Source organism: Molothrus aeneus, chromosome 1 (genome assembly GCF_037042795.1).
Source record: "Molothrus aeneus isolate 106 chromosome 1, BPBGC_Maene_1.0, whole genome shotgun sequence".
NCBI classification, from domain to species: domain Eukaryota; kingdom Metazoa; phylum Chordata; class Aves; order Passeriformes; family Icteridae; genus Molothrus; species Molothrus aeneus.
In genome coordinates, this window is record NC_089646.1 from 60,724,853 (window position 1) to 60,796,941 (window position 72,089).

The 72,089-nt window shown below is 39.2% G+C and overlaps 1 long non-coding RNA gene across 1 annotated transcript; it reads left to right on the plus strand.

Moving 5' to 3' along the window:
• The first annotated feature begins 15,359 nt into the window (after positions 1 to 15,359).
• Positions 15,360 to 30,665, plus strand: LOC136561597 (uncharacterized). The gene is made up of 3 exons (XR_010784370.1): positions 15,360 to 16,274; positions 29,146 to 29,249; positions 30,206 to 30,665. It is a non-coding gene; the product is annotated as an uncharacterized lncRNA (long non-coding RNA).
• The last annotated feature ends 41,424 nt before the right edge of the window (positions 30,666 to 72,089 follow it).

Below are 72,089 nucleotides of genomic sequence, written 5' to 3' on the forward strand. Positions count from 1 at the left end.
TTTTCCCTTATTCATTAATTAAATACTTGCTGCCATCAACTTTTCATCACCGGGTTTCTTAATTTCCTAGTATTTGCTCAGATAAGTCAGTTTGTGCTCTGTTCTGTTGTGTGAAGTATCTTCAAATTATTGTAAAGCCTTTCCTATGTCTGCATTTTTTTCTGCTTTCTCAGAAAAGAGAAATTCTGTTTATAGGCTGAGTTCTTAGAAGTTGCCAACACTCAATCTGACTTGAGTTTTCAGTATTTTGATTCTTAATAAAGTCAAGCCTATGCTAAATGTCTAGCTAACTTGTCCAGTGATGCATTATGGTTTCCATCTTATAATGCAATCCAGAAGCCTTTAATCTATTTAGCTATTTGTACTGATAGCCAGAAAAAAGATATCCCTGGTTTGCCTTTTTCTCAATTTTTGCCTCCCTACATGGTCTCGTCATTCTCACTGAATTGCAGTGCTGAGACTCTGAGTGCTTTTGATCCTACTATTTTGTGCTTGGGTGAAGCTATTTATGTGTAATATAGAAGTATCTATTATGTAGAAGTGGAGAAACAAATCTCGGACTTCTGGTAAACAACACATTTGTTATATAAATGAAGTGATTTAGAGGCTGTCTCCCAGGACATCTAGGGAAGGTTTTTTTCTCTAGATCTGTATCACATGTGTCCAAATCATGCCTGATGCTTCTGCCCATGTAGGGTGGGGGAGCCTCACTGGCACAGAGTGACACAAGTCTTTGGCAGGTGGGTCTGACAAGGTTTCTTGGCTTCCTTGGTATTTGCTGCCCTGTCCAAATCAGGATGGTGGCAAGGTAGCCCAGCTCAGGGTGAGCTCTTTGAGACTGTAACCACCTCTTCGCAGGGAGACCATGAGAAGTTTTTTCTTGCCATGAGCTTCTGACCCCTTCAGTATCACAGTGTTTCCTACTCTAAAATGAAAGACTTGTTTGAGTTTTCTTTTTCTTCCCATCATCAACCAAAAAAAAAGAAATAATCCCAACAAGGTAAAAGAGTGTTAGATAATATCCTCCTCTAATGGAGTAAACTTAGTAAATAGTTTAGGTGACATAGTATTTTATTTCATTTCTACATCCAGCATCATACTGTTAATCATTTAACCGATGGACAAAAAATTTAATCAATTTTCCATAATGTTCTGTCTTTTATAAGTGTAGGGTTTTAAATGGGGATAAGTTCTCTTGCTGCAGACATTTTTCTCTGTGATTTTCTTCTTTCTTCATTTTCTGGATGTTTAAGATAAAATATTTGGCTGGCATAAAAGTGGGATAATTATGTTAATGTTAGCAGTGAAAAATCAGTTTTTAAACAGCTTTGGAATACCTAGTGAGTTTGATTGCAGGGAAGTTGGTGATGTTATTGGCTAAAACCTGGAAACTTCAAGTGCCTTACCTTTGGCCAACACATCTAGTGCTAGCCTGAAATTCCTGAGTACCTGATAGGACATAAGAAACTGAATCCACTACAGTCCCTTTTCAACAGCACTGTACTCCAAGTGTTGGAATAAATTTGAAGATTTATCTAAAAGGCATTAGTATTCTGCATGATATTAGCTAGTTAGTGTTGTTATCAAATCCTTCTGCATCTTTTGTTTGTTCTTTTGGCATTGCATTCTGTACAGAAGCTCTTTTAACTTCTCCCAACTCAAAATGTTCTGTGAAGGGCAAAACCTCTCATATCCTGGGCTCAACACTCCCCTCAGCAATTATTCACTGAGTAACTCTTGTGATGGGGCTCAGGGTTAAAAAAGCACTTAAACATTATTCATATGCTTGACTGCTTTCCAAAACAAAAGCGCTCATCATGAGCATCTGAGCTGAGAAGATAATCTTTGGTTTGCTGTCAGCTGTCAGCGCTCCATCAGCGCCCCGGCTGTGAGGGGTGGTAGCTGGATGCATGGGGTATGTGCTGCTGGCTGGGGAAGGTGCAGCCTGGCAGCTGCCTCTTTTCACTCCCCAAGCTCACAAATATTCGCTGGTGTTAACTTGAATGATGGCAGACATGGCAGACGTGGCAGAGAGCTTGGCCTCCTGCTTGCTGCTGGGAATTCATCAAGGCAAATCTGAGCTCAGTGGTGACTGATTTGCCCAACTGATCCTGCTGAGTTGGAGGGGAGAGACAGGAGTGTTATCTCCATGCTGACAACATTGAAGCAAGGACCAAGTGTGTATAACTGGTTATTGGATTCATATGGGTGCTGAACACAGTGCTTGACAAGATTAAAGTGCTCTGTTCCTGGAAGGCAGCTGCTCTTAGTGCAGATGTCAGAATCAGCCAATTTAACCTTTTCTTAGGGAGTAAGACCTGCAAATGTGGACAAGTCAAATAGGAATGCACTTCACAGGTGATTACATATTTGTCATTGGTATTTGTGAATCATTGGTCTTTGTAGCTTCCTGAAATGATAGAAGACTGCTGGAGGCACTCTATCATTGCCAGCTATTTTTAAGAATTCTACTGTAGACATACATATATTCAAATTCAATGTTCATATTATCTTCATCTGATGCTGTTACTTTTTCCCCTCCTCTTTCCTTTTATTTTCTTCTCTAGGAAGCAGTATGAAGTTCCCAGAAAAGTAGAATGAGATCTGGGATAGGGCAAATCAAATTCAGTCTTTTAATCAGTGGACATCAGTCACTTCTATATAATGTCCTCTCTTTTTAAAACTAAGATTATTAAGTGCTAAAGTTTTGTAGACTCTTCTAACTTTACTTGGTGCATACTCTTTCTAGACTGAAAATAAATAACAGACAAAGAACACAGTCTTCATGCACATGATTGACCTCTGTCTGGTGTTAATTAAAACTGGTGACTGAGCTATTGAAATACTATAGCTTTTGGAATTCACATTAATCTGTTTACACTAATAACTTTGAATTCTATACTCATAAGAGGGCAGAAACAATTAAACCTCTGCATAAATAGTAACAATTTCTATGTGAGCACATATACAAATTGTACAATAGAAGTTGTGTTAATTCTGTGTGCTTTAAAAAAAATATTAACCTTAGAAACTTTGTACAGTAGAATGGGTAAGTTGTGACTGAATGCATTTCTATCTTTATTGTGGCATCCACAGATACCTATTCCTCATAATAATAGCATTTCTTGCACAATATTCCTGATATATATTCTAAAGTACTGGAGGAAAAATGACTGATTGTTAACCATGTCAACACTAAGTCATTACTAAAAAAAAAAAAAAAAGAAAGGAGAGGGAGAAAAAACATCCCAAATGTCTGGTTAAAGGTAGATGGAAACACGATCTGCTTTCAGAATAGAAATTAGAGAGCCAATAACATTTCCAAATGAAATTATGTTCCTTGTTCTGATATATTGCACTCAACTTGACTCACAAAGGAATTTGAAGAAAATCTTCTGCCTGGCAAACATTTGCAAGATGGCTGGGGAGGCATGGTAGAAAATGGTGGCTGCTGTTGCTTTTTTGACAGGAGAAGCTTAATATTAACCAAAATCCATGGCAGCTCTGGGCCAGGAACGGCTTAGTGGCAGTACATAGTTTGCTGAAGGTCTCTTTGTTCCTGACATGTACTGCACATGCTGAAAAAATAGTCAGAATTCAATTTCAAGGGAGCCTTTAGCTCTGACTTCTCTGTTCTTTTATTTGTCTTTTTCCCTACTAAAAGCACAGAGAAGGAGAGGTGGCAAGAAGGCTGCAGGCATTCAGGGAGAAGCTCCTTTGGCTCACCCTCCCATAGAGGACATTGGTGTTTAGAAGTATTGCAGTCTGTGACTTTCATTGAGGGCTTTGTCCTTGAGCAATCCAAATGCAGCTTTCTGTTGTTTGAAGTAGTACAGAAAACTGTTCAAAGTACACTTTTATACCCAAAAAATGTTTTTCTACCAGGGCATATAGTCTTTAATTGGGTGTCTGTTTGTAAGTGACATAAGGCATTTGTTTGTACTGGAGGCATCCAGAACATGATTTTTTTTTTAAGCATCTACTCCTGTAACAGTAATTCCCCTGTGTGCTGTATAACTTTTGTTTAGGAGATGGAAAGAATGTAAAGCTACCATGGCAGAGAAACCCAGCCTTTCCTTTGTTCATAAAGAATGTGCTTGTTCTTCAGGTGTTGCTGCTTGGGATGGATCTGCATGTTTGTGGCTGCCTACCCCATCTTTGTCCCAAAAAGTTGCTTCCCTTGTATTGTGAGGGTGGAACTAAAGTTTAATCACTTTTGTTTCTCAGATTTTGAAAACTATGTGTTATTGCTCTGGGGACTGAGCTTCTCCAGAGACCAAGCCTGAAAAAAACAGCAACTTGAATTGCTGCATAAATCAGAGAGAACTAGTTTTGTTCTCATGCCTCAGTGTACTTCTTGGTGACCTTTTTTTTTTTTTTTTTTTTTGGTAATCTCACTTCTTCTCATATTTTACTTCTTGTATTCTGCAATTCTCTGTTATGTTCTTTTTTGTGGCCTCATGCCTTTCTTACTCGGACCATTTATCTTACCCTTCAATATTAGAAAGAGGCTGCATATTGTTTGGGTATATTTGAGCATATATTAAATGACAGATGTCTGCAGAGACAGACTCTGTCATATGGGAGGACTTACCAGAGCATCACACTTGCCCCCCAGCTTTTCTTGCTCACCCCTGTCTTCCCTTTCAGTGTCACTGCTACTGCTGGTGATACTTGTCCACACATTTGTGATTAACTAAAACCTTTCATTTTACTTTAAGGCTTTGCCACAAGCCACTTCCATTATAACAGTGTAAAGTTTCTTTAATCTGGCATATTCTTTAAGCACACCATGTGTGCTGATGGAGCTAGTGGAATAACTCAGGCTTCATTCTCTTTATTGTACCAAATATGATATGCTTGTTTGACTTGCCTTGTCATGCTCAGGTCTAATTGGATGCCACTTTAGAGTCCTCCTCCAGCTTCAGTACAGGCACTGTGGCTTCTGTTACTCAAATTCCAGTTGTGTGGTCATGTGTTAAAGTTGGAGTTTCATAGTCATCCACCTGCCGGGTCTGCCATGATGGGGGCTTCTCCTGAGCCTGCTCATCCCTTTTCCTCACTCCCTTTTGCACTTGTGAGATAGGCTTCTAAGCTATATAACATTTTGTGTCTGTTTTGCTCTTATCTGCTTTGTGTCTCCTCCAAAATGATTAGTTTTCTCATAGTGTGCAGTACTCCTCAAATTCCTGTAATTCTGCTGCATAGTTTTTTACCTCTTGCCTGACTTGAAAAGCTATTAAGATAAACAAGACAGAGCAAGCTTTATGCCCCAGCTACTATCAGAAATTAATTATCTTGTTTTGTTTTTCTTCCTGCTTAAGGACACAGCACTGCTCTCAATCTGTTTCTGTTGTCCTGCATGCTTTCAGAGACCTTCGACTCTCATGAAGCATTTTACTGCTCAATTACTCTAATCAAGCTGTTTCCCTGGCTATGCCTAGACTCTGCAGCAGGAATATGCCTCAGAGTCTGCCTCTCATAGTCTAGTGGCATGGCATGCTTGGCCTGGAACATGAGCTTTTCCCAGGTTTGAAAATAAGGGAGTGGGGGGAGGAAGATATCACCCCCTCCTGAAGGCGAGGGTTACTGAGGTTGTTGTTAATAGATCCCTTGAGGGGCAGAATAGAATGAAATAACACTGAATTACCAGTGTTTGTGTGTGTGTATATATATATAGGTATAAATATATAGGAAAGAAAGAGAAAGGAAGGAAAAGAGTAGCTAGCAGAGAGGAAAGACACCACCACCTCCTGTTGGATTAAGTGATAAGCCAATGGGTCATTTTTAAGTCTGTTGGTCCAACCGATGGTTGCACTCTTTCTCTGTCTTGGGTGAGGGAGGCCCATGAAACACAGAAATCAATAGGTTAATACAGGTTCAGGTTCAGGTGGGAATGCCCAGGTGCCTCCCCTGGGAGGGGTGTGTGTGTTTAACACTCTTGCAGCACTGTGGCTCATGCACAGTCCTCTGGCAGAAGGCCCCAGTAGTAAGTCTGGGTGCACTTTGGAGCTTTTTGATGGTTTATGACATCATCAGTTGTCTATCTATGTCTAGGATGTGCAATTTACCCTCATCCTTCCTGCAGCAGCCCTTGTGCTCCCTGGATCCTAATTTGACTTACTGAAAGGGCAGGAAAAATACCTCTTTTTCCTCTTCCTCACAGCTCAGTTGTAATTAAACCAATTGCTTAGTGGGAAGAGAGAGGATGATGAATAATGCCCTATCACCATATCTTGCATCCTCTGCAGAGAGTTTCATTTCCAAAGAAGCGAAGAAGAGTGAGAAAGCATATGCACATAATGGCATACAAATTTTTTTTTAGGTTATGAGACCAGTTTTCCAGGAGTTATGGTATTTAAAGTATTTCAGCCTAAATTTCAAAATTTTTCTCACTTGTGTGTTTGCAGTGATAAAGTTCTGTGGTCATGTACGTTATATTCTGAGGCCTGCTGTCTCATTCAGTGCATAGAGCAGGCTGGGTGAAAGAGAACCATGGTCCTGCTGAACTACTCTTCCTACTGTAGCAGCTGTATCCTGACAGGAAAGCTGTCACTTAAAACACACCCTGTCCCTCCCAAATCTGAGTTTGTTTGTACCTGAGTTTGCTGGAAATTGGGCTAACCTTTATCACATTGTTTACCAACTAGAAGTGGCTAATGGCCTGTTTATACTGGATGCTCATTGTGTTATTTTATATCTTTCATGGAAAAAAGAGAGCTGCTGCTTAAATGTAACAATTAATTTTCTTCCAGTAGATCACAAACAGCTCTTTTGGGGAAATCTCAACTCTAAGCCAAGAAGAAATGCTGGGTATGTTTTTGCAGACTAAAGGTAGATTCAGGGCAGTGTGTGAACAGAAAATATTACCAATTCTCTTTACTTGCATATAATTTGCTACTGTATAATTGTGTTAATAAATAAATAATGTGTTAGAAATTATCAAAAGCAAACTTGACATTTGAATGATAAAGGCCTTTTACAGATGTTTTGTATTTCCTATTTTCCATAAGATCATTTTTATATGAAAGTGAAATTCTTGAATAAGGTTCATTCAGTGTCTCTGCTTTTTCTAGTTCTTATGCAGTTTTCCAAAAGGAATGAACACGTTTGATGTTGTGGTGTATTGGGCTTGATTCTTCTGCTATTCTCTTCTTATTTTCATGGTTTACCTTTTAGGTGTCTGCCTTCAGGAATCATGGCACAATGCCATATGTCTGTTTTGGTCCCTTTCCCACTGCTCTTGTGGACCCTTTTGCTGGCAGTGACAGAATCAGCCAGAGAGATTACTTCACATCTGCCCTGAAGGCCTGGTCATTTCCATTTTCTGTGAATGCTTCCTGCATGGGAGCTGCTCCAAGCCATGTGTTACATTGAAGCTTAGAGTGACTTTACCAGAGCACACCTTTAAAATTTAGGTATAAAAGTTGCCTGAATTGAGAAGACAGGTAAGAGACAAGTTCTCTCTCTCTCTTCCTAACTCTCTGACTTGCTGCTGTTATTCTTCACTCCCCACCAGACAAGTTCTGGTCCTGGTCTTCCTATATCCAAAGCAACAGGAGGAGGAACAGGTCAGGCCTTGATCTCCCATGATCTCCCATGATCACATCTTTGCTTTTCTGTCCCCAGCCTCCCAGCAAAATGCTGTTGCTGTGCCTGGATCAGCAGCAATGCCACAATCTGATGTTTTAGTTTGAGTCAGGGATGCTGTGTAGAAGATTGTCAGTGGCTGCTTCCAAACCATGGGGGACCACTGGGGGTTTATTACTTCCTTTTGCTAAGCAGAAGCTCCTGGTGCCAGAGACTCCATCGTTTTCCCACTGGCCTCCTGCAATGCATCCATGGATGTTGCATACTACTATTGGAATTGGGCAGCAGGTGCTGAATTAAATGATTCATCTGCCAAGAAGAAAAAAAATGTTAGGGTTTTTTTTTTCTTTTCCCTATTGCTTTGTGTTTGGTGAGGAGAGAAGATGCAGCAGGTGCTAAAACCACTGCTACTGCCTTGGGGGCTCTTGTCCTGCTTCTGTTTCTGCCTCTCTGCTGTCATCTTGTTCCTGCTGCTTATACAGCAGGGCCTTGTGCTTTGCTAGGAAACAGTCTAACACATATTTGGGGGTGGAGAGCTGACAGTATTTTGGAGCTGACTAAAAGGCAAGAAGGGTAGTAGCCTTCTCTTGTTTCTGTTCTTTTTTGGGTTTTTTAGGTTATTTTGAATTTCTTTTCCCCCATATGTTTCCTCTTTTTGCTTTTGTTGTCACTAGACTGTCTCACACAGGCCCTAGCCAAATTCATGTTCTCTTAAGATTTTTCCATCCAGACAGTGTAATGCAACCGAGAAAGGATTCTTTATAATATATTCTGCTTTCCCTCTGAATTAATATCTAAATGCTAATATCAATTCTGATGTTAGATTAAAAAATTAAATTCTCTGTTTTTCACTTCCTCTTCAATGCATGCTTCTGCCATGTTCCCCAATATTCCAAATGCTGTTTCTCTTTTCCTTTTTCCTCTCTGATTAAGCTAATGGTTAAATTTCTGAATTCCTTCCTATCCAAGCATCTCCACTCAGGTAAGAAGACTTTTTTTAAGAACAGCTGTCCAATTATTTTGGCTGGTGATAGTTATAATTATATTCTGTGGTCACCGTGACAAGCAAGTGTAATTAGGTTTCCAATTTCAAGGTAGAAGTTCATCACCACAGAAATGAGGGAAGACTTCCTATGTGTAGGATGCTAGGACATTGATTAGAGTAGTATTTTATTAAATATTTGAATGTGGCAAATTCTGTCCTGTTGTTATAGCTGGTGCACACATTTATGTTACGTTCTCAGATGCGATAAAGTTTGTGGTGGCATAGTCTCCAGCACCATTCTGGAACCCTTTTAATTGCTACCAATCATTTTGGATTGGGATTTTAGGCTTTGCATTAATTGATGTCTTTCTAACATCATCTTTCACAGGAATTTATCTCTGATTAGTATCCCATAGAGAAGAAACAAACTATATGTGCGGGTCTGGAGCAGAGAGATGGAAAATGACAGGAACTTACATATCCTTTGTACTGTACAAGCACAACTTTTCCCTTGTGCAAGACAGTCTGGACTTGACACAACACTGTAGGCCTCAAAAGTATAATGTGGAATTAAATCAAACCTTCAAATAATTCAATAGTTCTGGGATTGTTCTAGATTTGCATATCAAAAATCATGTGATAATCACATGAAGGATTCAGGTTTTGGAGTCTAAGGACAGCACTCAAAAGCACTTGGTCAAGTTCTTTTTAAAATTAAAATTAAAATGTAATAGCTTTGTAAGAACACTATTTTTTTTCACTGTCTCTATTCTAAGCATACCATTGAACAACACAGCCTTTGCTTTTTTTCCACTTATTTGAGACTACAATATCCTTTGAAAGATCAGGAGAACTTTTCTAGTCTTCATCCAATGAAAAGACAGAGGAAATATTTCTGAGCCCTCCAGCTTAAATGCAAAGCAGTCTGAAAAGGGGTAATACATACAGAATATTTCATTTATTTTAGATTTGTTCTTGTTTTAGTGATAGAAGTTTTTCAACTTAGGAAAGTGTAAAATTAGCCCTGAGAAAAATACGACCTCTGTTGCTCTGGTGGGATGAAATTTCATGGTTTTTTTTGGCATTGGTTTTACCAAGGTAATTGTTCTCTGTGTAGCTGTGTGATGGTAAAATGAGGAACCTGAAGCCCTGCCTCCAGAGCTGCTCCAGGCTGGTGAGTCTGGGGATTTCCTCCTGTTGCAGTGATATTGTTTCTTATCTATTCCTGGTATAATTCTTCAGAGCTTTAGTGTGCCAATGGTAGTGAAATTAATGGCTAATGACAAATTGTATGCCTGAAGGATTTGTAAAGCCCTAGAGCATGATTAGACAGATTGTTAATTTTAAGAATACAAAGTGATCTCTTGATATAAACCTACCTTCTACTGAGAGGATCAGTGAAGGTAAAATACCTTTTGGCTTAATTGTAACCAGTTATACCCAGAGGAAATTAAAAAAGAAAAAAAAAAGAAAAAAAGAAAAGTCATTATGAGAGTCCCTATGGATCTATGCCTGAGTACTGGGGTCTGCTTCAGCATTGCTCTGTGCTTTCTGAACATCATAGATGCCAAGATGTGGGGACAACGGCAAGAACTGCTCCTCCTTTCCCTTGCTCCAAGGTACCTTTACCAGCTTTGCTTTAGTGGATTGCAGGGAGCAAGTGACCTGTGAATGAAAGTAGGTTATGTGGTTAGCAAGGATTCAGGGAAGGAGGTCCTAAGTTTGGCTTAGCAGGTCTGCTCTTCAGCCATGTGCACTCTTCAGCCATGTGCACATTTCCCTTTATGCACTTACCTAGTTGTCCTGGTTTAGGGCAAATCTGGGAGAAAACCTCCAAAGGGGGCCCCTCCAGAAAGCAAAGCCACACCTTCCCTCCCTTCAACCAGTTCGGGAAGGATTCCTTGGAAGAACCTGTTTATTTAACGGGCAAAGCACCCCCCAGCACACAAAATGAACAATACCAGATGACACCACTCTTTCACCGCTCTGAAAAAGATGACAAATTCAGAAAGTCTCTCCTGGGAGTGGTCGCTCTGTTATCAGTCCCTCCAGTGCTGGGGTAGCTGCTACAGGCCACAAGGTGCAAACTCTCGGTGTTTCCCAGGTCCCAGTCCAGAGCAGGCTCGAGTGGTTCCAAAAAAGGGAAAGGAGAAACAGTCCAGGGAAAAATTCGGACTGCTTAGCTAAACTAACTAATGAGCAGGAGCAAAAGCAAGAGCAAAGCAGGAGCAAAGCAGAAGCAAGAGCAAAGTGAAAAGCAAAGCAAAAAGCAAAAGCAGCACCATGTACTGCCCTGTCTCTGTGTCCTGCCAGCCGTGGGGGAGTGGCTGATAGCAAAACCCAAACAAAACTTTCACTCTTCAGAGCCAGTCTTGAAGGCACAGAACATAATGTCCAGCATAAACAGAACAATGACTGGGGATACAAGCATCATAACGCCACCCTAGGACACTAGTGGATAAAGGGAAATGTTGATTCCCATCTTCCCTCCTGATGCTTGCAATTGTGCAAGTTCTGTGGTGCTGCTCGTGGCTGGAGACCATGGGCACTGGATGTGGGAAGGTCACCTTGAGGGAACTCCTCCTTCATGCAGAGAGAGCAGAGAGCAAAACAGAGTTACAAACAGCCACAAAGAAATCACTTCATTAGAAAGGGACACTTTGATACGAGAGTTTTCAGTGGTCTGCCATTGAAAAACCTTCCAACAGTACTGAGCTCATCTACACGTGCAGAGGATGGCATTTATCCTCAAGGGTCAGAAGTTTTCATAAAACCTAAAAAGTATGTGGGCCATATCAGTTCAAGGAATGGGGATCTATGACAAGTTCTCAGAAAAAATGTCTTTTGTTGTAGGCTTAATATTTTTAAACAGTTTCTGGGAAGACTTTTTTATTTTAGATTTTTGTTGAGAGTGGAAAGACAAAGGTCTTTTAGGCTACTCAGCTGCAGACCTGTGACTAGGAGATATCAGAAAAAGCTGATTCATTCAAACATGGTGGTGATGTAGGATGAATAAAAAAGAGAATCATCCTACTGCAGGAAAATTTGTTTGGTTTTGTGGTAAATATTCAGTATTTTCTCCTGATTAAATATTTTATTCCTCCTGATGTCATTTTATGTAAAAGAATAAGCTGGAGTTAGCCCTATGTTAAATAAACTAAGCTACAGAGTCAAAGAGAAACAAATCAAATATAAAAGATATAACATTACTTTAGCCACCTCTCAGTAGAGGTAAGCTTATTATCAAGGAATAAAACTCCTTGAGAAGTCACTTTTGATTGATTAAGACACTTGCAATTTAATGTGCTACTGTAGCAGAATTTAAGAGCACAATAGATTGTGAGGAACAGATTGTTGTTCAGTTTGTTGGCAGTTCTGAAAAAGAGAAAAAAACATTCCAGAAATGAACATTTCAAGTGCATTGCAATTTGTTTCAGGTCCATCACCACTTCTTTTGATCTGACATGAAGTTTTTGATTCTGATTTTTCTCTTGAGTACTTCTAAAAACAAAAAGTGAGATGCCTGATGTGAAGAACTTTATTTTTTGACTGCTTTTCTTTTTTTATAGGGATGATTGAACAGAATACCTGAAATGTTTAGTTTTTTCTATTCAAGTGTATAAATGTATTCTCTGTTCATTTGCTTCTGTGAAGGAAAAAGGTGAAGTCCAAGTGAACGTGATATAGTGGTGCTTCATAGCAAGTGTTCATGGAGGATTAATTTATTCTGTGATGACTGTGTAAAAAAAAAAAAGACAATAAACAAGAAAAAAAAGTATTCTTAGGGGTTTTTTTGACCTGTATGAGGGCTGTTAAACAATGCCATGTTAGGATATATTGAAAGGATCAAAGTGAGAAAGATAGAAAAAGATGACTACTGAAAGAACTCAAGGGTTTTAACAATGCCAGAGGGAAATCCTCTCACTAGGACGGTGGTTGTCACTGTCATATTTTCTAAAAAATCTCTTTGCCCAGGAATTTTCTCCTGGGAAACTGAGAAGCCTCAGAGAAAAAGGAAAATAATATAATCTCATTTGCTTCTCCTGTGTTTTGCTGCTTTAGAATGTGTTTGGAGATTGTTTATCCAACAGGTGGTTGTTTCATTGGTTTCATGTGAATTGTTTTGACCTAATGACCAACTACAGTCAAGCTGTGTCAGGAGTCTGGAAGGAATCACATGTTTTCATTATTTTTCTAGCCTTCTGTAAGTATCCTTTCTGTATTCTTCAGTATAGTTTAGCATGGTATTCTTTAACATAATATAGTATCATAAAATAATAAATTAGCCTTCTAAGAACATAGAGTCAGATTCCTTCATTCCTTCCTTCCTCTGGGAACCCTGCAAATACAAGACAGTGGTCACTAGTGTTAGGTTTGCAGGCCAGTGTTTGGCAGCCAGGGAATTTGGGGTTTGCTCCTGAAATAATTTGGTACAGCAGTCTTTTACCGGTGAATGGAACAACAACGGTCATATTTGTGTAATGTAACAATTCAGCTTATTTATACTGCTTTGGTTTTAGTTCTGCTTAAAAAAACCTCAAACAAACCATTAATTTTCTTGGCTTACACTCCTTTATTTATGGATGTCCTGATTCTCAGTTAGACTGCCCAGGTTAACCGTTCCTGAGCTGTGAGTGCCATGGATGTACCTGTAGCAAATGCACTTCAGAGCTAGAAGGGGGCACAAAATAATGTCAGTAACACTCACCAAAGTATCCATAAACTATTGGAAAAAGATTTCCTATAGTTTGTAAGACACAAAATGCATTCCTACATGGGTTGTGAGAAGGACATGTTGATAACCTCTTTGTGTGATTTGCCTATTTTGCTCATGCCTGTAGCACTTGTATCTTATTAAGAGATGGTGAGTCATCCCATTCCACATGGCCATTAATTACATCTTCAGAGCGCTGTGCTCTGTTACAAGAGCCATCTTAAATATGAACAGCTGTATGACTTTCACAGACCCTACCTTAGAAGCAAAAATAGTCAGGTTAGCATAAGTTATGTAAAAAGAAAAAAAAAAAGATGTGGAATATGGTGGAAGTTTGGTAAGTCTAAGTGGTTTTAATTTCACTTGACGCATCCATTTGGATAAAATGAAGTCTCAGCTGTAGCTTTGACTATATCTCTTCACATTGCTCTGGAAGACAGAGGAGGAGAAGAAAGTAATCTCCCAGAATGTCTGCTCAATAAAGAAAAGGAGGAGGAATTGGTGGGTTTGTAATTGTCCTGTCCCTAAAGGGTGCTCGTATTGCACAAGTAAGCCAGCATGTGCACATTTATACATATTCACACACAGTCACACTTGGTACATATATTTTAAAATGTACTTCAATTTAATTAAAAAATAAACCATTTTTACAGCATAATTTCAAACAGGTGAATTATACTTCCCTGTGTTCAGAGTGTCAAGTAGAAAATCATGGAAGTCTTCTGATACGTCAATGTTACCAGTAGTACAGAATTTCTTCAAAGGATTTGTGATTTCAGATGCTGGGGTTGGGAACAGGGGGAACTTTTACTGGGATTCTACTGGGACAATCTTGTGCAACACTTGTGCAACACTCTTAGAAAAGGAGGAAAAAAGGATCATCCCACTGTGTTTCCTTCACTATCCTTTCTTTAAATGTACCTGCAGGTAGTTAATCATTGATATGTATTGTTTTAAAACAATATGTAATACATGTACTGAAAGTTATTTTTTCTTAACTATATTCTGTGACATTTAATTTAGAAACAATTTCAGTATAATTATTACAGATGTTTAAAGTATATCCCATGCAAAATTGAGAACAGATACAAGAAAATGAAGTTAAGTGCTGCTATTGCATTTTCCATTTGGTTGAAACTTAGCTGTGTGCATTACTCCCATGGGAGCACAGTAAATGGAGTGAAATTTCCATTTCATTTGTTATGAAAGACAGTCAGTTCCTCAGATACTTCTCATCTACAATGTCTTTTGTTTCACCAGTTGGAGCTACTTCATTTCTAGAAATAGTGTATTACTTTCGTACTGTGCAATGCAAAAATCATACTTGAGGTCAAACACACCACTGCTGAAGTGATGTTTCTCTTAAAATCCATTGTCATAATGAATCCTCCTTCTCCCACAGTCTTTTAAACAAAAGCTCTAAAGCAATTGTGCCCTGAAAGTTGAGGAATTTCCCTACCTGGCTTTTGCCATGACAGCCTCAATTCCAAAGACAATTCTGTATTAGCAGCATGAGCATTTGTCCTTTTTGGTCAGATTTTAAGGTTAAATTGTGAAGTTAAATAAGAATGTTGTAGCATTGGGAAGAAATGCTGTCAGTTACAGAATTTATTACCTTTATTCCTCTAAGTGGTACATAGCCTCTATAAAATGGATTCACACTCCAGCTACCTTTGTGTGCTCTAATAGCTCAGATGAAGAGGCATTGTATAGATGCTGTACCATTGCAGGAACAAAGCACTTTCCAGAGACAATATTATTCTGTACTAACGGAAAAGTTCTCAAAATTCAATGGGAAACCTTTCTGAAAGGTTATTTTGTAACCACTCTTTTGACTGAGCAGAGGATTTTATCTCTTCCATGGGAGGGTTCCAAAGATTTTTTTAAAAGGAATGAATTCTGCATAAAATTCTTAACCCTTGGTTAATGCTTTTATCCCAGTGGAACTTCATTGTCTTCAGTGGAGTTATTTGTATTTATGTTTTGATAGGGATAACACCCTGAGAAATCTTTCATTTCTGTGCAAGGTGATTAGTTACCTCTTTGTTAAACCTGCAGGGCTTTTCCATAAGGTGTGGATAAAAGGAGAAGGAGAGGACATTAGTAACTCTCTTTCACACTTGCACTATTAAGATATGATGCTCTCAAGAATATAAAATATAAACACGTTCTGCATGTCTTCTCTGCCTCAGGAAAGAGTAACTTCCTCTGCCTGGCTGACTGTGACCTGTCAGGTACCTGCCTGGGTCAACAATAACATGTAAGGACTGATGGACCTGAATAGATAGACAGACAGACTGCCATGATGGCATTTTAACTGCCTTGAAATATAGATATTTTATTTCCATTTTGTGTAGAGAGTGTCTGGATGCAAAATGAAAATAATTTGGCTGATACCTCTTTGGTGTTCTGGCATGTCAGTGGTGTTAGTTTTTAACGTAAGAAAGAGAAAGATTGTGATCACAGGAAATGGGTGCAGCCTGATAGAGCCCCTCACTGTCCATCTGACAGACAGTGCAGGAGAGTTTGCTGCCTGGCAATGTGCTTTTTTGGCTCAGGTTTGTTTCTGATCAGTCACTGACCTGTCCCATCATTTTTCTAGTGAAGAATAATTTAACAAGCTGAAATCAGTGGGAGCAAAGGGAGGAAATGGGCTGGAAGGCAACTCAGTGGCTCCTGTGTAGGACTCCTGAATTTGCAAACTGTGTGCTTTTAAAGCAACTCTCCCTTTCTTCATTTGCTCTCTTTCCTATGCCTTAACCTCACTGGAAGCACCACAAGCTGGGCAAGGTAACAAATCTTACAGCATAGAGTGCTGTAATTCTGGTTTGTGATAAAGAGAAGATGATGATGGTGTGCACTACCTTAGTATCCTGGAAACTTCTGGCTGTCTCCTTTTCCCTCCAGCTCTCCTGCTTTTATTCCATATGGGAAAGGATCCTTCATGGACATTGCTCTGGGTTCTGCTGACCGTTAGTAGCTAAGGTAAGCTGTGGGGATGGGGGAGGGAAAGGGATGAGCTTAAAAGGACCTCTGTTCTGGGACAGTTGCATCCACAAGGGAAGAAGATAAAGGGAGGACAAATGGCACAACTGTTGTGTTTTGGGTGTGGCAGTTATTGTTGAGGACTCAAAATATGCTTCTGTTGGGAATCCATGAATTAACATGCTTCTCACTGGAAAACAGCACTTGCGATGGAGGCAATTGAGTAGGGGAACATCACTTATTATGGATGCCTTGGGCAAGATGCCTTTTAAAGAGGGTCTTCTGAGGCCTGAACCCAGGCTCCTCTTACTGTAAACATTTTCCAGGGCTTTACTGCAAGGACTAATGATAACTTGAGGCAGATAAAAATCTTCATGAAATAATTTAAAAATGTTTTGTTCTAATGTGGGAGCTGAGAAAAAACTAGGAAAAGTAGTAAGGCATTAAGAAACTGTGCCTCATAGGAAAGATGAGAATGGGGTTTGTTACCTAATAGCTCCTTAGCTATTTCTAGCCATTTATATAGACTATATAACAAGATGCAATACTCAATCTTTCTTACTGCTTATGAGAGGGAGAAATTAACCTGTCTTTATACAGTGGAAACTAATAAGCTTCCATTTAGTTCTGATAGCAGGAAAGAAAACTTTCTACCTGCTAGCCTGATGAAACACTTGGGCTACATGGGGAGTGTTTGGTGGATGCCAAAAAAAATTAAGGATCAGGTCAGACAAATATTTTCTGTGTGCTGGATGCTCCCTCAGAGCAGGTGGTGGCTTGGGTCATGCTTGAAAGCTTTTCCATTTCACTGAGTCTTTCTTTGCCATCTTCTTTGCTAGCTTGAAGTGGTTAAATTATACTCACTTGACAGCTGTGGCTTTTACCTTCCATAACAATTTGGCTGAAGGCAGAAAGAGCTGTGTAGAAAGTCTTATAGACAAGACACATGAAATGAATTCAAACCACAAAACCTGAATAATCAAGCAGAGTCTTTAGATCAGACTTCTCCATCTGAACTGCTGTTTTGTTTGGGATACACTTCTGCCAGACAAAACATAATTAGTGACATTTTCCTCACAAAGTTAAGTAAAAAACCAGGGTCTGTGTAACAATTTTTTTCCCCTTTCCAACAAAATTTAGATGAAATTTGGATTAGTCTCTGTTTCTAGTCTTTCTCTGTATCCAACTAATTGGGCTGACTTATTTGCCAGATGGTGAAAAAGAGGCAGATTGTGGGCTTAAACTCGTCCATTAAAAAAAAAAAAACCCAAACAAAAACGTAAAAAGAGAAAGGACATTATCTGGTCTCTCAAGAAGATAAAGTAATATTAAAAAAAAGCTACTTGCCTATTAGTTTTGAAAGGTGAGTGCCTCACACCTTCCTGGCAGATAAATTTTGATAATGAGTTGCATCTAAGGTGCTTTTGGCAAAGCTGCCTTTGAAAGATTATCCCCAGGTATCAGATGGTCTGCACATTCAGTATTGTGCAGATTCCTGGGGCATGAAGTAGGACACCTGGGAGTGCTGTACTGCCCATGGTGGCAGAAGAAGGGGTGGGAGAGGGGTTACAGGCAGGAATGGCGCAAAAAAGGACATAATGATAACTCTGTGCAGAGGCTTCAGGTAACTCAGTGCAGTTTGAATAAAAACTGAAGGAGGAAAATTGCCAGTTCTCTGGAAGCAAAACAACATTTTGAAGAGGCTGCTGGGATACAGTCTGACATGAGTAAATTGCAAGCTGAGATAAATATGCCTGGAATTATCAAAAAGAGTGCTGTACAACATGCACAAGGTATGATTAGCCATCCATTACAATTCATGACAGTCCTGCTGGTGTAAGTACTAGAAACTGCAAGAAGGGCATGCTGCTTTTGCAGTCAGTCTTTTTATGGGGAGCAAAATGTGAGTGAATGCTTAGTTAGTAATTTTAGCCTCTGTCTATGTTAAAAAATACAAGGGTTTCTTACGGTGTTGGCAATAAGGCAGTACTTATTCAGGAAAACACAAGGTGCCTTTTGTTCACAATGTTGAAAACAGCAAGAGAATATAGTTCATACCTTGATTCAAAATGCCTGTGCCCTGACAGGGCCAGATTAAACAGATGAACTTTTAGAGCAGCACATAAAGCTTGTACTGTTTACATAAAATATGGCAATTTATTTTAGAGAGCATCATTTAGGCATAAGTATCTGGAAAATTATTTGGATTAAAGTGATGACTTCCACAGTTTTGTAATCAGAAGCAAATGGACTCACAAAAACAAGCTGCAGAAAAGTCTTTTACTGTTTCATTATATGCCTAAAAGATCATGGCCCACTCTTCACCACAGTGTGGGATATGGTGGAAGGAAAATCTTGGGGATTGTTACTGCAAAAGTGAGTGCTGGAAAGAAATTAATGGAGTAGAAAAAGCAACAACTGTCATCGTAAGGGAAGCTGAACCATTTTTCAGCCTGAAATGCATTTCTGCCCGGACATGATACCAACTAGACTGAGTGAATTGTGGCCAATTGTAGTGTTTTTAATGATCAGTCCCTCAGATTCATTTCAGTACAAAAAGATCCAAATCCTACAGCACAGCAAAGTTAGGAACAGGTCTTTTTGCAAGTCCCTGGCAGGGGAGCCAGAAGATAATTTAGTTTCATTGCTCTGTAAAAGTCTCTCTTGTTTACTACCTCTTTTAAATACCCAAATCTCTGCTTCGAGCAGGAACTTCAGTTGCTGTGTGCAGTCAGATTAAATAATGTTTTTTGTTGGGAATACCAGCAGCTCTGCTAATGGCCAGCAGGACAAATCCAAGGTGAGGATCAAAGATGGCAGACTAGGAATCATGAGACTTCAGGAAAATGGTGCCAGATTGATGGTGGGCTGCAGATTGCTGAGTTGTTACTGAAAGTTGTTAATAAAGTTCAAGTGTTGGGCAAATAAATCACTGTCTGGAAAGTCCTCTTGTTGTGTATTGTTGCTTGTAGAGAAGGAAAGGAATCTGAAATAATCTAGACCCAGCGCCTTACACAGGTTATAAATCTGCTGCTGCCAGATGAAGGAAAGGTTTTTCAGGTTCCCTCTGGTACAGTAACCAGATGCTTTGGTCTCTAGACAGAACAACTCAATTTTTATGCTAACAGCTTGGGGATGTTTATTTTCTATTTCATCCAGTAGTTGGAGCTGAAGAGAAATGGAAATTATGATTTGTGTGTGAAGAATATAGTAAATAATTTTTCTCTTAATTTATGGAAAAACAGATTAATTTTTTTCCAATCTAATGCCAGCAAATCTCAGGTTATATATTCCTTTTGGTGCAGTCTCTTTTCTTGACCCTTCTTTTGCTTGACCCTTGGTGTTGCAAAGCATTGCCTGGAGCAAACATTAAGAATTTAAGCTTCTTTTGCACTAGAAGAGTGATATCTTGGCAGCAGTGGATAAAAAACCAGCTGATTTCCAAAGGCTTAAAGGATTCTCAAGGTTTTGGGATCACTCCAGTGTGTGTACAGTTAACCATCAGTGGAGCAGCAATCACTTCATTTTATGCAAGTGCAGCTGAGATGCATGTCCTTGCCTCTCAGGAGCTGATACAGGGAGCTATTGACTCTGGTAGAACTACTTTTACATTATCTAAGTGGCTGAGTGCCTTACCATGTTTATCCCATGTTTTAAATGTCTAATGTTTCACAAGTTTCCTTCAGTCTGGTTCATGGAGCTGAAAGTGCAATAGCAGGATAAGTGAGATCCAAATATAGCCTCTTTTTGACCTTTCCAGTACATTTATATGAAGCACTGGAAAAAGCAATGAGGACTGACACAGTTCTCGTGCTTTGTCATATGGCTGTCCTTAGTCATGTTAGCAGTCAGCCACTGTAGGTGCTACTGTAGCCTGTCTTAACACTCCAATCCTGAAATAAGATTTGCCATATGTTGCCTTTCCTTTAAATAGCAATCATTCATAAATGTAAGGCATATTTTTCTCAGTTCACACAATCCAGTGCTGGCTGAGATGATATTCATATCTATGGCACTTCTGAGAAATGTTGTCTTTATTTTAAGCAAAATTTTGCAATGTGAACACATTGCCATTCACTTCCTAGGGCAGGATGCTGACTTTTTTCTTCAGAGCCCTGTGCTCTGTTTATTGCAAATTTATGTTTAGGAGAGTTGAGCTCTGAGGAATCTCATGCAGCAATTTTACCATCAAGCTGTGAGAACAAATTTTCTACTTTGTAAGGGTCCTGCTTCCTCCTCTGTAAAATGGTGTTGCAAATGAGATGCTGTCTTTGTGGTCAAGCCCTGTGGTGGTCTCTAGTGGAAGGGATGAATTCTCTGGTAAGCATGGATTTCTCAGGACATCCATGCTATGGTTTTGACTGTAGCTGTCTGGTGTTGTTGGTGATTGTTTTGTTGCGAGGGCTACAGGATAAATAAAAAAAGTTAAGTTTGCTCTCTTATAGTTGTAGCCAGGTAGCAGGGTTTCAACCAGAATGCACGCCTGCACTTCAGTCTTTTAACAGCCTGGGGAGTACTGGAATTCCTTGGTTAGTCACCTGTGCAAGGGAGGTAATGCATGCGTCTGGGATACTAAAATGATTTGAAACTTACTCATTGACTGAACTACTAGATGCCTTCACAGCTAAGTCTTTGACTTGGAGTAATATTTGACCAAATATTTGGGGCTTTCCAAGTGGACATTTTAGACTTTCCCAAAGATTTTCCCTAGGTAGCTGTTCCTGTATTTTGACCAGTTTCTTTGCTTAAATACAATTATTAACATGCTGAATGAAGAATCTGGGTGTCCCAGTGACACCCACGTGGTTCCTGCTGCAAGACAGACCAAGGTAAGATGCACTTGTAAGGTGCTTGTGAATCAGTAGAATCTGTTTCTGCAGATGCAGAAATGGCTATGAAGTGCAGTATTATTTAGGTAGGTCAGATGGGTAGGGGGTATTTTCTATGAAATTTGAGACAATATCAAGGGATCATTCATGTACTGGAGTGGTTGTCCAGGCCATGGAGCAGCTGGATAGAAGGAATCTGCAGAGCCACAGTCTGGAGAGTCTCATCTGACCCAGGTGGAGATGTCACTTGCAACAGGCTCCAACCACTGGGACTCCCATTGCTGTCCAAAGCAACTGACCAGCACCTTTGACAAATTCAAATCCCCAGGTGTGAGTTATCCTGTATCAGTAGCAAACTGTTTTTTCCCTAATGAAACAGTCTATGGGAATATGAGTAACAGTTTATTTTTTTTTTCAGTGTCCTTAAATTTCTTAAATTTGCATCAAATTCACAGTTGACAAATTTGGGGTTATTATTTCATCCTCAGTTCTTCTAGAGAATTTTAACCTGTTTTTCATCAGCTTCAAAGTAGCATTGAATTGTTTGAAGCTTCAGGTAGTGAGTAATTTAAGGAGCAACATTGTAGAAATATCTCAGAGAAGAGAGAAGAGAAGATATAATAAGAAGATAGTCACTGTTTGTCTATAGAAATGCTTGTTTAAGTATCCAGATATACAGGTGGCTTCATAAAAAGCATGAAGAATATGAATCCACTTCATAAGCATGATTATTGTCCTCACTGTTGCAGAGATAAACATGAGTGCCTAGAGATAAAAGAGGAATTTTCATATCTACAATGAATTTAGTATCTAGACTCTAAGGTATGTGTTTCACAGTTTTTGTGAATTTTTGTCCTTATTTAATTTTTTGCAATATTAGTTTTTAAATGTTCTAAATACATCTCTGTCCACTTTTAAGATCTTCTATATCTTCCTTATATTCTCAGAGTTTAGCAAACTCTGCATCATTTTAACTAAAGCCCTACCACTCAAGCCAATTTAGGGTATGTTCTTATTTTGGTTTAAACATCATTTCCATTTGTCCCATTGTAAAATTATAGATCCTGAACATTAATTATTTCTAATGACTCTAAACATGACAGAATTAGTCATTACAATGGTGATTGGCAAAGTTTTTGGAAGCAGCAATGTAGAAAGTTAGTAACCTGGGTTTTAGATGGAGAAACCCTGGAGAATATACAATCCCATGTTGCTAATTTTCCCTGGGATTTGTTGTTCTTGCAGCAAAAAAAGGGCACCTTTATGTTTTTGACTTTTGCTAACCTCAGGTGAATTCACAAGGACAGGAGGAGAGACTCAGAAAAGGCTTATGTTTTGCTTTAATTTTCAAAGCTATAAGCTGTGAAAACGGGGTACAGTTCAAATGGGGTACAGTGTCTTTGGCTAAGGTAGTCAGGGACTTTGTGTAGGGGTAGGAGGTAAGGGCAGAACTGGGCTGGAAACTGTAAATCCTGTTTCTGTGTCTTTCCTTACTGTTCTTATAGTCAATTGTTGAGACACTTTCAGTAATGTTCTGATAATAACACTTGCCTCCAAATTGTACACTTATCCTATTCTGTTTACCAAAGTCCTTCTAACAAAAGCATCTGAAATAAATTGCAAAGAGATTAAGGTATTTTTAGAATGTTTTTCTATGTGAATTGTTTGTAGACAGACTCCCAGCATTCCTGCACAGCAGTCATCAAGAAAATGTGCACTAGAATTTTTTCACCTTTTTTTGGCATTTTTTAACCATACCAGTCTCTGCTATGATTTAAAATTAATCACTATTTGCATAATTACATAAGGTAGGTTTTGCTCCATAATGGGAATATCTAACTTTTGAAATAGTACAAATTGCTAATCTAAACCAAAACATCTCCACAGTGGTTTAAATGCAAGAAATGAACACGTTTCATTCCTGAATTTGTTGGGTAGGTATGTTGTTATAAAAAGCCCATGCAGTTTTCAACCAAATCAATTTTTTTTAAATAGGAAAGTATTCATATTAATAAAATATTTTTACAAGTGCTATGGCTGCTTCAGTGTTGGTAACTACCTGAGACAAGAAGTCTTTTCTTATCTGGTAAAGATGGCATCTTACCAAAGAAAGCAGAAACATATCAACATCTTGGAATTCTTTCATCATGAGGCTGGATCATGAAAAACCTACTGCAAGTGCTACCTTTGGAAGGGGTTTCCTTCCTTTCAGCCAGTCCTGCTAACAATTTACTGGTCGTGTAAGCTGCATCATTTAATGCTCAGACTAGTCAGGCATTGACTCAGGGTGAGCCAAAATGATCAATTCTGTGGAGCTGATGTCTCACATGGGACGTATTAGTTGTAACTTTTCAAACAGAGGAATTTTTATTAAGTACAACCTCTTTTTAGTAATTCCTTAGAGATTCTTATTCTGTAGTATAACCTTATCAACACACAGTGAAATTGTCTAACTCTGTATAAAACACAAGGACAAAGAAAAAGAAATACCATAGTTCCTACATGTAGTTTTGCCTCTTCTAAAATATTTTTATTCCTATATTGTGGAATCTCATATCTCTCCTTTTTTAGTCATCTGAAAAGAGCTTATAAATATGAGGGAAAAAGATTTCAGAATAGGAAAACAGTTGTATTGCTCAGACCAAAGGATCTGTTTTCAATAGAAATTAATGCTTTGGAAAGACTCTATAAACTGGACCAGTATATGATAACAATTCATTGGTATATTCTACCAGTCTCACTTTAGCTCCAGATCCAGATTTATTGCTATTTGTTACATGCTCTACTATCTCTGCTCTGTCATGTAGTATCTGATATCTTGATAAGGAATGCATTCCCAGCCCAATAAGGAATGCATTCCCAGCTTGGAATAATCCAGTAGGACTTCGGGTTCAAGATTTTTTAATATTTTTCTTTCAGTTGAAGTGAATTTTTTTTTTGGGTTGGTTATTAACGAGTATTTTGAATTAAGAATATAAGATAGAAGCATTCTTAAATATAAGGCTGTCTGTTGGTGGATTCACTGTTTACTCTGTGGTACTGTCATGCATTTAAGGCGTTTTTTAGCCTTCAGTTTGACTATATGATTATCTTGCAGTGGATTGATTTATTGCTTGCAGCCCTGGGCAAAGCATTCCCCCAGACTTGGTCTTCATTCTATTATGCCAGTTCTATTTAGTTGTTCATTTAAAAATCATTAGTGTTTGCAAAATGCTTGGAAGGATGGAGTGCTCTGAGCTGAAAGTGAGAGGCAAGCAAGGGCACAATTGGTGGTGTGCAAATGCTCTGCTACACGTGACAGGAGTGCCTATGTGTGTGGTATAACTTAGTGGTGCCAGAATTGCTCTGAGTCTCATGCTGATTTGCCTTTGCATGTTTCTGCACAGTTCAGCAAAATCATCCTGGGAAGGGAGGAGTCCCCACCTTTCTTACTCCATCAGTTAGAAAGACTGTAAAATGCTGCTTCTACTGGCTGTACCTGTGTCCAAAATGTGAGATTTCCACTGCTGGCAGTGCAATTCCCACAGAAAGGCTATTCTGTGGGAGTGTCTTTTTCTAGTTCCTTGATGTGACAGTTACATTTACTTCATTACTTTTTATAAAGGATTTTGGTAAATAGCAATTATAAACTCATTAGTCTCATTATTCTAAATGGAGCAGATAAGTGCATATTTCTTCTGACAAGGATGCATGTAGTAAATGACTGATAAATGGAGTTTAGGAAAGGTTTTGGTTGAGATATTTCATAGTAATTAGTCTACTCAAGAAAATAATTCACTCGGTCGTATTGATGGGAAATTGGAAGCTTCCATTCTATTAATCTATTATGTAATACACTTAGGCATGCTGATTGTGATGCTTTGCTTTGAGTGTTTTCTCTAAGCATCTATGATTAAATTGTGCAGTAATGGGCTTAATGATAGCCATTGAAAGAGATGACCTTTTGCAGGCCAGTAAACAGAATGTTTTAACAATCTGAGTCTCTCAGCTCTTGCAAAATTAGGAGAAACTGCCTCATGCAACATACATGAGTAAAGGGATGTGTAAAAAATAGGAGGCATAAAGTCTCTTGTGAAATATGAATCTCTCTTTTCTTGAACTGTGCTGGGTTTTAATGGCTTTGGATTGGCCTGAAGGACAGTCTTCTCATATTTTGATAATTCTTCATCCTTTTGAAACATACCACAGCATCACCTCTGGGAAGTGTAAAGTCATGTCTAATCAAAGAATAGAAACACAGTAAACAGGAGTGATAAAGAATTTTGCAAAATATCCAGCCAGAGGGGAGCCAACTGTTGACAAGGATGGAAAATATTTTTGAGGGGAAAATAATAGAGAGACTATTTGAACAAACAGGCATAGGGAGTGGTCAGCAGTAGATTTAACCCCATTTACTTCCATTATCTGTCATGTATGGAATACACATTCCTTTACCGCATATTGTGAGCATGTCCCTGTAGGTCCAGTATGTAGATATATTGACCTTGCTCTTAAGGCTGAGCCTTTTGGTTGATGATTTTGTTGATTTAAAATGGAAGTATTTATATAGGCTTTGCATGAATGGAAAATTTAGGCTTCAGTAATAAAAAATTTCTTGAATTTGCATGCAGGCCTGCCATTTAATTTAGTGGGATTACTGAAAATGGTTTATACCGGGAATGAAGTAAATGAAGCGGAAACCAAGATGCATATTTACACTGAGGCAAGCAGTTTTGTATCTTAGCTTTCTTTCATGGTACATGTGGAAGTAAAAGTCCTTTCCATGGTTCAGTGGAGCATTTGGACTTCAGTATGGTATGAAAGGTGGAATCTGGAAATGGCCTGGAAATCTAGTCTTGGTGCTTTAGCCCATACTGACAGTCTAACAGAAACCCAGCCAGCCCCCCAGCCTGACTCCATCCCCTCACATTGGAGAATTGTGTGGATGATCCAGTCAGCCTCTTGCTTCCTTCGGTGGGGCTGTTCATTAGTGTAGGACTGGGGCTCAGTGGGCAGTTAGGAGCTCAGGCTGTAAAGGGACTGAACAGTTGAACATGTGACAAGACTTTGTGAAATGGGGAAAATGAATATAAATAATTGATTGTAACCAAAATAAAAACCCCCTGGTTTTATTCCTAGCAGATTGCTGTGTCCCAAAGGAGGGAGAAAAGGGAAGCTTACCTGTTCCATGCGAGACAACCCAGGAACAGGACACAAGGGACAGCCACAAGGCCATGGCTGATATGGCACTGACCTGATAGATTGCACGTGCTGGTAGAGCTCGGGGCTTGGTGCCCTGTACTGGTACTGGGGTGGTCTCTCCACCAACTACAAAAGCAAAGAGGAGGGTGAGATGGGTCTGCTCCAGCCACAGCGCTCAGAGAGCTGCCCCACACAGCCTGAGAGCCCAACAACCCCAGGAAAACACCTAGGATTGAGGTGTCTCTCCCTCTGTTATTTTGATCTTCTTTTACCCAGATAGCTCAGAAGATGCTCCAGCAATTGTTTGTTCCCACCCATGTTGCCACATTTCTCTTCACAGAGAAAAGCAAGGCACAATTCTTCCCAAGGATTTCTGAGATTCACATTCTCTGAACCTTTGGTGCTGAACACTGGGGAGTGCTGACCTCTGGCAGTGCCATGGAAAGTTCCAAATTCACTCCTTGGGGGCAGAGAGCAGGGAGAGAGCTGCGCCTGTCTCTGGGAGCAGATGTTTAGGTTTAAAACCCTGTCTTGAATGCCAGAGCGAAGTTCATGCCAAGCTTGGAATTTCTAGTGGAGGAGATTCATGGAGCAAGAAGGCAGCAAAAACTCAAGCTGCAGACACAACCTGGATCTGATATATGAGCATGTACTGCTAAAGGCACAGCCAAAACAAAGGCTCACAGACGTGCTAAATTTTCATAAACAGCTCAGTGCATTCATCTTGCGTGTATGTGTTTTTGAGTGGCAGTGGTATGCAAAATCACTTTACCCTAGGATAAATAAACAACCACCTTTTTTACTAAAATTTGAATATTGCTGACCTTCTCTGCAAGTGTATGTGCTTGTTTAGAAGGATTGGTTTTGCTCTTCCCATTCCGGAGACAGCAACATTGGCTATGTAACTACATGTTTGTACACACTTTCTTGACATGGAACAGATATTTTCAAGCTTTTAACAAAGTGATGGAAAGGTCTCCAAAGCCTTTATGGATTGTGAAAACCTATATAACTCAAATTGTGAAAACCTATATAACTCAAACTCATAGACTGTGGACTTTTGTCCTCGAGTAAGTTATTGAATAATATTAAATATTCCTAGGGAAAAAAAAAAAATCAGTCTTCTATAACATGTGAGCAGACTGCATGTCTTTCAGTCTGAGAATTTTTGGGTGCTGGAAAAATAATTCTAAATGACAGAAAAGGAATTATTTTTCATTAAAAATTGGAGATTTTTTCCCTTTCTAATTACATTTATATAATTAGATATTTGAATTTTTAGTAAATTTTTTGTACAGTTCAGTTTAGATCATTCTAGGGAAATAAAATCAGGGTTTTTCAAATGCATCAGCTAGAGAAAATCTGCTTGCCTGTAAGTGAGCTGAATTCAGTAATGAATAATCAATGTGCTTGGCAGGATCCTTAGAATCATCGTATCTTTGATTTGAGATAATTATGTCTGGCAGTGAAATTCAGAGTGCCTGCAAGTCTTAAAATTGCATCTCCTGAACCCCCGTTGCTGCTCCTCTGCTCTGGGAAGATAAAGTGGGGGGGGTGGGTCTTGCTCTCCAGACCCTCACAACTCTCAGTCTCCGGAATTCTTTCTGGGAATTCCGCTGGATGGCAGCATTTTTCCGTGCAACTCTGCAGAGAGGCAGGCGGGGAAAGGATCATTAAAAGGAAAAAAAACTATTAAAGGAAAAAAAAATAAAGTGAGAGGGGAAGGAAGATGAAGCCAAGTTGAAGGTTGCTACTTTGAAGACCAGCATGCATCTCTGCTTCAGTGTAACTTATGCAAATCTCCAGTATTTGCCTCTCTTCTTTTAATTCCCTGGCAGATAGGATACATAAATTGAAATGAGGAATTCAGAGGAAGGATCTGAGTTTTTTTTCTTATTCCTCTTTTGGTACTTTTCTGCTTACAGAGATCTATTCTAAAGTGGGAAGGTGGCTCCTGTTTCTGAGAAGATGAGCAGTGTTTGTGAGTTTTCTCCATTCTCTTTCTTAACTATTACAGGCAATAATTTTTTTGGCTATTTAGGCTTATGCTTCAGAAAGCAAGTGGACTTGCTTGTGTTGTGGTTTGCTCAGGCACCTATATGCACAACCTCCAAACAAGCAACTGAGTTCATTTCCATCAGAGCTTGGACTTACCTTGTGAATGATGTGATACCTTCTCTCCCACTCTTGGCACATATGGAGAGCATGATGGTCCTCTTCTTTCTTTCTCTGTGCTTTGGGAAAAATATCTTCACTATGTCCTGCTTCCAGCATCCCCTTGGATATATCACAAGCTGTTACCAAAAATGACCCAAACTCCTGACTTTGGGTCCATGGCAGCAGCTCCTTTGTGGCTGATTCGTGGTTTGCTTTCCAAAGCTGACCCAGCTTCTGCCCAGCTGTGTTTAGCTTTTCTGTAAGCTTCTCATCAGGTTATGAGTTGGAAGGCAGCATAGAAACTAGGACAGAGCTCAAGCTAGTAAGCTTAACAACGGATCAGGAAAATAGCTTGTCATAAACTCTGTATTATATTCCACTGAAGATTTATGCAGAGAGAGATATGTAACCTTCCGTTGTGTCTGTTTTATATATATGTATGTATTTATACACACATCTATCTATCTATCTATCTGTCTATCTATCTATCTATCTATCTATCTATCTATCTATCTATCTATCTATCTATCTATCTATCTATCTATCATCTACCTGGCTGTGTGTCTGTATAACTCAAAAACAATGGATCGCATATCCATTGCCAACCAGGCAATGGGAAAATAAGTAGCCTCATGAGGAATTAGCAAAGTTTCATTCTTTAGAGGTTTTATATACATTTTTTTTTTCCTCTCTGTATCTTGTAGTTAGGAAGATGACATGTGCACTAGACCAGAGGGGAAAAAAGGCAACAGTCAGATCAGTTCTGCTGGCCATGACACGAAGTGGAAATGGGTGTCCCTAATTATGGGTAAGTATTTCAGTATATATGATCTTCTCTAGCTTAAACCCAAGCTAACTTACTCACAGATCCTTGGAGCACAATTCACTTACTTCTCTTTGGAGAGCTAGAGCTCATGGTCAGTATTAGAGAAAGGGCTCTTACACTGTTTCAGGGTTTGTTGTTTTGCTTTTGCTGTAGCTCCCTCCATCCCTCACCATGGGCTATGCTTGAAAAAAATTTGATGCTAGATAATGTGCTTTCATTTGGGAAAGGTTAGTGGTTTAAAGGAATGCCACTGTAGTTCTTCAAGGGGTATTGAAAGGTCAGAGAGGGGAAATAAATTGTCCTTCCATGCAAAAATTTTGATTTGATTTTTATTAATTTTACTGTTTTCCTGTAAGTTAGCTTTGCATAGCCAGTTTCTGATACTGTAAGTGTACGCTACTGACTGGTGTCTGCCAAATGCTCACCCCTTTACCTCCTCAGAAAGGCTGTTTCTTCATCATGGATAGCTACCCTATTTTAAACAAAGCTCTGCACATATTACTGGTTTCCAGTTTATGCTACTTTGTCTCTTGTGCGGGTACCACCATTAGCATTACTGCTGAGCATTTAAGACTGCCAGCTTAGATTCTTGAGCTCCTTTTGTTTTCTCCTTCTCATCTTCTGGCATATATTTGGTCTCATTTAATTTCTGCTGTCCTTGACCTTCCCTCCAAATATTCACATTGAGCTGGCCACATGTTATTCTGCTCTGACCTTATCTGGGCAGCTCTAGAATCACAAATAGCAGAGAGAGATCATGCTGCAAATGCCCTTGACAGAGTGACTCTTGATCCTTAGCATGAAAGGAGGAATGGGTAACATAAGAATATGAGCACCAGCTCTAAAAGGAAGAACACTGCAATGCATTTCAGGTCTTCTAAATATAAAGAACAGCCTGGGCATTTATAAATTTTTTTATTTTTTTTTATTTTTAATAGAGATGTCCCTTGAGAATAGGGAAGCCTTTGAATGATGTGTCTGCTGTGCTGCCCAACAACAATACTGAGAGCTGGATGACACTGTTGGTGACCTTCAGCTTCTAAAGCACAAGCAAATAATACTTACAAGGCTATTCCTGTGCCACAATATGCCCTGACTATTGCACGGCTTGACTTGCTTTCTGAAACACCAACCAGCTGATTTCTGAGGGAAACAATGAGAAGCTGACAAGTCCTGGGCATTAAGACAGTTTAATGGGTCCCTGGCTGTTACACCCTGAGAGCAGGGTGGGCTGCTAGAGCCAAAATTAATGATGGGCCATTTATAGAAGTGTGGTTCGTGGTGAAAATAAAATATCAAATTAATAAGAATTGTAAAGCTGTAGAGTTAAAAAATCTCTGTTTGTCTGTATAGTGCAAACCTGGTCTGTGAGGTGAAAATAAAAAGTACTGATACATACATGTGTTAAAGGTTGTGGTTGATGTTTAGGGATCAAAATTATAAACCAGTATACTGGACATTTTAAGAGAAAAATAAATTATGCTCCGTATAAATGAATAGAACATTATTTTTGTCCTCCATGATGTCTTATAAAACAGGTGAATTTGCTCACAGTTTTTCAAAGATGGCTCCCCCTCTCCTCATCTTCCACCTGTTATGTTAGGGAAGTGCATGTTGGTGCCTTGCTTGCAAGGTTGCTCAGGAAAAATCTAAGTGTAAAAGCAAGTGACTTCAAAATACTGTAGGCTTTAATTATAGCAGCACAGCTTCAGGTCTCAGAGAGCTGTCCCTGGGAGGATGCATGCAGTCAATACTGTCTAGACACTGTACGCTAAGTACAAGTGCAATATGGTTAATATTTTTGAAGCAGACTCCTCTACTGTCAGTGATCTGCTTTCCATGCCATGGTTAAGCCAGAGTTAGTGGCATGTACTGAGTTCACCTGAGTGCTCCCTGCTGGACTGGATTATAGTTGTCGAGTTTGGTGTCATATTCATAGCCTGGTGATGTACAACACTTTGGAGCAGGGCAAAACCCTGTCTGTGCCCCTTGTGAGCAGGGACGCTGAGCAGCCTCAGAGCTGACCAGTGTAATGCCTTGGCAAGTTTAGGTTTATGGCACTGGATACTGTGCCATTTGCACCCTGGTTTATCAGCCAGGAAATCATGTATGGGATAATGTCTCTTGTTATGAGGCAGTGTGGGGTAGTTCTCCTGTTTTTTCCAGATTGTTTATCAGTCAAGGTGTGTTTGTGTACTAGTATGTAGGCAGAAACTGGTAAAGCCCTTGTATTTGCTTTATTTTTGTTTTCTTTGTGTTTTGTTTTTCTCAGTTGTGTGCAAGATAGAAGCAGAAGAGACAAGTATTCTTAAATGGTAGAAAAATGTAAACAGGAAAGAAATCCATATATTAAAAAAATCCAATATAACCATAATTTTACTTCCTATTTGTCTTTCTTGTTTTTATGTATAAGTATTTAATTGTCTGCATCTAAGCATATCCACCTTCTAAAGGCTTTCTGGAGTAGAAATCCTATTTACTGATCTTTAACATCTCTCCACTCCTGTTTTAATACACAGGTATGCTAGCAAACATCCTAACATGCAAACATTGCAACTAGGATTTACAAAGTCATTAGCAGAATAGAAATGAGAAATATAAAGTCTGAGCAGGGAAGGTACTGTTACAGAATTTACAACTTGCTTCCCCTCATCCTTGCTGCTTTATTTTAAATTACAAACAAAACAAAAAAAACCCAAAGCAAAAGCAAATAAAAAACCCAAACCAAAAAAATCCTGATGATTCTGATGAGGCCTGACTCATGACTTTGATAAAGCAAAGTAAACTACACTGGAGCAAGGAGGAGGGTTTCTCATAGCATTTTCCCTGTTCCTGGGGCCCAGGCATCCTTGTCTGCCAAGGACACTGCTCTCCCCTTGCAACCACCTTGAGCCAAATTGCAGAGCCTGGCAGCACCCAGAACCCTTCACAGTGTGCAGCAGAAGTGATGTTACAAAATGCCTGGTGTTCCTGCTCTTAGTGCTAGATGATGCTCTTTGCACCTAACACATTTTTCTTCATTTCATAACCTTTTTCTTTAAACTCAGTCAAAAAAGTACTGAAGTGACAGCTGACCTCTGTGGTTTTATGCAAAGGCAGAAGTGTCTTGTGTGGCCCCTTTACAGTCCAGCTGCAGTCTGTGCCAGAGAGTAAATCAATAAATGCACAGCTGTAGTAGCAGAGCAGGCACAAATTCTGTCACTCATTTGCAATTTCTGTTTGCAGAAAATTCCTGTAATAGTCAATTTTCCCAACCCCACTGGCCTCTCTCCTTCACTCCCTCTCTGAAAAACTGAAGAGAGGGGTTTGGAGCTTGCTGAGAAAGATTTGTTAGAGTGGAAAATGTCTGTGGCCAGTGGCTGGGAAGAAAGTACAAGTGGGGGCTGCCCCTTGTGCTGCTCTCTGTGCAGAGGTGCAGCCACTGTGCAGCTCTTCAGAAGCTGTCCTGGAGGTAACACTACAAGATGAAATATCTGTCAGCCTCACTTGGGCTCCTAAGCCTGCAATAGCTGTCGGCGACTAGTGAGAGACAAATTACATGTTTTTCCAGTGCTGTCCTTTATAACAATTATGCCTTAACAGTGGGAGGAAAGGGGATAGTTGGAAGTAGGTTTAATCCCAAAGGGATGGTTCATTTCCTCTGACTACCACACTTGCCAGTAGCTCTGTTCTCCTTCCCTCAGCCTCCCTCCCTCCTCCTTTCTCTTTCCCCTCTCCTCACTCCTTGGCAAAGTTACCTTTGCAGTCATGGCCTGCTCATGGCAAGGATTAATGGTTTATTGGAGTTTGCAAGCCTTACAGTAGTGGGGCACATATTCCTATGAATTTTATTGCAATGCACCACAGTATATAATTTCATTAAGCTGCACATGTCATGGTTATTTGCCATTATTCCCGAGCCCTTTATGTGCAGTTTTATCAGTCTCAAATGGCAAGGAAATAAAAAATGAAATAAAATAGAATAATGCCTAATACATGCAGAGAGGTCAAGGGACCCTATATGCTGACTACAACAACAAATTTATCATCTCATTTATGGGTGGGAAGGGGAAGGGAGCAATTTCTTCACTCTATTTTAATTAACTGTGTTTCACTGCACGGTAGTAAAGATAATAACCATAACATTAGTGCAACTACTACACTATCAAATGCTTGTCACAGCCTAATATTCTCCAACAATATGGCTTCACAATGGAAACATGCACAACAAAAGAGCAGCTTGTTTTGTTAATTTACTGGAGCCCTGTGTTTTTGGAAGGCCTGTATATATTTCTGCAAGCCTGATTAAAATAGAAAGAAGTGTACATAGTGGAGAATAATATTTTTACTGGTGTGGGATTCATTTAACAAAAGTGTTCCTTCAGGAAAACAGAACCAAGATGCTAATGTTATACCTCATTTATTGCCAGCATATTCAGTGACATTTCATAATGTACATCTGTCAGCCAGAGATATAAATGAATGAGGTGAACCATGCAATTTACCCTCAGGAAGTTCCATTAGAGCCCCCAAAGTATAATATTTATAAGGTCAGAATCAATTAATCAGATAGCTGTATTTGCTTTTCAGCTCAGCATGCTCTTCTGCACCAAGCTGTTGCATTGAGAAAGTCTTTCCTATTTGATAAGAGGAGTCAGTTTGTATGTGCTGCGTGTAGTCTGTTTTGTAAATCAATTGCTTTCCTCACACAGCTTATACTCTATACAAATACAAACTGTAAATTAAGGGACTGAAAAACAAGTCTCTCTCAAAATACACACCAGAACAGAAGACTTGTGTCTTTCCTGCTCCTTGCTGTAGCCTCTTGCAAATCTGTTGAAAATAAGGAAAAAAAACTGGGAGTAAATGGTGTACTTTTAACAAATATGTTTCCAGTAAACAGAAAGTCTTGTGGGGAAAGTAAAAAATTGTTAATTTTTAAAACTCTAAAGCTACTGATTTGATCAAAGGAACTCACTCAACTTTGTGAAGAAAGGTGAGCGAGTTCCATCTCAGTATATTTTGAGATGCTTTACAAAAATGGTTTTCCTTTGCAACCATGTTCTCAATGTTCATCACTTTAATTTCCCCTTCTTGGTTAGATGAACCATTGGTTTATTCCTGTGAAAATGTGTGTCCTATCATTTTTGTTATAAATTGCAGTCATTCCCTGGGCTATTTTCAGATGTGTTGGGAACTTTTCCTGGCATTCTGACACCAGTGAAAGAGCAGGCTCATGGTTGCCAGAGCTCCTGGAAGGTACAGGTGCAGCCTGCCGGTGTGTACTCACCACTCCAGGTGCGTACTCCTGATTCCTAAATGGAGCCTTTCCTGTAAAAGGATTTTTAAAAACTTAATTTTGATTTTGATCATATTGTGACTTTCTTTTGTTTTCTTCCCCCCCCCCCTTTTTTTTTTGTAGGCCACAGATGCAAAATATAAATTCTGATAGTAAAATCTGTGTCAATATGTTTTCACTGTCATAAATGATGCCAAGATATGATCCAGCATTTCTTTGTTTCTTTGTAAATAAGTTTATTTAAGATGGTTCAAAAATTACCTGTTATCTAATAAAATTACTTTTCTCTGAACATTCCTCAATGTTCACTTTCACTTTCAAGGATGAAAGTGAAAGCAGGAAGGGCACATCTGAAATCACTTGTAGAATTATTACAAGCAAAGAATTAGCTAGGAAAAAGTCCTAGAACAATGCTTTGCCTTCACAGTTTATGATTAATATCCATAACAACTAACAGTTTATACTTAAAGCTTCTCATTTTATTGTGGGGGGTTGAATAGCTCATACTTCAGATTTGGTCTTTTGCTCTTGAAGAATGTGGATGGCAAGACAAAATGGGTTTTCTTTTTGACCAAAACTACTGTCAGAAAGTGCTGATACATCCCAAAACCAATACCTCCCAGAGTGGGTGCTCTGAGCAACAGAGAAAGGAGGGATGAGGTCCCTGTGTATCACATAACCCCGTGTAAGTACTCACTTCAGAAATAAAGAGCAATGCCCAACACCCATCAGAAAGCCAGGAGACTGGTTTGGAAGAGGAGTTGATCCTAAACACTGTGGGTAAGTGCACTCAATTCACTTCTGGCCAAAGGGAGAGTGGGAGGGAAGAAGTTGAACAGTTTCAGTAGCTGAGTGTGACAGAGCTATCAGCCGCAGAAGAGATCAGTGAGCTGATTTATCAGGAACATATAAAAATGAGTTTGAATACTTGTTTTATTGACATTGATACCAGTGACTTTAATGCTGTTGTTTCCATTCCCAAGCGAGCATCCCAACCATCACTTAGGGGGTTTCCCATTTCTTTCTGGGCTCTTGAGCATCGGAATGAAACAAATGACAAAACCCTGAAGCCCAAATCTGCCTGCCTGTGTGGCAACAGAAAGCAGAGCTAGCTGTTGAGGCATTCTCCACTGTGGTAGATGTGACTCTGTCTTTATGAAGCAGCCAGCTTATCAGGAAATAGAGTATTTTTATAAGTGTGGTGTGTGCAGAGTCTGATTTGTGTATATTTATTCTCGCTACATAGTTGTATCAAGGCACTGTGAACATCATTGTGTTTTTGTTTGCTTGATTTTATTGTCTCTGGGCTAGTGAGCATCATTGGTGGGATATCACTGACCAGCTGGAATTCATGATATTTTTCTGCTGTGTGATTTTGCTACTGAAGCCTTGTAAACAGAGGGCAAACACTTCTGGAACAAGAGTGAATACCCTTGTTTGCATATGAATGAGTATTTGTATGGACCCTTATTCTCAGCATTTATGCAAATGCAAACTCATACATGTGAAGGGTTGTGGAAAAGGGAATCAAAATGAGAGGCTGGATTCATGAAAATGTTTGTTTTCCATTATTTGTCCTGTTCCCTTCATCTTTTCTATTGCACAGGGTTTCAAAGTGGCCCACACCATGTGCAAGAGTGTTTTTGGTCTAAGGCTTTCTGATTTAACCAGATAGCAGAAGGAAAGAATAGCTCATCCAAATGGAGGAAATGTCAGGCAATTGTTTCCAGCCAATACTCATAGTTTTCCTAATCTCCTACCATTGTAGGGCAACTAGGAGGACCAAAATCAGTGATGATTTTAGAAAAAGATGAGGAGGTAATGGCTTCTTTGTCATGGCAGGCTATTGCAAGCTTCTCTATGTTAATGGATAAGGTAGTTTAGATTTTGCCCTTTTCTCCTGAAAGTGGCATAGTAAATAATCTTTTATCTGTGCAGGGGAATTCTTCTGCAAGCAGCCAGGGCTAGCTCATCTTGCTGTCCATTCATACAGTCTCTGTCATACACTATCCTGCTGGGAACTGCCTGGGACACTGCAGGCTGGCTAAGGTTCAGGCTGCAGGTAGTGCCAAGGGGAAATGTGCTTAATAAACTGTTTTTGCTGGTAACTGTTCTCCCAAAGTAGAGCAAGAGCAACAGAATTATCAATTAGCTAAGGAATAAGAGAAGCTACAACTGACTGTGTCTGGTGTTTACACAGTGCTTTGTGGCAAGACCTGAAGTGAGCAAGGTAAGGTGCTGCCTCTTAATTTAGTAGAGTTCACTCATCTCCCACAGGACCACAACTTGGAGGCCCCTTTTAGGCTAGTTTATATGTGCCTCCCTTGGGTTTATGAACATTTATTATGGAAGCATTTAGCTTTTCTTATCCAGGCCTTACTTTCAGGCTTCTGCTTTTAAAATTTTATCTGGTTTAAATTTTCATGTTAACATGGGCTGCAATTATTTAGTGAGATTTTGTGGGATTCCATCCAGTAAATGAATATATGCTTCCTCTGTTTAGATTTATTCCCCTTTACCATGCCAAAATCCCCTGTTTACATTTGGGATGTCCTGTGACTGGAGATCAGATGTCCATTACTCATGTGTGCCATGACCCCTTTTAACACTTAGAATTGCTGGTTAGCTGCCTGTGTTAAAGCAAAAGCTATGATGCAGTCACCTTCCCAAATGTCCTCCAGAATCCCTCTTGCATACTGTGAGCAGCTCCTCGTGGTTCCTGCACACCCTCTCAAGCCATATCTTACACTAATATTTGACTTATGAATGACAAAGAGGAGAGGCAGAAATGAAACCTCTGTAGAGGAGGAGGAAGAAGGGAAAATCTGATCATGGCATACTCTTTAAACAAAACCCCAGAAAAGTTAAATGACTGTGTTTTGGTTGACTAAGAAGATTTATGATCTTATTTGTGGAGGGAAATCTAAAGAAGATCTTGGAAGTTAGGTTAGAATAGTGTTGCTGGTCATGTTTCACTCTGAAAAAAGAGAATGGTGCTAGAAAGTTTGTGAAGATAAGAAAAAGAAAAATAAAGCAACAAAGTTATTGCAAATGAACATTTTTTTTGGCCATCTGGGACGGGGAATGGTATCACAGAAAAGGAGTATCTGAAGATTGAAATTCAAATAGTATATGACAGCAAGCTGAAAAGAGGAGTCAGGGAATTGTAAAGAACAATGAAGCAAAACAAGGAAATCTAGTTACTACATGCAGAGAAGTAGACTGAACAAACAAAGAAAAAATATACTACTCAAAGGTTCTTTTAAATGAGGGTAACAAAAATCTCCTTTCTACATCTAAGGCAGTGTACAGTGAGCACTAGAGAGATGAACAGGGAAAATACTTCAATGAATAAGTAAAGTAAGATAAACTCTATTAACAGTAAGGTCTACAAGTACCATTGTGGGGAAGATAATTCATCTGACTGCTCAAAAATCAAACATAATTATAGTTTGAGGGAGTATACCACCTCTTAATGTTACTGAGGATGGTTTGGGGGTTCTAAAAAAACAAAACAAAATAAAAACATGGTAAAGAACAAAAGAACATGGTCTGTGTAAATTGATGAACATGAGAGAAAGCCCATAGGTTTACTCTTCTCTATGTGGTTTGGTGGAGAAATTAAAAGGCAGAAGAATGCCTTTCCATTTCAGTGACCCTGGCAAAGGCACATGAAGCTGCAGAGAGTGGAAATGAAAGAATTAATCAAAGAAAACTAACCTAAATGTTGTTAACACTGTGCTAAGAACCAGAGGGACATATCTGGAGAATAGTGCTGCACAAACATAGAACTAACACCAGGGCTTCTGTAGTGCAGGCAATATGGACCTGGTACAGAGTACACTTTCTCTGCATGTACAATCTACAAAAGACTGTATGGATAAATGTACCTGTATTTATCTAAGATAATTCTGACAGCAAATTACAAGGGAAGCTCTATGGAAGTTGTGCAGGAAGTTTGTATCTATTTTAAGTTTAACAAAACTTATTGAAATCTGTCAAAAATCTACTGTAAAGAGATTAGCTTATTATATCATAAAACTGAAGTAAATTTCTCCCTTATACTGATTAATTTGAATTGAGATGTAGATAGAGCAATGTGTTTTCTATACAGGGAGGTGAGTTCAGACTGACCTGTAGTTTGAATTTATTCTATGTTCTTTACTAATTTGCTAAAAAAAATGGCCTTATTCCAAACCTTCTTAATTCTCTGAGGTACTTCCATAGCTGAAAAAGCTTGTATGTGATTCAGTACTTACTTTTTTTTGAAATTAAATATTTTTGAGAATTTCAGTTGTAAGGGATCAGAGGAAGATCATGAACAATGAGCTGATTTATTGCTGCTCTCCCCATTGGAGATAATGTGAAAGGATCTCAGTAGCCTAATGAAGTTTTTTATAAAGACACAGCTTAAAGCCCATAAAAAACTGCCATTATGTGATAGCTGGTTGAATGCATTTATTGTCCTGTAAATATAATTGTTTGTTAAGCAATCAGCTGGGTTTTCTGAGTGCTATCACCAACCACTTTTATTTGAAATTATGTTGGATTTAATGTATATTCTTATTCCAGGACTATCTCTCTTCTAATTTTTTTTAATGTTTACAGCAGCAGAAGCTCCACTGAAATCTAACAAGTCTCTGTATTTAATCTGATGCACCTAGCAGAATAGCACTGGGCTTGATATTGTGATGTGTGCATCATCCAAGCCCTATACTACAAGTCACACCATTGTGTAATACATCAAGATTCATCAGAATGTTGGTACTCCTCCTTTCTTTCACAGTATTTTAATAGAGAAGTTGATATCTGAGCAATGATGTCTTAATTAAAAGGACAGTTAATTATTTGTGATGAAGATGGGAATGGGGAAGCTTCACTGCAAATGATTTTTTGCATGTTTGGGTTCTGCTGAAATCATGATCTCTGTCTCTGCATAACGTTCCTGAGTGAATAATGCAGTTAGTATCAACTCTTATATATTGGCCACTGAAACTTTTTTAAAAATGTAAACTGCTTAGAAAAGTTTGCAGAATAAAGGTCTTCTGAGAGTTATTGTATACTATTAATTAACTGGTTTGGTTTTAATTTCTGGGTTCTTTACTTCTTCTCATCTTTTAAACCATTTCTTAAATAAAACTATCATGTCCTGTACAAGAAGCTTTTCCTTTAACTTGACTTGTAATATATATTTTTATATGCTACTTTATGTATCTATTTCTTTCACAAACAGAAACAATTTCCTTGGCTTTCTAATACAAGTGGAGATTTTAAGTAGATGTAGCTTAGACACTTGAAATCACTGGGTCTCTAGGTGTGGATTCTGCCAAGCTGAATCTTCAAGTGTTGATTTAAACTGTTTACAGATTGTGGCTTCACCTTGAAGCAGAGGTGTAGTTTGTAGTCCTTGTCTCCAGTCCCTGAATGGAGCCTGGTTCTTGTTCTCTCTCCTTTTACTTATATTGAGGTGTGTGCGACACCTCCCTGATTTCAAAAGTGACTGCATGCAGAACAAAACAGATTTTTCTTTCTGCAATCCAGTGGGATGAGACTATTGGTGATTTGCTTTTTGTGCAGCCTCCAAGAGCACCACCTGCCTGCCTCAGGCTCTGGAGCCTGGGATGCCACCGCAGGACACAATTAAACTGAATGGGACAGGCAGTTCTGGGTGTGCTGCAGTGATACCAACAACTGTGGGTCGTTCTGTGGTCTCCGTACCTTGAGAGAAAGCAACACGTTGCCCTCTTTGATGAGGAGGAGAGTAACACAGAAGCTGAGAGGTAGTGGGTGTAGGAAGGATTTCCTGCAAGCTTTTCAATCTGGGCTGTGTGCTGAAGCCTGGGAAGAGAAGCAAATTGCCAGATGGTACACTTGTCACCATCTTGTCCTGCTTACCGTCTGACAGGAAGCCTTTGCAGCTCCTTGCTTCCTTGGCGACAGGCTCCTTTGATTTGATCCAGCCTGTTTTAAGGAAGTAGGATATCTGGGAGGTGGGTGTACATGCCTGTGAGCTGGATTTTAGAGAACCCTACAGAGCATTATGGGAGTACGTGTGTGCAGTGCCTTTGCACCTTAAACAGCAGCTTGCACAGAGGTTTGGTGATGCATTGGTTTTGTCATCTAGATAGGATCACTTCCAAATATCAATGTTGCAGTATTTATCTAGTGTAGTTTCTGAGGCTTGCTTTGTGGAAATATCCTTTTACCTTCTTTAGCTCTCTGTGGTTTAAAGAGAAATATTATCCCAAATGTCTCCCTGTCTGAGAGAGGGTCAGAGCTGTGGGGTCTGCTTTGGAGAGGCAAGGGCATAAATTAAAACTTCCTTCTATGAAGCAGATTAAAGCTGAATGAAGTTTGAGGCATGACACTTGATTCAGAGGATGGAACAGCACATAGGTGAATCTTTTTCTTGTGCAGGGACTAGCTCAGCTGAGGCATGCTGTGTGGGGATGTGCTGTTCCTGTAAAACAGCTCTTGAATTTATGTTCAGGAGGTGGTAGCACCTCACAGAATCTTGCTAGGCTTTAGGTGGGGCTGAGGGGCTTTTTTCTCCACATCTCTTGGCAGCTGGGGCTCACTGATCCTCCTGTAAACATCTCAGGTTGGGTACATCTCAGGTGCCTCCTGCTTGATGCCCTCCACTTTCATGGCATTTAGGCTAAATTGGGTAGGTCCTGCTTAATCAGACATGGAGAAGGAAAGAACTAGAAGCAAGCTGAACTTCTTGATCAAGCCTTACTGCAGAGGTTCATGGAACCTTGGCACTTAAAATAATTTGCATGAATGCTGTGAGTGGTCTCCAGCCTTTCTAAACTTACTGGAATAAAGGTTTGTGTGTGCAGTGGCTAGGGGAGGGGGTCCTCATTCCTGGCTCAGTCTGCTGTAATGCAAACAAGAGATATTAATCACAGACCAGCCGGACTGGATGTGTTCCAGACACACATCTAGCCCATCCCTCATTAACCAGTTCATAAAGCTCCCTGGTGATGGGGATTCCATACGTCAGACAGGAGTCTATAGTCAGGCCCTGGATCATCTGCCCTCCTTGCTACTTTAGCTTCCCATCTTTTGGCATACATGTTAGTTTTTGCATGTCAGTATTTTTTGCAAATATTGTTGATTTTTCTGATTCACTTGCAGGGCTATTTGATCTGTGTCTGATTTAGAAGCAGACTCAGTGTACATGTTTTATACAGTGTGAACAGCTCAGTGCACTTTAGTGCTCAAGATCATAGAGCTCTTTTGTAAACAGAGAGAAAAAAAGAAAGAAAGAAAATAACCTCACAACTCTTTATTTCCTTGAAATGTGCCCTTAAAAGCATAATAATGCTCTCAATGCTCATATAGATACCTTAAAAAAAGTAAAAAGAAAACACATTCTTTCTAATCCCTACTACATCCTTGGAGTTGGTTGATGAGTATTTCAAAGTGTGTGTGTTTTTTTCTGTCAAAGCTTTTCTGACAAGCAGTGATATTTGCTGTGAATCTTAAACTTCAAAAGATAGGAGTATTTAGTAAAAGAATTCATTTCAAAGGATTAGACTTCCACTGCAGATGTTTTTGTCTGCCTTATTTCCCTTGAATCTTATAATTGCATTTCTCTCCTGTACCTGCAACAGATTAATAATCTTCCTTTGCTTTCATCACACTCCAGTGGCTTTAGTTTGTTTTTATCAGCTGCTTCTAATAGTTTTGATTTTCTTTACTTAAATCTGAAATGGAAGCATCGGTGGCAAGGTAATATAGTAAGTGATAATAATATGCAATGATGCCTTCAATCTCCTTTTTTCTCACCTCCCCCCTCACTCTAATGACATTCACATGATGGCAAAAGTAAACAAGAGCACATGTATACAAAAAAGGGAGAAAGTTCTTTATTTTGCTGAAATAAAAAGTTCTATATTTTGCTGAGCTTTTATATTGCTGAAATGCTAAACTGATGCTGGTCTCTGTGTACGGGCCCATGGCATGAGGTGGAAAATCAATGGATCAAGGGCTGCAGTACAATGCTTGCAGTCTGTGGTCTGACTGACCATATAGCTGAGGTTAAATTGACATTTCTGCACCAGCCTGGAAAAGGTGGTAACTGGGAGCACGTGTCACATATTTCAGAGCTTTCTTTTCTACGTTCTTGTTCTGGAGAGGCCAGATGCAGTCACCACCAGGCCACTTGCAGTGCCTCTCCTGAGCAAACGTGCTCCCGCAGGAGAAGGAACCCCAGCGAAGGTGGGCTGTATTTTGTGCCAGAGTAACTGGCAAAGCTGTGCCACACAAAGAGCAGCAGCTCCCTTTACCAATGAGCACCTCAGAGGGTCCACAGGGATCTGGGCCAGTCCTGGGACCTGGATGAGTCCTTGATTTCTCCTTTGGTTTTGCTTCTCCTTCAGTTTAGCTTCTCCTTGCTGTTTGTCTTTTGTGAATTCTCTGGTGAATTCAGTGAATGGGTTTCTTTCCCTTGAGAAAAGGGAAGGTACCTCCCATTTTCCAGCCACCAGGAGATATGAGTCATTTGATAGGAACACAATAAAGCCTACTATCACAATAACCTGGTGTCTCAGGTGTTTATTATTTCCTATTAGTAAAACAGTCCCACATCTGTGAGTTCATCAGCTTTTCATTAGAAGGCACAAATGGCTAACAGTCTCTTATTACAAGCTCTTTTAAGACTAAACTATCCAATTAAGAACTGACACCTAGATTATTTTCCCTTTTAATCCAATAACTGATCCCAAAGAGCCTGCAATGCAGACTTTTCTGCCCAATTACAAATGCCACCCAAACCCATGGAGAAGAAGGAAAAAGAAGCATGAAGAAGAAACTCAGGAGGACACCCTGTGCCCTCCATTTTGCTTCCATCCCCAACATACTAAAAATCTCAAGACCTAAATTTCTCACCAAGTGATACACCTACACTACTCTCTATAATCTATTTCACACTTTAGTGGATTCTAGTCTCTCTTGAAGTCTAGGAAACTTTCTCCATGGGTCAGGGCACCCCAGAGCAGACAAAGAAATATTCCCAGTGCTCTGGGTTTCCACAACCTGGGACTGTGCTAGTTATAGGCAAGGATGTTACAGCCCTTGATCTTATTAGTGTGTGTGTGTAAGGGTTTAGGAATGGTGCTTCTAGATTTAGTATTTTCACAAAAAAAAAACCCTGCCTCTCTGCTACAGGATTTTCTTTGAAGCTTGGCTTTGGCAAGTGCTATTACCTGTCCCAGGAAAGAAGGAATAAAGGCAGACTTCTTTCCACAGGCAATTCCAACACTCTTATTTATAAATGATCCCATTATTTATTCCTGCTGTTTTTATTGCTGAAGTTCCTAGAAGCTTGTGTCATTCAAAATAAATTTAAATTTAAAGAGAAGTTTTTTAACATCTAGTTCCAAACCCACTGAAATCTGTGTAAAAACTGTTTGTGATTTGGATGGGACTTTTGTATCTTAAATCCAGACCTAGCTGATAATGGACATGATTTATGTACCCAGGCTGTGACTTTATCAGCTATCTAAAGTTATGGAGAGGTGGAACATTTTCAGTTTGGGGCTTTAGGAGAGAATGGAGTTACATTGTAAATAGCAGGATATTATTACTGATTCAACAATGCCCTGACAATGTTTCATAAAAAATTTTCATGGCCAACACAAAATTTAATTTTTCCTCCTGTTTTGTGGTGGTGCAATATTATGTCTCTGAATGCATTGTGCTCTTTTGTTTGGCTGGGTACTTGTGTTTAAACCAATACACAGGCTCAGTCTGTTTTACATGGACAATGTGTTGAGCAATTAATGTCAGCATTAGGATAAGCTATTTACAATATATCTGCATGGATTTTAACACTATTTAATTAGGGGAGATTTTTTTTTATCTAAGATACAGGGTGTGTGTATTGCATTGTTAAGGAGTGGATTGAAAGTTTTTCTATGATCTCTCAGATAGTTTTTTTGGCTTTCTCTGGAAAGTGGCCTTTCCTCCACAGAGAGCATAATGACAAAAATATATCCCTTAAGATTTAACCTGAGGAGAGAGAAAGAGAAACAAAAGTCATTGGTCTTTGAAGACAGGTGGAATATAAAAGACATGTCTCCTGTGCTGCTGTACAGACAATTTAATCGTGTGGATTTTTCAGTGTTAAATAATGGATGCTACGATCTGTCATGTGGCAGTTTTCTTAAGGTTTGTGTGTTACTCAGTGGATTGACTTACACTATTTTTTAGATAATAAGTGGACATGAACTACCGAGAGGACTCAAATATATCGCAACAACCACAAAATTGAGAAAACACATTGTGGACTTTGCTTTTTCTCTGTGTTCCCTCTGACTAGGCTCAAAGTCTTCAGCTTTCAAGGCCATGAACAGGAATGTTACAGAAACACTAGACTAATTTAAAATTCAATGATATTTCAAAAGATGAATAAACATATTTGATCAGATCATCCTGTGCTCCTGAAGGTTCTCTTTTCCTCCCTCAGAACTCTGTAGTCATCCAGTCAGAGGTACAGCCTGCATAAACGATTTGAGTGCCCACTGTAGATGCAGGGAGCTGGGTGGGCTCTGGAGTGTTTATCAGCCTTGCCCATGCCTCAGTGTGATGGATCTCTTGGGGCACTGACTGCAGGCAGTGGTCTGCAGTGCTCTAGCACTGGGCTTTGAGAGTCTGCTGCTGTATTGTTTGTAAATGAAGCCTTTTGTTCGATGAGATTTACAGACATGTTTGGGCAAATAAAACATCTAATTTGAGTGATCTAATTGCTGACTCTAAAATGCTATTTGCACATTACACTGTTTAATTACTTCAGTCTAGTAGTTGTCTAGCAGTGTCTCAATCTGTTATATCTGCCAGAATTAAAGGAGGGGGAAAGGAATTTATTTGGGTGTCATTCATTGTGCAACAATTGTACAAAACCTTAAATGGAGAAGCAATGTTTGTCCATTTTAATACTTTTTGTTACAGTGCCACAATAGCATAAAATAAGGAAAAAAAAAATCTGTGCAGCTTCTCTCTAAGGTTTTGTGGTTCTTGACAGCAGTAAAATGTAGTCTGAGAATGCAGTTCATAAAATAAATGCCAAAAAAAATACAAACTAGCATAGTCTTTACATTTTTCCAACACAGCTCTTAAGATGAAATGAAATTATATGTGAGTATAATGGGAAGAATAAATGCAATTAGTCACATTGTGCACTCCACTCTACTTAATTCAAATTGTGAGAGCACAACTTGTATTAGCTTTATATATAGCTCCATTTAATTCACAGCTCTCAGCAATCCTACCACAGTTATGTACATTCTTTACAAGGGATGAAAAAGTAACAAAGCTGGCTATCTTTTCAGGACATCACATTGCCTTCTAAACATGTGCTTGCATATTTGTAATCTGTTGTCCTCTTGGTAAAGCTTGTCTAAGAAAAGTGCTGGAGTGGGAATGGAGTCTCTATATGCAGCTGCATATCACAGTATTTTTAAATCAAAGACTACCTCACCTTGTGGGAAAAATGCAGATCATTAGCAGTATTTTCCCTTTGCTATCCTCTTGGTTATGAGTATTGCATTCATTACTCTGATCATTTCTAATTGTTCACATTTGTGAGAACCTGTATCTTCTGCAAAGGTTTCATGAGGCATTGTACAGTGCCTCAAAGTTTACTGGGTTTGATTATGAGGGGAAGAACTGATTCTCCAAAGAATGCTTTCTTGGGGAGCAGTATCTCCCATAGGCCAAGAAGCTATGAAACAGGATTTGCCTGGAGTGCCCTTTTGCTGTCTTCTGCTATTTAATGTGATCATCATCCAGATAAGCACAAAGAGAGCCAAAAAGTAGTTCTTTTTTAACACTGAGCTGGGCCTTGGTGTCACTCCCTTCTCCGTACACCTGACTTCTGTAACTCCTTAGGAACTTTGGATATGAGACTATAAATGCGGAGGGAAAGCTGTTATTTATATATTTAAGAGTGCCATGTGGCATTAGTTTGTTTTGAAAGAACTGCATGTGTAAGGTAAGCATCTGACTGACCTTTCTGTAATTTCTCAAACCTTTACTTTCTTCCCCTCCTTCCCAAACCCCATCATGTTCACAGCTGCAATCCTACTCTTTGCTACAAGTCACAGTCTGTGTTTGTTTCTGAGGGATCTTTCCTGTGTTGCAAGATGAGAACCAGCAGAGATGTAAGCACTGTAGTATATTCCCTGAAGCTTTTCTAAAATGTTTATGCCAGTGGCAAAGATCCTGTTTGACATTTCAGCACAATAGGGTTGAACACAAGAGCTTCAGGCGACTGCTGTGCACTCTGCTGACATTCACTTGCCTGCAGTGGTTAGAGGAAAAGTCCCATTGCACTTGGTTTCTGCTCCTAACTTATCTGTCTCTTGTCTTTGTTAGGCTCTGCTCTTGAACTGAAACTACTTCTTCCGATCACTTAGGCTGCACCTCAGGTAGCAAACATGTAGGCATGTCTGGGTCAATGACTTGACTCCAGCTGGCCCTTCCTGCGTGTATCTAAATCCCTTCTAACTCTCCCCTGGATGAATCATCTCTTAACCTGTATTTGGGGGTTATTTTCAGTTTGAGTTGAGCTGCTCAGCCCATGGGAACAAACTAATGTTTGAGTTGGCACTGTTAGCACCTACTGGTGTGACCACTCCATTCCATATATTATCCATGTTCCTTCCTTCTAAGATGATTTTGAAAATTGTGGATGGCCTTGGAGCTACAAGTAAAATATATGCTGGTCATGCTGCCTCTTCATCTCACCTCTAAATAATTTTTGAAAGCTCTAGAAGTTTTTAATTGGCAGTGAAGCTGAACAAATTAAAATCCCAAATCAGACCATGACTTTTCAGACGTGGAAATACCAATGTCTTGGTTCTTATTTTATTAAAGACTTGGAGTCTCTTTGCAATAGTAATTCTTAAAAAGATGTAAATTCCAGTATTGATTTTGGACTTTATTATTTCTTGGAATTTATTATTAGAAAGAATCTGTTTTATAATCACACTCATAGACTCTTGGTGTAGCAGGGAAATATGGTCAACTATATTTATTTTTATTTCAGTATTAGGACTATTCTGTTTGGCTAAACATACTAACAAAAAAATCCACAATTGTATTTGAAATGAAAATGAGTTTTAAAATTTCCTGTTGTTTATGATATACTTTTGCTTTTCTATTGAGCACAATTTTAATAAATCTCCTCTTTGTCATTTAAGATTTTAATAGTGAACTAAGATATTTTCCAGTCTGACTAGGTTAATGCTGAGGTCTCATATTTATTATTAGCAGTTCTCCTATAATTCTGGTGGTGTACAAAGAAAGGAGATATCAGAAAATTTTATTTAAGTGTTTTTAAGGGGGTACCGGTAATGATGAGTAGAACAGTCTGGACAAACTATAAACTGCTTTGTCTTTATGTCTTACTGCCTTTTACCTTCTTCCCAGCTATTTTAGAAACTTTAACATTTGTTAGTCTTTTGCTTTTATTTAATTCTGTGCTCCTTCTATTCTTTTAGGATTCAAAGAATCCAAGTTCTCCACAGCAGCTGCTTTCACAAACTCAAGATTTGGAGATTTAAGGTAGGTTCTGAAATTGATTTGATGTTCAGTCACATCATCAAGACAATGAAAGTAACACTAGTAGTGGTGATAGTATTAATGATTTGTCATTCCATGTCTCAGATGAATTAAATGTGAGAAAATATCTGCAACAGATTTATGAAAAAGAAATGTTGAGCAAAAGAACACATTTCATTGCAAATGTTGCAGAAAATTTCAAAAAAATTGAGTGTTTTGTTTTATTTAATTAGACACTGTGGAAATACATATCTCTTCCATTTCCTATAAATAGATTGTCTTCCTGATTAAATTATTAGTATTGAACAAACATAGGAGAGAAAGGGGAATAAGCAGTGACTGATAAAAGACAATTCACAGATGTTTATTTAGCTAATTCATGAAGCAGTTTTAATCTGCTGATAGATTCTTTGAAACTTTGATCAGTTTAGTGGGATTATGTGATAAAACAGACAAAATTCAATAAACACATTAAAAATAGAGAAGGTTTGATTGGATTTCCTTATTAGCTGTTTTGGTTGTGGGGTTTTTTGGTTTTTTTGTTCTTTTTTTTTAGGAAAAGTAGGTGTATGACATATGGAAAGATGGTGGCTTAGGAATGTTAGGTCATAAATTTTTCAGTTTGATAGAATTTTCTATTAATTTAATTTAACTACCATTACCTGCTGCTAAGTCTTCCTTTCAGCTAATAAATTAAAAATACAGCCATTTTCAAGGTTTTATTTTTGTGCTTATTTTAGAGATATATCTAAAGGAAAACCCCATAGTTAGGCCTTTCCTGTACAGCATACAGCATTGCAATTTCTTTCATATTTCCCAGAGTTAAAAAACAAGATGAACATTGTAAAGTTACCTACAGTGTACACTGCATGCTAAAGAAGCTGTGTGCTTTTTTTTTTCATGGACTCATTTTATTAAATGACTATTACTACCTGCTTTTTATACAGATTTTCCTCTGTTTTGGGAGGAAAAATTCAACAGCATTTTTTTTATTACTTCTGTCACTTGGAGTGTTTATTCCTTAAGAGTGTGAGGCAATAATTTTAGAGATTGAAGAATTTTCAAGAAAATTTTGCCAAGTAGGGTCTGATATCTTACAACATGACCTAGTTCTAATTAATTTTCTGCATTTGCAAGGGACACAGCCTTAGAGGGTGGAGTAGAATCCTGCTGCCATGGGTGGTAGGCATCCATCATCCCTGCAACACACAGGTGCAGGAGAGAGGAGTGTTTGCCATGCAGGTTGCTCTGGTGGTGGTGTGCTGCCCATGCAGCTTCCAAAGGTCCTGCTGTCCCCAAGCTCTCTGGGTGCTTCCTCTTGGAGTTGCTCATGTTTTGGCTGCTGTGCTCATTCTCCTGCCAGATACTGATGCTCCTTTAATTGTCCTTCTTTCTTTCACTTAGTAAAGTGGGTGAGCAAAATGGGTCTGGCTGTGAGAGCCAAGGTCTCACCAATTTCTTGGAGAGCAGCACTGTTTTTTACACAGCTGGTTTGTATCCCTGGCTGTTCTAAACCACAGAGCTGAGGGAGGGGTTCAGCTTTGCTATCTTTAACCATTCACAAGTTTGCTGACCCAGGTGCTTCTATATTAAGCATGGAAAGAGACAGGCACTTCTAGTGCCATGCTAAAAGGAATGAATCAGCTTTCAACATGCCAGCCTGGTGCCTGATGTACAATCAGCACTGATGTTTAGCTGCTGAATGAATGAAGTTTTGTAGGAGGACTCTTGTAAAGAAGACTGCGTCTGCAGAAGTGCACAGCAAAGTCAGCATGCAAGTGAGCTCTGGTTTTCTTTTATTCTCCATGTAACTGTTTGTGTTCAAGTGGAATGACAACAACATCAAGAAGTGCAAGTAAAACTTGGCATATGTCTGCCATCAGGTGATTTCAATGTGCCCCCCTCATCTTTCATACTTTGGCACATAAACAGAGTAATAGAAAAGTTACCTATTAGCCAAGTTTCAAATCTTGCTGATGAGTGATGGTTGGTGTTCCACTGGCCTGGCAGCTCTCTTGTGATGCTGGTGAGGCAGGTGTTTTAAGCCAGTCATCAGTATCAGATACAGCTTTTAAATAAACTCATCTATCATGAGTATTCATGTTTGGGCAGCAGTTGCCCAGCTGTGCTTAGACTGTGGCACTAAGCATGTCAAGTGTCACCTTGCACAGACAAGCTCAGGAAAAAAGTTTCCCCAGGGCTGTTAATATCCTCGTCAATGAAAGCCAACAGACATCTTCTGAAAAAGCGTGGGCAGAGAGTGGGGGGAGGAAATGCACTGTGTGGACTAATATAAATTCAGGCTGTGCAAAATCCTTATGGATTCCGAGGCAGAGCCAGTGATTGAGGAGGATTGCAGGCAGTCCTGTGGTGATGGAGGATGAGAAGGTTTCATATCTGACCAGGTATAAAGGGCGTAGCAGATCAAATGCTTTGTTTCTGTCAAACAAAAACAAAACAAAAAGGGCTTTGAATTAAGAAAATACTTAATGAAGAAGGAAAGAGAACAGAAACATTAGCATTGAATCTCTGCCCCCTTACGAGGGGTTTGGAGACTGTCTGTTCTTGCTTTATCTCTTCAGAGCAGACACAGTTTTTTTTTAATAGAAAAACTCTGGAGATGAGCACTGACTGCATTAAAATGTCATCTCACAAAGCAGGGGCTTTAAAACAGGATTTTAACAGAGTATTGCCCAAGCAGGCCATGAATAGTAAGCAGAGATATAATGCAAAAGGAGACCATCTTACTTAAATGGGTTTTATTAGCCAACCTCTAAACACACTAGATATGGGTAGACTGAAGTTATATGTGGTATTCACAAGCTTGGTTCTCCTAGTAGGTAATTTTGAGTTTTCTGCAACAGATTCACACTTAATGTGAAGTTTTCAGAATCACTGTAGCCTTAGAAGATGAAATATTCTTGAGGGGGAAATAGATAGTATTTTAATTTAAAGGGAAGTGTGTCTTATTGCTGTTAAAATATAAAAATCAAATTACTGTGCAGGGGATGAAAGTGGATCAAGGGAAATAAATGTGGATCTTCAGTCAAACTTTCATTTAAACCACCTGTATCTCAATGAATTTCATGCATGGTATTTCAGATCAGTTTTTGTGAGGTTGTTTTGGGTTTTTTTGCACATAAGCAGAAGTCTCTGCAGAAGCTGCAAAAGCAGATTTCACCTGTACTGCACTGGTTTCCAAACTGTTGCCTGTGGAGGGACTTGTTTCACTCCGTGCTCTTCCCCAGACTCTATGCCCTGGCTTTATTTGAAGCTTTTGTGCTCTAACATTTATTTTGCTAAGGATGTGGAAAATGTGAGGTTCAGAGGAAGGAAGAGAAGCATTGCACTACTTTACCAAGTGTGCCATGCTGTACAGAGGTAAATGTGCTTAGCTATCATCAGAAAGAGATTCCTTGTGTAAAATTTTTCAAGTGAAAATCTGAAACTGTGCTTTGAACTTGTCTGTCAGTAGCCCTCTTCTATAGCTATTTGTCTGCTTCTCCTCTAGGGGAGTTTTTCTTTAGGATTTGGGGATTTTTTTAATGCTGGAATATTTGATCTATTATCTCCTTTTCACATAAGTATTTGCATGGAATATGTAGGCCTGTATCTCTAAAATACACCCAATCTGGGACCATCTAGGTTAGATCACAAGCAGTAATGTTGTCCCCAGAATTTAAATCCAAATTTGGCATCAGATTGTAGCACATTCCCAGAATAACACTCCCTAGAGTTTAAAAAAACAAGCTAACACATTCATAGTAATTTGAATTGCAAGCCCTGTTTCTGTCCTTAAACCAATATTGTGGCTAGGCGATTATTGTTAGTTGAAGGACAAGTATTAGCTCCAGTTACACAGAAGACTGAGAACTGTGAAATCTAGAGGAAAAACTCAGTAGAAGTATCATTTTGGAACAAAAGGGGAACAGGAAGAAAAAAAGCCATCAGCAATATTCATGTGTTCAGTGCTTAATGCCACATATTCTGTTGACTTCCAAAGGCTTTCTCAGATTCCTGCTGTTCCATGTCTTTCTCTTACCCATATGGGTGAGATCCTCTGATGTTGCCTAACTTCAGTGATCAGTTTTGATTTCACCAGATGTCAGACAGCTGAGAAGCTGGCTCACATTACCTGTCTGAAGGTCTCTGTGGGTGACTGACTTCCATGGACTTTAGAGAAGATCAGACCTGTCTGCACCTGCTGGAGAGGCTGGAAAACAGAAGTCCTAGCTCCATTGAATTAGATGAATTAGCTGTCCTCTGAAACTGCAGATGAAATGAGACTCAAAAGGAGCTACTTAGTAACAACATAGATAATGGCTAATTCAAAGTATGACAGAGGTCAATAAAGGGTGAAGTCTAATTGCACAGTCCCATGGAAATAATAACCTTTTGTGATAAATGCTCAAAGAAAGCACAGGGAGATAAGTTGCTTGCATGTCTGCTTAGATATTAAGATCTTTTATTGAAAGTGTAAAGACTGTAGATACAGTGCAGTTTGCATAATTGAAACAGCAGAGAGGACAAATTTGTTTTGAGGAATTGGCAGTGATACAAATTGTTCAACCCTCAATGTTTAGAAGATCCTGAAATAGGCTTAAAAATGAGACTCAACAAGTAATCACTGTTTTCTTACATTTACTTTCTGAGCCATTAGATGCGGGTCACATTTTGTTTTCCCAGTTATATAATCCCTGGACTCTAGTCTTTGCAGTTTGAAAAATACCTGTTATTGTCTGCCTGGCAATGAAACTCTGAGAGCTAACAATAGCCTAAAAGTGACACCGAGTCTTTAAAAGATCAAATCAAATTTTTTAGTTTGTCAAACAAAACTGTTGCTCAAGTTAATGGGTCTGCAACAGAGCTGATGGTTAAAAAGGGGAAAATTGTTTGATAGATGGAGACTGAATCTGATGCTTAGAAACAGACGTATAAGGAGAAATTTCAGTCAGCTTTCAGCTGCAGCCTGCTTGCAGCCCATCTAATCCAGAAGCTGCCAATTCATTAGGATAACCTCTGAGAGGATTAGTCTGTGTGAGGCTGTACAATGGCCAGGAGTGGCACTTGGTGCCTGCCAATGAAGGCAGAGTGGCTGCAGCTGAGGCGGGTTTCCAGGGCACCCCGAGTGCAGGGCTGCCTCCTGGGCACCTAGCAGATCAGGCTTCCCTTTGTCTCCACCAGGGCTGCACGCTGCCAGCATCACTCCAGGATGAAAAGCCTGGTACTGGGCCCTCCACAGAATGTGGTAACAGAGTAAATGGTTGGGAGGCACCTGCTCACTCCTTTTGCATCCCAACTCCACTGAGGACGGGTATCTCTGTTGCCACATTTCTCTTCACAGAGAAAAACAAGGCACAATTCTTCCCAAGGATTTCTGAGATTCACATTCTCTGAACCTCAGAGAAAAGGAAAACACAATTCTTATCTCGTTTGCTGTGCCTGTGTTGTGCTAAAGTAGAATGCAATATGGAGATTGTTTACCAAAGTGAGGATGTTTTGTTCCCTTGGCCTGTCAGGGCCAAGTGTGTGTGTGTCGGACTGTCACGGGACAGTCACAGGAGAATCAGAGATGAGTGCAGTTCTGTGCAGTTGTGAGCAACAGTGAGTGCATGGCAGATTCAGTTTAGATACAATGTACATAGTATAGTATAATAAAGTAATTCATTAGCCTTCTAATATCAATGGAGTCAGATGCATTATTCTCTCACCAACCCAGAGTCGCCTTTGATTTACAATATATCTTCTCTGGTCCCTCTGCTCCCTCCCACATCTTCCCCCCCCCTTTTTTTTTTATTTGTTAAATCTGATTTAATCCTTCCAACATTTGTCCCAGCTTTTGGGGACTTGTGATAGATGGGAATGAAAAGACAGCTTTCCAACTGCAGCTAACCCAGGTGGAGAGCAGGGAATGGGTAATTAACTGGGAGCCACTGCATGAGTGCTGGGCAGGCAGCTGCAAAGCCTCAGTGCATGCACTGACCAAATCCTGCCTGAACTGTGTGGAAAAGGCAAGGATGTGCATTTGCAATGACAATCTCTTTGCAAGTCCTGGGAGAGATATTTTGCTCTCTGGGCATGTAGGTGGATTTCTCCTGACATGATTAAAATTTGATCCAACATCTTCAAGCATAATCCCTTTAACTGTTTAAAGCCACTGCATTTTGTTCTCCCTGAGTCTATACTCCACTCTTTTGGGTAGATATAAGCACGCTGCATTTCTGAAACATATTTCTGCTGCTTTGATGTCTCAGAAAGCAGCTGTTAACGTTGATGAAGTGAGTGACCCAAAGTCACAGGGAGCTGGTTTTTCTCCAGCTGTTTTGCCCTTCTCTGTTCCCCTTGTACAGGATAGCAGAGGGCCCTGCAAACACGAGGCTCGTTGTGTAGCTCCTGTACCAGCAGCACTGCATCCTTGTCTTCAGTCCAGCCAAGTCACTGAGCCAGCCATTGCTCCATCTCCTCCAGGCTGTTGTTGGTTATTTAGTGCCTCACCAAGGGTACAGAGAGAGCAGCTGGCCACTGATGTAGATGGGAGTAAATTATCAAAACAGAGATGGAGGGAAATAAAAGACTTAGTGGTGTTTCTTTGTCAGTGGTGGCTGACAAACTGTAAGGAGAAATGAGGTTTTGAAGAGCACTCAAATCATTGGATTGTGGTTTTTCTTTGGGACATGGTGATAAAATGGGGAGCAAGGGAACTCTGATTTAATGGCTTGCATGGGCATCATGGCAGGTCAGCTGTGGGGAGAAGAGAAGCAAATATGTGCTGTGGGGGAAAAATGGGCAAGGAGACACTCATGAACTCTGAGAACAAAGTGAGAAAGGTAGGCTTTGAAGAACAAATATACTGATGGTTTAAATCTGTTCAAGCTGAGTGGTAAAGCCCTTTCACAGATGTTAGCAGCTCTTCCAAAATTCACTCTACTAGGACAGAAGGGACTTTCATTTTCATGTGAAATCATTAAGTAGCTGAGTATTCCTCTGTTTTCTCTATTTTAAGGCTAACAGTGGTAAAGGTCAAGAGGGAAAGTTTTCAATGAAGTAATTGTTCTATTAATTGCAATGCACATTTAAGTGCCAGGGGCTGGTGATGACTGCATAGAGTTGCAAAAATTCAGTGGCTGAGAGGAACTGTACAGTGAGAGGTAGACGCCTGATGGAAATGTAGCTTTTTGTGTATTCTGCAGCACTGTGTAAATTAGGTATAGTAGAACAACATTATTTCTCAGAAAATATTCCTGTCAAGATATTGCTCCTTGTAAATCATCAGACAAGGTGACAAATGGCTGCTTGTGTTGCTAAGACAGGCTGCACAGGTCCTGCTTAAGGAAAAATTACTCTGAAACATCTTGACACGTTTGGGGTTTCAGGTTTTTGCATCTTGTGTAGTAAAGGCATAGAGTTTTGGGTGTGGTGCACTCTTGTACAAAATCATCGCCCTTCTCACCCTGATGGGGATCTGGTGTCAGCATCTGTATGCTACCGCTGTGCCTTCAGCATGGCTCTGGCAGGAGTCCCTGGCTCTGCTCAGATTCTTTCCATTCACTGATGCCCTTTCCTGCTCTGGAAGAGGAGGTATTTCCAGAAAGAAGCTCTCTTTCCTCCAGTTCAGCCTTTCCTTAGTTGTCAGCTCTGTGCAATCCGTAAACAAGACACAGCCTGCTGATTTCAAACCTGCTTTATGCAGCACAGCAGCAGACACCCTTGGTGCAAGATGTTTTAGCTCCAGCTGATAATTCTGCTCCATTGAATTTTACATTTGATTTGGGGAGAAGTACTGGCTGCACTACATGTATTGTCTAGTTCCCATCAAGAGCAGTGAGAATGCTGGTGCACAGCAGTGGTGGTTGTTGTGCCTTGTGCTTTTATACCTTTCCTTAATAATAATAATAAAAAAATTCATTTTCAGTAAAGAAAATAAATCTGTTAGGACCCTGTTAATGGGTTTCCAATGGCCTTATAAAACAGGGCATATGTTTCTTGAGTTCTTTTCACTCCTGTCCTCTCCAGTTCTTTCCCTAAGCTGTGGTAGTAATTTTCTGTTTGGGGTGCCTGTGGTATTCATAGCATGAATATTCTTTCAATACAGGAGTGCTCCCTCCCCTCTTGGCAGGATAAACCCTGAAGTGCCTTGACCACTGTCACAAGGTTGACCATCCAAGAACAATCGATTTCTAAATGTGCTTGAACCTTGGGTGACCTGAATTATAGCAGCAAGTATTACAAGCTGGGACATCTGGTGGACAATAAAATTTTTTTTTATTTGTTTTTACATCAAGCAGCTGTACTTGAGCAGATGACCAGGGGCTGTGCAATCAAAGTGTGAATAGCTGAATTAGCAAATTATATTGGGCTTCTTAAGCACTTATTTGAATGCTGCATGCTCTTTTTTTAATTTTGCTTTATTAACATCTACCAAAAACGCAGCAGTGTTGGCATTATTGTTATTAGTGACTTATTTGCTTCATTAAAATTTACAGCACGTTTTACATTCACCATCTGGGACAGCTTCTCCCATGTTTATGGTTAGAATGCAACTTAAACCCAGGCCTAATAGTCTAGAATAAAAGATTTTATAGATAAAACTCTTTATTTGGATGCCAGTGTTACCTCTTTTTGCTAGTGTGCAAACAGAATTCTATTTTGCTCAGTTACTGTGGTACAACTTAGTGCTAGGATACAGAAAAATATTTTTGCTTTCATTAAAAGATGTTGTACATAAGGCAAAGGTCAATCACGCTATTACTTGGAAGGCTGCAGCTTTTGGGGGATGGCTGGGGTGGGAATTGGACAACTCAGAGAGACTTCAGACTAGAGGACGTTCTGGGTCACTGAGTTTAAACCCCTGCTATTGCAAGTAACTACCTTGGATAATCCCTTTCCAAAGAACTGGAGCAAGAATAAGCAGTGCAAGACAAACGTGAATGTGGTGAGAGGCAGCACACAGGAGCATGCCTCTGAACCTGAGCTAGTGTTTCTGGATTTGTGCTGCCTTGCTCCTAATCATTTCAAGGCATTGCCAGAGTATGTTTTCACTCAAATGTAAATGCATAGCTTTTAATTCTTCCTCCTTCTTCCTGTATTGCTTTACTGTTCAGCAGTGAGGATGGGATACCCATTTTCTTATTTGTTCAGGCTGGGAATGTGGGAAGGATGTGTGCTCTTAAGGCAGAATGGAGGGAGATGGAAAGGAGAATTTGATATACTAGTACTAAGAGCTAGTACTGAGTGTCTTCCCCACTTTTGAGTCTGAAAAAAAAATCAAATTTGAAATTCAAGTGAGTATTCTTTTTTTATTGCTCTTTGGGAGTCCAAACACTGAAATATGTATTCACTCTCTTTTTCCTTCCCATACCTCACATTTTTTATTCTGCGTAGCTCAGGTGCTGGAAGAATGACAATAACCTGGACATTATGGGCAGTCCATACCCTTGTTTCTTGTGATTTCCTACTGGTACCTCATCATGAGAAATATTTGCAGATTCTTTAGGTGTCAGCATTATCTGAGAAATGCAGATATGTGTGTAGCCTTTTCTGCCTCTTCTGCTGTGACTCTCTCTAGGCTTCAGTGCAAATTCCATGCTGTTTCTTTCCTTTTTTAAAGCTGCTGTATCTAATGGATGGGTTTTTTTTCATTTTTTCTGTTTTGCCTTGCATATCTCCAATTAATTGTTTACAATTAGAGCTGCCTGGAACTACCTTAGAAGGGAGAAAATGATGAATACAATTGATTAATTATAATCTGATGAAAATCTTGAAGCTTTTCTCTTATAAATGATTTCCTGTCATACTGCCCTTGAAAATTCTCTTACCAGTGTATCACGAATAAACAAGAATGAAGTGTGGAAAATACATGCAACATTGATTGTGGTGCATAAATTTAAATGGAGAACAGGTTTCAAATGTAACTTTAATTTTTTTACCTGTCTTATAGATTGAATTCCAGTTGGAATAGCTGGAAAATGGATGCTGAGAATTTTTTGGGAGTTTTTTCACCTGTGTATGTACTTTCATATATTTAATTCTCCAGTTATAATACTTGGTTACTCTCACTACCTACAGACATGTCAGAGCTATTGTTGCTTCTTTATTTATGTGTAATTTTTATTGACTCTAAATGATTATAAATTCAATATTCTGCTTTTAAAAACTTTTCTCTTGATGAAATAAATGTCAACACTTTCAGCTTCTTGGTAGATGTGCTTTGTCTCTGCTTTTCCTCTCTTTAGGCTGCTAAAAGTGATTCTGGAGATCCTAAGATGAGTGCAAAGCACTACTAGTTTGGGGGGTTATTTTTGGCCATTCTTGTAATCTTTTGCATGTATTTTTTTTTCCTTTTTCTTGAAGGTTTCCTGGTTTCTCTCACCTATGAGTTTCTAGTGGTCCTGTTTGGTGCTCTGTTTTGGAATTCTTTTTGTTTTACCCCTTCCTTTCTATTTTACCTCTACCTACCCCAACCCTTCTCAGTGATTGGAATTAGAGCATGTAAAAGCCACCACTCTTGTTTTCCTATTTCTGTTTTTTTGCAGACATTTAAATGCAATAGACTTGGCAAACGAGGGCTGCCTGTTTGTGTGCTGAGTTTGTTTGTGGGTGAGGTTGTTTTCTCTCTCATGCTGTGTTAGTCCATGTGTTAACAGTTTATGGTTGAGCTGCTCAGGAGGTCTAAGCCCTCTCATGAATAAAAAACCAAGATGAAAATGAGTTGTTACTACAAAATGGTCTTTAAAAACACGATGAACGTTTGATTTTTGGACATGCTGGTTCTGAATAATGAATGACAGGTGTGTGAAGATAAATGAAATTTTGTTTGTGTGCAATGTTAACTACTACAGATTGATAGATCAATACTTAGATGCAGTTACAGGCAGAGCTGAATGCTAAATTAAGTATAGGCTCCTGAGTGCTATAACATAGACATTGCATTATGGAAATGCAGTTCTAATATATTGACCTACCTTCTGTACTCTTTAAAGCAATGTTGCTAAGCATATCTGTTTTAAATATCTGTCTTTCCCAGGCCTGAGCAACACTCCTATATCAACCTCATGCCTCATAATTTGAGCCTCTGCCTTCAGTCATCTAGAACTGAAATTTGTCTGACTGCAGTTGAGTTATACAACATCCTATTGCACAAGGAGATGGACAGTTCCCATGTAACATCTGTTTCAAAACAGTTATTAGAACACTTGAAGCCATGAAGAATGGGGGAAGAACATCCAAAAAAGGAAGCATATAGAAAGTCACTGACTATCTTTAGTAAAACTTTTGCAAGTATTCTTTCTAAAAGTGAAATAGTTCCATGTGCCTGGTTCATACCCAGGACAAAAATTAAAGGCACTTCCCATCTATATGATTTTAAATACAGGTTTAAAAAATCCCTCCAAAAAAGAAAAAAAAGACAAAAAACCTCAACCACAAAAGATATGAAGACTGAAGCTCTCAGTCAGCATAAACTGTTCTATCACTGGGATTTGGCAAATTAGACACCTGATAGAAGGAATGTAGGCTGGAGTGTAGTAAACTGGCATGCAGATGCTATGCTGGCAGGGAGAATGGTCTCATCTTGATTTCTGTTCCTATAATTCTTATAATAGAGATCAGCATCAATATACAGTGGTCTTTTTTATTCATATAAAATTTACAAACTTAATCAGGATGAGAGACTACAGTAACTATGAATTTACAGTTTCATTTATAAATAATCCCATCTCTTTTTATTGAGCATTTAAGCAAATGTTTAAATTTCTCTGTGTGATGTCATTGATCTCCCATAGCAAAATTATGCATATGTTAAATATTCATTGAATAACTGATATTGTTTGAAAAGCAATTATTTTTATTTTTCTCTTTTAGCATTTATAATCTTATGAACTCTGTCACTGTTTACAAGTTCTGACTTTGTAAATAACTGAATATGGCAGAAATCTCAAATATAGGCTTTACATCAGAATATATAGTGTTCACAGGCTCTAACATCCATCCATCTTTCCCCTTGTGTGACTGTTTTCTTCGTCAAGTCCATCTCCCTTCTCTCTGAAGTGATATGTATTTTTTCCACTCAAAACTCACTTTTCAGTGAAAACTTTCAATTTTTTACGAAATAAAGCATTAATTGTGTTTTGACACACATGAGCATAAAATTGAGGGGGAATAAACATTTTATAATTCTTTAATCCCACTTTAGAATTACAGAAAGCACTGACTGATATATGTTGCTTTTCTTCAAACAGTGTAATATCTACCTGTTGTGTCCCCAAACCCTTAAATTCCATGTTCACCTAAACACTAATTTTTGGAGTAGGGTAGAAGCAGGAAGGAATGGCCATATGGAAAAATATCCTAACCCCTTCTCCTCTAGGTTTGGTGTAGAATAGAAACCAGAAGATTTCACACTGATCTTGGACAAATAATTTTCCTTCTTAGTGCTTCTCTTGTCTTCCACTTCTTTGTGCTTCCTTTATTTGGACTGTGATTTCTTTGGTGAAGAAATTGTGTATTTATTTCAGAATGACATATGCACCAAGACAAAGTTTGTCCTCTCTCACAGGGGACTGCTGAATGTGCTGTTCTTCTCCTTCCTCTACATGAAAGGTAAATGCATCTTATTCCTGTCACGACCTTCTGGCACATTCCTTCAGCTGTGACTTATTACCTTTAAAAGGTCCAATGTGATTCTTTTTAAGACACATTTTAAGAAGTCTCTTCAGCCAATACATGAGCTTATAGTTATTATTAGTTTAAATACATTTATTATTAGTTTATTTTCTTTTCTGGATGTACCAGAGCTGTTCTGACACTGAACAGGTTAAGAGAGAAGTTATGAGCATCTACTAAATCCAAATACTGAAGAATTATAAGCAACTCATATATTCTGCAAAAGAAAAGCACCCAATCCCCAATGCCTTGGAAATACTATTCTTTTAGTAACCATCAACAATTTTTAGTGATATTCAGAATTCAAATAAGAAACGACCAAGACACAGAGGCTCTTGTGACTGTATCTAAGAAGACTTCAAGAGAAAGGCTGTTCAGCTTTCAGAAGTTCAAAGGACTCTAGAAGACAGCAGCATGCACAGGGTATGAGGTGAAATTCCAGCCAATTCCTACATTCCTTCTATCAAGTGTCTATTCAAGCCAAGCCAATGAGAATTTGCAACAAAGAGGCGATTAAAAATCATTGTCATCCTTATCCAAATTTTTTCTTAATGAGGTTTTTTTTGTTGTTGTTGTACTTAACAACAGACTATATAGTCTAGCACATAGGGAAAACATATTTTTCTATTAGATAACCACATTTTTCTTTGTCTTCTTCTCACTGTACCACAGATAACTATTTTCCTGTTATGTTTTTTTTTTTCCCCTTTCTTTCCCCCACTTCTGTGTTGCTGTAGGGTCTTTAAAATTGGATGGGGGAAAATAAATGGTGAGGTTCTTTGCCATTATTGTAAAATCAAATCTTGGAGAGCTTTATGGGAGCTGCCCATAAAGGGGTAGTCCATAAAGGAGCTGTTAATGAGACTTTATTAACCTCAGACTATATAGGATGAAATATTATGTTATAAATAAATGTGGTGCCAGGGCCAAGCTGCCTAATAAATGGCATGATAGAGGGGATCATGTGCCTAGGGAGTTATGACATAGAGCATTTTTCCTCCAAGTCACTATTTTAAATTCACCATGGTCTGGCAGTGACTGAAGGCCATTATTATCCAATGATTCTTAAACAGGCTATGTGAAATAAATTGGAGGTCTTGGTTCATTTCCTTAGGGAAAGAGGTCTATGCTCCAGGCTACAGTAATTGTCATCTCAGTTCAAGGCTCAGCACAGGAACCGCACTTGGAAAGGATGTGGCCAAGGAGTCACTCTTGTGCCTTGTGCCTTGTCCCCTTCCCCAGCACTCTACAGCATTGCCATGCTGTGGTGTGAGTTAATATTGAAGGTTCCTGCAGAAGCTCATTCTTTGGATAAGCAGAAAGCTTTGTTTCAGACCATTACCAACAATATCCTCCAAGGGCTTCTTCCTGTACCCTGCTCTGATAAATTAATTCTATATTTAATAGTACTCTTGGTACAAATAAATGAGATAACTTATGGAAATATGTATAACCATGGTGAATATAATGAAGAATGAAGTCCTTTGTAATTACTAAATTCATTTTAAAGGAATAATGATTTATTATAAAGTCTTGCTTGGCAGTGAGGAAGAAGATAGGCAGTTTGTAAGTCTATTTCTAACTTTTAAGTGGATTCTCATCATCTAGTCTAATTAAATGGCATGCTATTAGTTTTTAATAACCTGGGAAAATGGAATTACAGTTATATAAACCATTGACTAATGATTTCTTCAGCAACCCCAAGAGAATTAAATGTAAAAACCTATACGAAAACTAGCTTAAATTTAAAAAGGAAGCAAACTGCAAGGTAAACTCATGAATGGACTCTATTCAAGAAACTAGAAATAAAATGGAAATATTAGAAAAAAAAGAGAGTGTTTCTCTCAAAAATTTGTGATTTCTTTCTTTTCACTTACACTCACCTTTGTAATTTTTTTTCATTTCCAATTAGTCTATTGGCAAAGGGAAGAATAAGGAAAATTGCATTTGTAACATTGTCCTTGTAAACAGAAGCAGGTTTAAAGCTAATATGTCATTGAGTATGTAGATTTAAAAAAACCCCACAAATTTGCCATTGAAGCTTATTTTTTTCTTTTTTTTTAATAGACAATTAAGTTGCATTAAAAGTACCAAGTAGCAGGAATGTGTAGACCAATTTCACTGTTAAAAAAAAAAAAGAAAGAAGGAAAGGAAAACAGCACAAGATGTGCAGAATTAGTCACCAAATTTACATATACCACTCTGGGAATTGGAAAGAAAATAGTCATACAAGCTACCTTGATGCTAAGTTGTGGTGCCAGGAGTGGATTATAATAGCCCTGTGTTGAATATTAGATATCCTTAGTACATAGAGTTGTAGAGAAAAGTAATGGTTGGATTTTTCCAATGCTCTCACGTTTTGGCAGATCTTGGGTTATAACACAAAAACTAAGTCTAAGATCTATCAAGTCCTGGTGGACTTCAAGGTGAGTTAGGTTTTATGGAGTGAATGCAGTCAATTAATTTCAAAATAGGACAGCAGACAATTACAAGGTAAAAACAACCTACCAGCCTCTGCAAATAAAAATACCCATAAATACCTCCAAATATCTGGCCATCCTTACTTGGAAAGAAACGAAACTGTTAGTATTTATTTATTTATTTATTTGCCTCTGTCCCTTTGAAATCAAGACCATAGACCTGGACAGTAGACTTCAGCTGGGACTTAATTAGAGGAGTTTGGACTGGGAAATGACAGTCTCAATACTATTATACTGCTATGCCACAGTCTTACTTCTGTTTCTCCTATGAATATAATTAATGCCCTGCACCTCTTCTTAATAGTGGCAGTAACTGTAGCACAGAGACTTTATTGCTCCACAACTCAAGGAGAATGCTCCTGCATTTCTGGGCTCACTGTCAGACAGATGGGCCCTGTCTCAGGGAAGGGCCATTACACACTCAGTTTAGGCGTTGTTCCCACGTCTTGTGAGAAAGGAATAATTTATCAGACACGTATCAGATGCATGGACTCTTTTTTGCTGTTGTTTTTCAGTGGTCTATTGCTCTTTCTCTCCCCCCATGTATTAATTGGTGTGCCATTATAGCATTCCTAGTTTCCTCAGTGATCATGCAGAATCTCCTATTGTGTCTCATAGGATACATTTTCTTCATCTGGGGCACAGAAGGGAGGAGGATATTTGCTTCCTGATGTCAAGCAACAGCACCTGCCGAGCACCTGCCCAGACACAGAAAACGGCAGTGTGGCAAGGAATGGGATACCTCTAAGACAGCAGAGTGTCTCTGTAAGACACTTTGGCAGTGGTAAATTAGCCATGAGGCTCTGAGCCTCATTTTCTGATTTGTCACTCACAAGAGGAGCAAGAGAGGATGTATCTGTTACCTTTGATTTCCCCTCATACAGCAGCAGTAGTTGACTTTCAACAAGGAGGGACTGGTCAGCAGCATGGCGTGGTTGTTTGCTTGTGTGCTTGGTTGGTTGGGCTTTTGTCACTTCCAAAAGATGTCTCCAGCTTTGGAAAGCCTTATAATGACAAGTAAGATTGGACGCCACAACTGCAGGTATGAGGAGGTCTGGCAGAAGAGTGGAAGCTTTCATTAGCAGCGTGTGGGGTTTTTGAGACAACTGAAGTCAGTTCCTACTAGAGATGGGTGAATTGTTGTGGCCTGAGGGAGAACAGGAGTATGTTCAGCTTTTCAGTCTATGGTTGGTGTAGTAAGAGCTAGGCTCAGAGAAGTAATGGGTGGCTGCTTGGACAACATGTATCTACTAACAGTGGAGCAGTGTATAAAAATGGATAAGAAAGTGAAGATATTCTCTTTGTTTAGCTTAATTGTTATCTGTACCCTTTCTCTACTACAACCACTGTCCAAATTTTCAGTGGAAGAGCAGGATTAATCATAGAATCATAGAATAATCAAGGCTGGAAAATACCTCTTAGATCATTGATTCCAGCCCTTAACCCAGCACTACCTCTTTACCACATAATCAGGTCCCCAGGTGCTACATCCCCATACCTTTTGAGCACTTCCAGGGATGGTATATCCATAACTTCTCAGAGAGACCATTCCAGTGCCTGACTACCCTTTTAGTGAAGAATTTTTTCCTAACAATTAATCTAAACCTCCCCTGGCTCAACTTAAGGACATTTCTGCTTGTCTTGACATTGCTTGCCTGGGAGAAGAGACCAACCCCCACATGGCTCTGTGCTCCTTTCAGGCAGCTGTGACTTGTAGAGAGTGATAAAGTCTCCCCTGAGCCTCCTTTTCTCCAGGCTAAACACCCCCAGCTCCCTCATACAATTTGTGCCCAGACCCTTCTTCATCTTTTTTGACTCTGATTGGGCAAATTTGTTCTCCTTGGCTGGCTACCTTAATGTGTAATCAACACGTAAAAAGGGGTCATCCTGCCCAAAGAACCCTGGTAATAAGCATGTGTGGGTGTAGACAGGAGACATTTGAAGATGATAGGGAAACTTGCGCATTGTTTCTCTCTGAACTTGAAATAGGACAACCTTAAAATACTTTCCCATGTATTTCTTCTCAACTGTTGCACCAAAAGCTTGTCCTGAAAATGTTTAGGATTCTTGGTAGAAATGCATGCTGTACTTGTAAAACCAAAAAAAGTGTCAAGATTTAGGCTAACTAAAACCTTTTTGTTCTCTTACAGATATATTTATCTGTGCCTCTTGAAATACCTGGGAAGTAGGAACGAAGTAGGAAGCAGTCTTATGATAAGCCAATACTTTCTTGTTCTGCTGATTTTCCAGTCGGTTTCTGATGGAGTCATGTAAGGATGTAAGTCATGTAATGATGGAGTCATGTAAGGACCCTTTGCTGCTCATCAGAGCAGCATTGATCAATTCCTACTGCATATATGCTACACATGCTACTTTAATGCTCTATTGCTGCAAATTATTGGAAATCTTATACAAAAGAATTATCTTTCTCTCAAAGAAACAACATATAGCACCAACTTGTGTTCTTGTTGCTCCCAGTTAATAAGAACATGCAAAATCTGAATCTTGCTTTTGGGCTGTGGTGTATATCCCTCTTCCCCAAACCCCAGGCATGATAAAGATGGTGTTTCAAAGCTAATAGTTAAGAAACCGAAGTAGTTTCTCCATCAGTCTTTGAAGTAGAAGCAAGCTTTGGTTTTTGCAGGTCCATACCACAAGGACTGATGTGCCCAAATGTGTACAAGCCAAGGAGGTGACAGTTTCACAAAGCAACCAAATTTGAGACTGAGAGGCCCTTAGAGATTTTTAATCATTAACTTCTAGAAGGTACTGTTTGATGGATGTGAGGGAATATTTTTGTTTCTTTGTCCCTATACATTCCCTTTACCACACACATGTAAAGCGTATTAAGAAGTTGCCTCCATGTTCTCATTTAAATGTGAATGTCATGTTTGCACTGCTAATTCCTTCTTAAAGCTTCTTGATCTGCTCATGTTGATTTATATATATATGTTTAATAAATAGTTTCTTTACATGATCCCCATTGTTGATTCTCTGAATGAATGATTTTAACAGTACTGAGACTAAACTAATATGGAAAATTGCTTTTGAGAAAAAAAAGGAGGAAAAAATGGTCAGTAAATTAGTCTTCTGTGATCTCTGGTCAAAACAGAGTTTTGCCAAGTGACATTAAAAAACAACTGGGCAAGACAGAAACCTTGACAAATAAGCTTTCAAAGACTGTCCAGCTGTAATGCCTCTTCTACTCCATTAATAATGTTTCTAGAGTATTTACTCATGTGTTTTTCCTGGTATAATCACAAGATTCTTTTCAGCCTTCTATTAGGCCTGACTCAAAGCAGATTGTCACAAAATGCCAAAATTATTAGCTTTCTTGTCTAGCAAAATTTGGCTGAAAATATGTGGTCAAACTCCTGGTTTTATTCTTTAGCACAGGCCAGAAAAGAGCAAGATTTTTTTTCTCTGCTGAAGCAGGGGATTTCAGAGGTCTTGTCAAGACTCCTTATTCTGATGGATGTTGCTGGAGCCAGGTTTTTATATTAGTTTTCATCAGTGCCTTATCCAAGCATTTTTGTGTTAAGTTTGTGTCTGTAGAACTGATCACTTGAAGTATCCTCCACTGTTAACAACTCAGTCTTTTCTTTAGGTGACTATATCCAAGTCATAAATCACTGTGAGCTTAGATTGCAATGACCATAACAATTGTTTCCATCTCCTGTTCATTCCTATTTCTCCTATAGCTTAGGTTCTACCTTACGTTCCTTGCATACTGCAGGAAAAGTATATCTGTATCAGAATGTACTGAATCAAATCCATCCAGTCTGCATAGTAATCTATTAAATGGAATGCAGTATGCATTTTTAAAGCTGGCTTCTCTGCTCCTTTTTTTGTTTAAATGAAGCATGAATTTAGATTGACAAACCTAGCAGACACACTGCATGTTCTACAGTCTCATAGGTCAGTGTAAAACTTTTTCAGTTTCCAAATACAAGTGTTATTGGTGCATTCCTGTTGTAATATTTTTTACCAGTTGTATATTGGCCATATGAATACTATACATTTAAATTTCTTTTGATGTGACTGACCACAAAACATTTTTAGACATTTTTTTTCCTTGATAGTGATGGTAAATTAAACAGTTACTCATTTGAGCATTCTTTGTGCTGGGAGATGCCTTATGTTGCAATTTGGAAGAAAGTGTAGTCATCAGTTAATGAGTTTTTTTAAACCATGTGTGTTTTTTCAGTGCTTGGCTCTTCACCTTGGAAGCAGGATAGGTTTTCTGTGCTAAATGACAATGGAAGTACTGCATCAGTTCAAATTAAACACAATGTGCAGATGAGACAAAACTGTGGTATCTGGGAACACACTTTCAATGTAGCACTCAGGGAGCTGCTGGAAAACCAACAGAATAAATGCAGCCAGAAATGTAACCAACAATGTGGTTCCACTGAGCCCTATGGTGCCTGTGCATTGCTGCTGCTAGAGGAGCATGCCTCTTGAGATATCACTGTCGTTTGGAGGAGCAGATTACCTTCACCAGCTGCTGCATGGAAATGATGGGTGCACAGCTCCCCCTGCAGCACCTTCCCTCCAAAAACCACGGGGATCACAAGAATGGATGCTTCCGGCTTTTGATGACTTTGTCACTGGAAAAGATATTTTGCACCTGTGTCCTTTCCACCAGTGGGGACATGTTCTTGTCTGTAATAAATTTCCAGATTGACATTGTTGCCCTTGAGTGCATTAGGGATTCTGGTCTCAGCTGAAATCTTTTGTTTTCCTGGCCTTTTTTTTTCTTTTTTCTTTTTTTTTTTTTTTTCCATTTTGGTTAGAATGTCTCAAGACTGGCTCCCTGCCTGCTATTTCTTGGAGCTCTCCTCCACAGGCCACCCGATGAATTCCATAGATGAATACATTTGTTAAAAGTAAAGTATGAAGATAACTAACCTTTCTCCTTTATTCTCTCTCTTCCTTCACCACAGTGTTCCCTCTGGTTAGTTCAGTCTAACTGAAATAACACAGGGAGGATCCTCCTGGTTTTGCTTCCCACTGAAATAACAGTGTATTTCTTTTACCGTGTTTGCTTTCTGGCTACATTCCATTCCTTTAGTTTATGCCACCTTTCTGAAGATTATTATTTTTTTTTTATATGCATCTTTTTCCACGAGAAGATTGTCTTTGTGGAGGTCAGAGACAGGCATGAAGAACTTGGGAATTCAGTCCCCATACGGTGATATGACCCTCCCCACAATGAGGGTCCAGGAAGCCATATTTGAATGGAAAATTGAAAGCAGTACTTTGTGTGATTTGATTTTTTTCATCAGCTAAACTGCCCTGATCCTGAACTTGCATGTATAGAAAAATTGTCTTGGATATTAATCCCTGGATCATAAGGGTTTGCCTGTGCAGACTAACAAAGATGTAAACTGAAGGTACCTTAGGTAAACCATACTACAGCCCTGTGAAATCACGTATTTTAAAAAAAACCAACAAAAACATGGACTAATTTAATTTTGCTTAATTTGTTTCAGCAACATATTAAACTAAAACAAATTTAGGTTGCATTTATGCTAGGCTTTTAATGTGCTTCAACTAATCCACTTGAAAGGATAATTCAGATGAATTTTCCTGAGTGGTGCCATATGGGTGAGACATGACACACAGCAGCACGCTGTCCAGATATATTCTCTCAGGAGACTGAAATGTATAGTTATAGCAATGAACAACAAGTGACTACATACAGAAAAAAGACCAAAAGCAGTAGGAGCATTGGGAGGAAGTCAGAATCAGGAGAGGCAGAGGAACTATTGTGGTGGGGGAATCACTCAGATAATGGCCTTTCTTGCAGCTTTCAAGCTCACCAGAGGGACTGATTAGTGACCAGCATATAAAGCTGCTTGCTGGAAGGTGTCTCACCTGAGATGAAGAGCTGAGAAAGCAAAGTTTTGGGAACAGATTCTGGAATCTTCATTTTGATCAAGGGAAATCACTTTGCACAGGAGAAGTAAAATTTGAAGGCTGATCCCAAGTCTGCATATGACGTTGTCACTTCCAGGAGGAAGAAAGCAGTTTGACATCTCCACTTCCCATTTATCCTGCCAAGCTAGAGTGTGGAGAAGCCTTTAGGAGCACCATGTTTTAGTAACAAAGTTCTTGTACTTTCAGCTAAAGGTACTAAATGTAAACATCCTATTTGTGTATTGTGTGCAAAGCATTTTGACAGCACAGTTTTACTAATTATTGCACTTGTTTCATATTTATAGATGGTTAACTCTGCTATGGAAAGGGAGCCATTTAAGCAAAGGTAGGTTACTCCCAGAAGAGGTAGCTACCATTTTGTGAGGACCTACCAGTGTGGCCTATGAGAGAATTATGAGAGTCACCCTGTTTACTTTTTGTCATATTTCTGGTAAGTTTTCATCTCATCTGCCAAGTGGGATACACTAAGAGGAAAAGAGGAAGGATTTCTGTCAGAGAAGCAGCTGGACATATAGTTAATCTCAGAGGGGTGAATGATTGGGATATCTTGCCTTGTACACCTTTTTAATTCCCAGCGAACCTCAGCACAGCAATCTCTATGATGGATGAAAGACCAGATTTTTTTTTCCCTTTCTGTGTAAACTGTATAAATTTTGTGCTTCTTTTAGAGCTTTTGCTTTTCTAACAAAGGAAAAACAACAGAGGGCCAGAAGGTTTGCCAAACCTGTTGTGACAGCATCCAGGAAGCTCCCTGCTGGGGAGAGACAGGGGCAAGGACGACCTGTCTGACTGTGGGATCTCCTGCTGCAGGTCAGCTGAAAGCCATTGCTTGCCCACTTGCCTATCATGTGTGCTGGACTGAAATGGCTTTTAATTTGCACAGTGTCTTGGTTTGGAAAGACAGGTGTCTGCTAAGGAAGGAAGGAGCCTCCCCAGAAATGGAGAATGTAAACCCTCCCCACCCCTCTGAATTGCTATAAATTTTAAATTAAGGGGCTCTCAGGCAAAAATATGGGAGCAGGAAATAACAGTTCTTTAATAGGGAAGAAAAAAAGAAAGGATAAAATAAACAGTGCAGTACACTAGAACAACACTGACAAAGTCAGAACCCAACCTGACACCCTGTGGGGTGTTGGTGGCAGTCCAATTGGAAATGTGGCTGCAGTCCTGCTGAAGTGTCAGGTGTGGTTCTGTCGGAGCAAGGGGGTCGTGTAGAGAAGGATGTATTCTTCCTCTGAAGATCCAGTAGAAGAAGAGACAGCTGCTGTACCTCTGGGGAATCCAGTGGAGAAAGCTGTGCTGGTGTCTCAAAAACCTCTGGATTATATCTGGGGAGCATCTCACAATGGGATATTAGCATTCTTATCAGTCATGCAGTGACATTCAATAGTCTGTTATCAGCAATGTCCCCTCCTGAGGGAGGGGTGATTGTGGTCATTCAAAGAGAGAGATAAAGCAAACTGCCCACTTGACAAAGGTAATCTGCCATACAGATGGTAATGGAAAACAACTTGCCTTGCAATCTGGAACACACAGGTATGCTGAGTGAGAGCAAAAGTCTGCTTTCCCATAACTCTTGGTAATGAATAAAGTAGAAAAGCAGGAATTAGCCTTGCTTGCAAATAATGTGTAGCCGCAGATAGATCTTAGGAGGTAGAAAAGAATTCTCAGAGTATGTTTTCCCTTCAGCCTTAAGTGTAACAATGTAAGAAGATAAGACAAAGCTACACACATGTATAATGCTAAAAATATCAAGTTAGAGTCCTCAGGCTTTAGGTCAGCTGTTCAATAGCAGCTGAATGGAAATCCCCTCTAACACCCTACCTCATATTCTGTACCAATCACTTATATACACAATGTGATGCCATGCCTTTTAGTTAGAGGGTATAAATCAAAGTCAATTGCCTTTCTCCAACCTGGTAAACTATTTTCAGTGAAGAATCTATTCAAAGAGGAAGTCATACAGTCCACCCTACAAAATTAAGCAGATAAAAGTATAAACAATAAATGAAATTATATATGAAAGAAATAGAACCTCCCCCTCTTTAAAGCAAATACATTTTTGTTTTTTTTCATAACACTAGAAATAAACTTGAAGGTAGGAAGGGCCTCAAGCACCAGGCTAATTGTATTAACCCCTCCAGCTTTTACATTTTTCCATAAAACAAAAATCTCTTTTCTCATCTCTTCATTGGAATAAATAGCTGCATTTCTTTTCTCTACAGGCTGGAGATGGTGAATTTAAACAGCCATAATAAGAATAGAAGCCAAAAACAAGGGCATTTACAAAGGATAATTATTGCTTAGATTATGAATATCAAATTTCTATTGACATGAAAAAATTACATCTTACAGACATATTATAAGCATTGTCATTCACAATGAAGCATGACAGAAAAGATTTTTCTCAGCTGCCTGTAGAATTAAGTCACATGAGCTATTCTTTCTTCAGAGAAATGTGAAGCTGAAACTTAGAAGGATGCATAGCTCTATGTAAAAATAGCATCATTCCTCTTCCTTGAATTTGGTTCAACACTAGCATGGAGAATTGCTACATAGGAAAGACAAGTGGGGAATGTAAAGTTCTCTGGGGGCAGAAAGAGTTTGCAGTTCCCCACCCACTTGTTATCTTCAGCCCCATTTGATTAAGAGTGTCCCTGCCAGGTAAGTGGGTTGGAAACTTCCAAAACTCTTGCTCCAATGAGTGACTGAGATCCTAAATCTCTGATATCATTTCAAGTGACAGCAGCAGTAGCAACCTCAAAGTCTTAAGGACTGAGGAGGCAGAAGATGAACATGCATAGCTTTACAGTTCTATTGAAAATAATGACAGGATAAGTGTCTTATAGATACGGTGTATTGACTCTCCTTGTTTTTCTGAAAATGAAAAAA